This window comes from Pleurodeles waltl, chromosome 9, assembly GCF_031143425.1.
Source record: "Pleurodeles waltl isolate 20211129_DDA chromosome 9, aPleWal1.hap1.20221129, whole genome shotgun sequence".
NCBI classification, from domain to species: domain Eukaryota; kingdom Metazoa; phylum Chordata; class Amphibia; order Caudata; family Salamandridae; genus Pleurodeles; species Pleurodeles waltl.
Genome location: NC_090448.1, coordinates 194,730,270 through 194,802,358, shown reverse-complemented (window position 1 = coordinate 194,802,358; position 72,089 = coordinate 194,730,270).

Here is a 72,089-nt window from a genome sequence, read left to right as displayed (position 1 = left end):
TGATCCTCTCACTCACGGAGGACCCCCCCACCTCCAAGACCAATCTCCACAACGGACGTCATGCCATCGCCAACTGGATGGAGATAAGCCACCCCAAACTGAACTCAGATAAGACTGACGTTCTCATCCTCGGCTCCAACTGATCAGCATGGGACATCTCCTGGTGGCCTGCCACACTAGGAGTCGATCCAACTCCCACCACCCTCCCATGCAACCTCGGCTTCATACTGGCTTCATACTGAACTCCTCGCTCACCATGACCCAGCAAATCAACGCCATCTCATCCTCATGTTTCAACGCCCTCTGCATGCTTCGCAAGACCTTCAGATGGATCCCTATAGAAACCAGAAGAACTGTCACCCACGCCCTTGTCAGCAATAGACTGGACTACGGCAACGCACACTACGCGGTAACAACGGTCAAGCTCCAGAGGAACCTTCAGTGCATCCAGAACGCCTCTGCACCCCTCATCCTTAACGTCCCTTGCAACAAACACATCTCAGCCCACCTCAGAGACCTTCACTGGCTCCCCGTCAACAAGAGGATCATCTTCAAACTCCTGATCCACACTCACAAGGCTCTCCATGACGCAGGGCCTGCCTACCTCAACGAGCATCTCAGCTTCCACGTTCCCACCCGCCAGCTCCTCTCCACCAACGTCGCCCTCGCCACCGTCCCCCACATCCACCGTACCACAACCGGTGGCAGATGCTTCTCCCACCTTGACACCGAAACCTGGAACTCCCTCACCGTCTACCTACATCTGACCCAGGACCTCCTGACCTTCAGGAAACGACTCAAGACCAGGCTATTCAAGCAGTAGCAACCCCCCCCAGCACCTTGAGACCCTAACCAGTGAGTAGCAGGCTTAACAAGTGACTGATTGATTGATTGATTGATTGAAAGAAGGACGGATGGATGGTTGGTTGAATGAAAGGATGGACAGGCAGACTTTCAAGTGAATCCTCTGTGGTGCTGGCTTTATGGTTGATACAAATGCGATTCAGAAAAAAATGAGTTGCTGAATAACAATGGTACTTGGAGCTGGTTCTTGGATTGAGAAGACTACTTTCTTTCAGACTGCAGTGTGAAGACAGTTTCCCTTTTGTTTTGTTGTTGAAGTATTTTCTCCCTTTTCATGTATGCATTTGTAGGCGTGTGAAAAAGAGTCCTGAGCATGACTCTGATATTGGCCGACTGTGCAATGATAGGTAAATAGATATGATTTAGAGGGAGAGATCTACTTTTCGGGGGTGGCCTTTAAACCTGAGGTGTCTGGCAATTGCCACTTTGCCCATGCCCTAAAACTTAAGACTCCTCTATTACTGCACTGGTTACTCCACTTGTTCCAAGTGAGCAGTGAGGTGAATGTAGGCACGGAGACCGTACAACGCTGAAACTCAGCGAGTGGACTGGAGGGCAACTCAACCAAGCCTTAATGCATCTCTAGTGTAGTACCAGTAAGTACGAAATATCCTTGACAGAACATCGCCTGACATAAATGTTGAATCCTAAATATCATCAGCAAAGGCATCACCACACTTCTTTTATTACTGAATAGTGCAATATGTTTGTAAATTATATTGTATGTCTTAGTTTATACTTTTTTATTGCATTTTGTCATACAGCCCATTTTCATTTCATATCAAGATTACTCTAACTGCTATTGAGCACTACCAGGCTCGAAATGTAGAACAATTCTCTGCAAGACTACCTTTTGTGAAAGTTTTCTTTGCACAATGCCAATGATCAGCAAAAGAAATCAAGAAGGTTTTAATGATTATTTCTTAGTTTGGAACCATTTTATGACAGAAAATTAAGTGGCTGGTTAACCGGTTTCAGTGAGTTCAGAATTCAGTGGCCCGCTTGGTCTTAAACATTCCTGAAAGTCAACCCATTGATCAAGGTTTGAAACAACTGCATTACTAACCATGCAAAACATAATGGAGCCCTACATTTATCCTCATTCTTTCAGGGCCTACACATTCACTATGTGTTCCCTTCAAGTTACAATAAGGAAAAAAATCCTATTTGAGAGAAAAGATCATTCTCATGAAAGAATGAGGCTAGTGGAAAGGTGAAATAAAAATTATGTTTCCACACTCAAGAATTCCACAGTAGACTTTAAAGGGCTTCTACAAAGTCAGAATATCTGCCTGCCCAGTGAGGACTTACGTATTCTAACAGTTTGATTCAAAGTGCAGTGCTGTGCTGAGCTGCGTGACAGGGAGAGAGCAGGAATGTGCCAACCTGCTAAGTAATGATGCTTTCTTGCTCTCTCCCTGTGCTTTCTAATGACAATGCAGGACCCTTGTACCATGGTACAAGGGTACCCGTATTACAGGTAGGATTGTTTTTGTGCAGGAAGAGACACAGCCGTGCATAAAAATAAAAAAAATACTAAGAGGCTTCAGCAACTGCAGAAAGAAGAAATAAACATATTTTGTCATCGTTCTGACTCTGTTGGGATGGTGTAGCATTTTAACACATTACTAGGTTTACTATTCTTAGCAAATCTGGGAATGGGCCAAAATCCATGGGTGGATGCATGGGAACTGTCTCACTCCACCCATGAAATGCATTCTCAATGCAGAGTAACGCAGGACAGACACTTGCACTGCCTTGTGTTACTGTAGATTTAGTAAGCCACGTAGAGCCACTGAATGTGGCTTTGTTTGGCTTAGTAAACCTGAATTGAGGGCTTGTGTTGCCTTGAGTCACCTTGCGTGACACAAGGACAAAGCAAACCCATAGCAAATCTGGAACTTAGTCACCAGTGCATGGGAAGCCCACTGACACACTCTGCCTATGATCAGCCTTGAGTCTCTAACAAATACCAAAATTGAGTGATTTGGGGCATCCTTTATGTAGTGTTCAATATTGAGAGTAGCACCCTAAGCTACACCCATAGAGTTGTGATACTGCTTTCTAACTTTGTAGGAACAGGATCAACATGCTCCAGAATATGTATCGATATTTTTTTCCTAGGGCCTCCAGGTTCAGATATACTTTTAAAAATGAGGAAGACCGAGCTACATGTCAGCGCAGAGTATCTTTTTGCTATAAAGACTTTTCTGACAACATTTACAGGTCAAGACAAAGGGCCTCATTAAGACTTTGGCTGGCATTAAAGCAGACTGCCAAAGCTGTGAGGAGGATGCAACTGTCATGCAGGTCACATGCCCTGAGCGTATTACTTTGTTCCTGGTAGGCTGACCAGCGGGAGCATTGTAATACGCATTTCAGCCAGGCTGACCATCGGGAACAGTGCTAGGAAATTGGCCCTGGCTCCTTTAAGGGAGCTGAGGCCAATATCCTAGCACTCCAGCACCTTCGTATTTCACATTGTCTACAGTGCAGACAGTGCGCACTCCAACGGCGCTGGGTAGGAGGCCCCCTGCACTGCCAATGCCATGCCATGGGCAGTACCTGGGCCCCCCTGTGGTCCCTGGCACTGGCTTTATACCAACCTTTTCATGGCAGGGACCGTGCCATGAAAAGGCTGGTGGAAAGTGGGGTTGTAATCAGCCATGTGGCGCTGAATTCAGAACCACCCTCGCTGGTTTTAACTTCGACTGCAGTCACCCCATCAGAAACAATGTTCCTGGTGGGAACAGCGGTCTCCTGGCAGGTCTACCCACCAGGGTTTTAATGTGTTAGTTGGACCACCACAGTTGCGGTAGTCCGACTGCCCCATCGAGGCTGGCTGTAAAGGTAATTGCTGTAACTGTGTGAATGTCGAAGAGCAGTTAAAAGTACCAGTAAGCGTGGTATAAGACAGTGTTATGCCCTCTATTAGGCTATTTGTTAATGATCATAAGTATGGTTTTATCTAGAGACCACTTGTTCAGCTGTTCTCCAACTAGAAGCTTCTGAGCCAAATACCTAGGCCCAGATTTATGAAAAAGTCATGCCACGCAGCACAACAACTTGTTGTGCTGTGCTCCGCAGCATGACAGGTAGAGAGCAAGAATGTGCCATACCTGCTAAGGTATGATGCATTCTTGCTCTCTCCCTGTGCTACCTCACTGAGTGCTTCCTAATGACAATGCAGGCAGCCTTGCACCATGGTGCAAGGGTGTCTGTATTGCAGGCAGGATTGTTTTTGTGCAGGAAAGGACAGGTTTAAATTACTGAAACTGTTCCTGAATAGTGAGATTCTTACTTGTGGTAAACCACTATCTATTCTGACGCCAAGACTTGAACCTGGTTACTCAGTTGCACAGTCTGCACCTCTGGCCATGACATAAGTATAACAGTAATCAAATGATCAACAGGATAAAAACAAAACATAATGATAGAAAAGATAGGAAATAATTTAAAAGTGCTTTGTCCCTATTCAAGAACTCAAAAAATATGCCCTCCTTTTAGTTTTTAGAGCACTAACCATACGTAATTCCTATGAAAATAAGACTCACTCATTTTGATAATTTCTAAAGGAAATGCTTTAAGTATTACAGTTTAGATTACATCATAATGAGTTCAGGCATGCCACATTTTTGTATTAAATATAGAATGTTAGAAATCTAGTTGTTCATTAGAATATTGTGAGAAGGCAGCGGTCAGGGGCACAGGCTTGAATAATGAAGGGCAGAGAGGAGAGTGCTTAGGCAACAAGTTGAACAAGCTGGACAGGCATGAGAGGCAGTGACAGTACAACAGACCATGGAGGGCGGGGGAAGAGGGGCAGGGGCAACAAGCCATCCTTGCAGGACGGGCAAGAGAGGCTGTGGCAACAGAACAGATCACTGAGGGCAGAAGGAAGAGGCAATGGAGTACAACCCCACATTCCAACAGACTCGATTCAGGCAAGAGACTCCAAATGTTTTTCAGTTCAAAAGGGCTTTATTTCATCTGTCTCCTCCCTAAAATCTCCTCTTTTCCAATGTAAGCCAGTTTTGTTTTCACAATCTCCTTCTTACCAAGTTCAGAATGCTGTCATGAATGCTACGTTAGATCACAGAGGGCAGGAGGAGTGGGGTAGGGACATGGACTCGGATAACCGAGGGCAGGAGGGAGATGGGCAGGGACACCAACTGACCTTACAAAGCAGGCGTCAGGGGTTGCAGCAACACAATACACCACACTGGGCAAGCGGTATTGCAGTACAGCGTAACAGACTGTGGGAAGCAATAGTGAGGGGACAGAGCCATGCACATGGACAACAGAGAGCAAAGGGGAAGAGGCAAGGGTAGCATGCTGACCATAAAGGGCAGACAGGAGGGACGGTTGCAGCATGATGGACCATGAAGGACTGAAGGGAGGGGAAAGGGCACAGCCACTGACCAGACAAAGCAGAACAAAAGGATAGGGGCCTGCACATGGAAAATGGAAAACAGGAGGCAAGGGTGGAGGGCTGGAGGAGCAAGCTTGCCATGAAGGGAAGAGAGTCAAGGGCAGCAAATTGACCACACAGGGCAGGTTAGAACAGATGTGGCAGCACAAAAGACCATGCATGGCAAATGGGAGGGTTAGTGGCAGCAAAACGGCCATAGTGGGCAAGAGGGAGGGGGCAGGGGCATGAACAAAGGAGTATGGAGGACAGAAGGGAGGGGTAGGGGCTGGACAAAGCCAAGAGGGGTCAGGGGAATGGGATTCACAACAGACACAGCAGGGCAGACAGGAATGGCAGTTGCACCACAACAAAGCATGGAGGGCAGAAGGGAGTGGCAGAAAAATAGAACATGGAAGACAGAAGGGAAGGGATTAATCATGGAACTTGGACAGGTAAGGTGGAGGTGGCAGGGACAGAGAGCAGTCATCCGACCATGGTGGGCAGGTGGTGTGAAGTAACAGCTCAACACAGCCCTCAGAGTAGATAGAAGGGGATGTTTCAGGTCCATGGAACATGGGCAAAAAGGAGGAAGCGGAGGCATGCACACAGACATTAGAGGGCAGGAGGAATGAGGGTAGTGGCTGCAAGCAAGCTAAGTACAGAGACTGAACAGGAGGGTGATGATGGGGCATATAATTGGGCAATGGAGGGCGGGAGTAGTAGGCAGGGACATCAAGCTAAATTGATGGCAGTGTCAGCACATCAGACCATGCAGGGCAGGAGGGAGGGGGATTGTGATTGGGCTCGGAAAACAGAGGGTAGTGAGGTGGTGGATGGGGCAGCTAGCTAACTGTTCAGGACAGATGGACTTGGATAATGGATGGCAAGGACTAGGTAGCAGGAGCAGCAAGCTTGGGTGGGGCAGTACAGTGCCAGGCTAGGCCCTGCACCCATTCCCCCCAAGTGCATTGCGATGGACATCTTACTTAATGGTAAAAAAAAACTAGAAATTCACTGAAAAAAACAAACGTTTCAAGGACATTATAGATAGGAAATATAATTAAACAACCCTAGAAATGCACTCAAAAACCTGAGTACAGGAACATTATAGTTAAGTTCAGATTTTAAACGCACAATACCATAGAAATTCAGCTGTTAGAGTTATTTTAAGTAACTATAATTTGTGCCCTAAGGTAACTATAATTTACGGCCTCATCATGCACTGTTAATTACCTAAGATACTACATCACTCCCATAGGGACCCCATTTCTTTTTAAACATTTGCCCTGGTGAGGTGGTGGTCCCCAGGGTAGCTGGGGGGGAAATGGCCCTGCACATATTATTAGATTAATGCCCTGGAGGGTGGTGGTCCCTGGACCCCCCTGCTCAAAATACAGTATAGCCCCTGGGGGTGGTGCATCCTCTGCTCAAAATTCAGTATAGCCAGATTTATCTCCCTGGGGAGGTGGTGGTCCCCGGCGGAGCGGGGCCACACAGGCCCCTCCTGGATATTTAAGATCAGTAGGGGGCACGCAGCCCCCACATATAACTAATAAGCCTTGGGGAGGTGGCGGTCCCTGGGGCAGGGGGAGGGTGCCAGGAGGCCCCACCTGCTTTTTTGTACAAAAGCCCCTGGTACTTGGCCCACCTGGGGGCATTATATTAATGAAGCACAGGATCCACCGTGACTCTGTCCATAAACTAAATAAAAAAATGCTTTTTATCCCGGGTGGTGGAGGGGGCGGGGGCACCACAAGAGCTAAGGGGTCATGGTGTTTGTACCCTGACCCCTTTTCTTTATTTAAACTATTTTTTGGGACTCAGCTTCAGCAGAGTCCCAGGTTGGTTGACAACACTTCAAAGACTTATGTTGTTTAAGTGTTATCAGCCAATCAGGTCTCTGCATGAGATCAGTAGGGATCGCAAATCCTTTGTGTACCTAGATATAGAAATTTGGATTCTCTTTAATTTCTCTAAAAATACTGAAAAGAATTACACTAAAACAAACATGATCACTTTCTGGACCAGGACCTACCTTTCTGCCAGATTTGGTGTTATTCGGTCCAGTAGTTTTTGCGCTATCGCTGTTCAAAATCCCTATGGAAAACTCAATGGGAAAAACATGTTTTGGAACCCCCCCCCCCCTTGTTTTCGGCTCCTCCTGGACAGATCCCCCAAAGCTTTCCAGGTAGCAGCTGATGGGACTGGCAAATGTTTTTCTAAAATTTTGAGAAGATTCGTTAAGCGGCTCCAAAGATATAGGCAAGCAAAAAAACGCTTTTCATATTGAAACTTGGCTCTAACTATACCTACCTATTGGCAACCGCCACTAGGTTCCACATATATATATCTATATATAAATAATGGGTCTTCCTGGGCTGGGAGGGTGGAGGGCCTTACACTTACATTTCAAAGGCTAGTGGCCTGCTCTCACACAACGGACTGCCAATCCCCCTAATGGGACCCTGGCAGCTAGGAATGTACTAAAAAGGGAACTTGTGCACTTCAAAACCACTCTTTGATGTCTCTGTCACTTCAAAGGCATTTTCGGTATATAACCTGGGTCCCTGACCCCACCAACTCAGACACCTCTGGACCTACACCTGCACACAGGTCAAGAGGAACTGCCTGGCTGCCCAACGGACTCATCTGGACTGCTTTGCTGAGAAGAATTTCTGCCCTTTTGTTGCCCTGCCTCCCTGCTGGCCTCTGACTGTGTTGAGAAGGACTCTGCCTTCCCCCAAAGTGCTATTCAAGGGCTTGGATTGAGCTTACCTCCTGTTTTCTGAAGTCTCAGGGCCAAAAAGACTTAGGCGGTCATTACAACATTGGCGGTAAAAGCCGCATACCGCTGTGCAGAAGACCGCCAACACACCGCCACGGAATACCGCCACAGCTATTATGACCCACAGCACGGAATCCGCCAATATTCAGACACCCACACAAGACCGCCACACCAAAGGTCAGTGATAAACTGGCGAAAACAAATCCTCCACCGTCACGCCAACAGAAATACGCCCACAATATCACGACACACGAATCCACGCGGCGGTCTTTCAACCGTGGTATTCCATTGGCGGTACACACCGCCGCGCTCAAAATACACACACATCTCCAAAACACCACCACATTGGACAATTCGAAATACACACACCTGATAGACATACACACACCACTCCTGCACAACCAATACAATATAAAACACACACCCACATCACCCACAAACCCCTGCGACCAAAAATCAGGAACGAAGGCCAGAGAGAGACATCACCATCAACAATACTAGCATCCACAGGCACACAACACCATCACCCACATAACTTCCACGTACCTCACACTACACACCCCTACATATCAGCACACTTATCACCCCACACATCACCTACACCACCCCATGGCACGGCAAAGACACCCCAGGTTCTAGGAGTAGGAGCTCAGGGTCATGGTGGAGGAAATCGTCCGGGTAGAGCCACAGCTATTCGGAGCACAGGTGCAGCACACCTCCATTGCAAGGGAGATGGAGCTATGGATAAGAATAGTGGACAGGGTCAACGCAGTGGGACAGCACCCAAGAAATCGGGAGGACATCAGGAAGAGGTGGAACGACCTACGGGGGAAGGTGCGTACCGTGGTCTCAAGATACCACCTTGCGGTTCAGCAGACTGGCGGCGGACCCCCATCCCCTCCCCCACAACTAACAACATGGGAGGAGCAGGTCTTGGCGATTCTGCATCCTGAGGGCCTCGCAGGAGTAGGTGGAGGAATGGACTCTGGTAAGTCAAATCTTAACTATTACATCCCCCACCCTACCTGCATGCCAGCACATACCCCCACCCTCACCCTCACCCCATCACTCTAACTCCTCACAAATGTCCCAACATCACAAACCATACATCCTAACCCCAAGCCCTGCATGCAACAACAAAGCATGGACACCCATAACTAAAGCATGCTCACTGCACATACCCATACACCCCCCTAAACCATCATCACACAAGGTCCCACACAGCAATGCAAACACTGGGGTACACGGTCACCCACCCATTGCACACCATGCCACACACAGATGTAATAAACATCCTTTTATACCCATGCAGGACCTCTACCCAACGTCACCGGACAGGAGGGTTCACACATGTCCACATCACCAACAGAAGAGGCCCACAGTGATGACAGCACCTCTGTCCAACTGGATCTAGATGACCAGCCCAGCCCATCGGGGACCTCGGGACAGTCGGTTCCCCTCACCCAGTCACAGGCCACCACAGAGCTTCCCCCCTCTGGAAACACCAGCACAGCACCCACCCAGCGGGCCAATACCACCGTCCCCAGGACACGTCAATCAGCAGTGTATCCACCACTACAGGGAACCCATGCTAACCCACCACCCCAACAACAACAGGGACCTGGGGGCAGTGGTAGTGGGCACACGGTCCAGGGGACGGAGGCCCAGGAACACAGGGGAACTGGGAGGGCTGCTATGCGACAGGAGGAGGACAGGCCAAGGGAACCCACTCTCCACGAGGCCCTCTCCAACATCATGGGAGCATACCACCACTCCCAGGAGACGATGGCAACGGAACTGGCCAAGTTTCAGGAGACCCAGCGGCTGCAGGAGGAACAGTATTTGGGCTTCAGGGAGGAACTCAGATCCATCAATTCCACCCTGGGCACCATCGTAGGGGTGCTGAAGGATGTACTCAACACCAGGAGGGACACTGTGGCACTAGAAGGGGCCCCTGACACTAGCCTGGACGATGAACTGCCCACCAGCTCTGCCGGCGCTAGTGGACAGGAGGCACCGCCACAGGACCACCACACCAGCACCCCACCCCCTGCAGAGGAAGAACCACCTCGCAAACGGTCCTTGAGATCCAGGACAAAGACAGAGAACGATACCAAGACCCCCGCCAAGAAATGAGACCACCCTGATTGTCATCCTACTATCCCACTTTGTCACCCTGTTCATCCTTAAACTGCCCCAGCTCCACTTCCTATGCCCATTTGGGCAATGCACCTGTGAGATTAATAGACTGGACTCTGCCATGGACATTCCTCCGCCATCACCCCTCACCATTTTGCTACCCCCTCCAATTTTGAGCACTAAAATAAACACCCTTAAAGCACAAAACAATCTGGAGTCAGTCTGTGATTTCGGAATACTGTATTAGCAATTACTGTGGCAAAAAGCTCTTACATTTGTAATGTCAACATACCTATGTCACACAGCTGTAGTCCATGAGGAACCAAAGCAGATGTCACACTGTGGAACCCACATCTGTGAAATCGTAAGGGAAAGTGACAACTCAGTGACCATACACTGGGTGAAACCGACAGACAGTAGAGAGGTAGTAGTGTTTAAGTACATGTAGTAGGCAGGTTAGTATTCTTACCTGTGTTTCACTGGAAATATTGCTGGATCACTGAGTCCCTGTTTTCCATGTCTTCTTCCTCTGCTTCCTCATCTGCACAGTCCACAGGCTCCACAGCTGGACCATCCTCCTGCAGAAAAGGCACCTGTCGTCGCAAAGCCAAGTTGTGAAGCAGTGAAGCATACAGCAGGCCACGATGATGTGGCACACCTTCTTTGGTGAGTAGAATAGGGATCCACCTGTCATATGGAGGCACCTGAACCTGGCCTTCAGGATGCCGAAGGTCTGCTCGATCACCCTCCTAGTTCACCCATTGGCCTCATTGTAGCGTTCCTCTGCCCTTGTCCTGGGATTCCTCACTGGGGTCAGTAGCCATGACAGGTTGGAGTAACCAGAGTCACCTGCAAATGGTGAGGGACAACTGTTAGACACACACTAACCTGTAGGAATATCCCCAGACCCAGACAACCATTCCCACTGACTAGCTTCCAGGTGCTCACCTAATAGCCACACACAGTGCCTCTGGAGTTGACCCATCACATAAGGGATGCTGCTATTCCGCAGGATGTAGGCGTCATGCACTGAGCCAGGGAACTTGGCATTCACATGGGAGATGTACTGGTCGGCCAAACATACCATCTGTACATTCATTGAATGAAAACTCTTCCGGTTTCTGTACACCTGTTCACTCCTGTGGGGGGGTATCAAAGCCACATGTGTCCCATCAATGCCACCTATGATGTTGGGGATATGTCCCAGGGCATAGAAATCACCTTTCACTGTAGGCAAATCCTCCACCTGAGGGAAAACGATGTAGCTCCGCATGTGTTTCAGCAGGGCAGACAACACTCTGGACAACACGTTGGAAAACATAGGCTGGGACATCCCTGATGCTATAGCCACTGTTGTTTGAAATGACCCACTTGCAAGGAAATAGAGCACTGACAGCACCTGCACTTGAGGGGGGATTTCTGTGGGATGGCGGATAGCTGACTTCAAGTCTGGCTCCAATTGGGTACACAGTTCCTGGATTGTGGCACGGTCAAGCCTGTATGTGATGATCAAGTATCTTTCCTCCATTGTCGACAGGTCCACCAACGGTCTGTACATCGGAGGATGTCGCCATCTCCTCACATGTCCCACCGGACAGTGCCTATGAAGGACAACAGCGAGAACAGAGTCAAACAACTCAGAGGTACGTACCCCCAGCTTACACAGAACACCAATCATAATCTAAAAAGGGGCCTGTATGTTTGTTGAGTCTCGGCCTAGGTATGTGTGACGCAGTTGAAAATGAAGCCATGTGGGCCCCTGAAATGGCGGCTTCCTGACCTGTAAAGTGGGACAATGGGATGTGAGGTAACTGCGTTGGCGTTGTACACTGTCGCGGTAGGCGGTCGAAGACCGCGGCACAATGCGGCATTGGTTAACATTGGACCCTATGGATCCCAGGAGTCAATGACGATGTACGTCGGCTGTGACGGTACGGACCGCCGCGGACGTGACCGCCATTTTCTATCTGTTCAATCACTTAATACCTGATCTTCGACAGGAGAGGATCTACACTGCCAGTGCTGCTGTGACCTCGGTCTGGAAGAGACAATGGCTCGAGTGTCTGGGGAAAGGGCCCCTGCCTTCACATCGGAGGAGTTGGAGAAACTCATGGATGGGGTCCTCCCCCAGTACACGCTACTCTACGGTCCTCCAGACAAAGTGGTGGAGTGGAGAAGTGTGGCTAGTGGAGAAGTGTGGCTCAATGGTTAGAGCGGCAGACCCTGAAGCAGAGATCTGGTTCAAGTCCTGCTTCGGCAGTCTTGGGCTCAATTCCCCTTGACCAGATAATTCTCCCCTCGGTGCCTAATCTAATTCATGGGTCCCACTCTGCAACTCTGGGCAATAGCTTGCTTAATCTCCACAACGGCCCCAACAGCACTTGGATGCCTGGCTTCACCCTGGGGGTGCTCAGGAGTGGGTGCCTCACAGGGAAAAGCCAGGAGGGGTTCCATAGCGGTATGAGTACAGCTCCTTGAGACCCTAACGGGTGAGTAGTGCGCTATACAAGTGCTAATTTACATTTTTACAAACAGGTAAGTACACTGGGAGCATGCTGTATGACTATGCCTGTGTGGAGAGGGGTGGATGTAAGAAGGAAGGGGGGAGAGTGCGGTGTGCATGAAACGACGGTGAGTGCATGTGCCACGGGTAGGGATGGGGGCCAAAAACTGTGACGGTGCAGTTGGTAATAAGTTTCTCTTCCTCCTGTACAAATCATGTAGGTCAGCGCCCACCCAAAAAAATATGTTTTCCGTGCCATCACCAAGGACGTCCGGACCCTGGGGGTCTACCACAGACGGAGCACCCACTGCCGGAAAAGATGGGAAGACATTCGCCGCTGGAGCAAGAAGACAGCGGAGGCTCAGCTGGGGATGGCCTCCCAATGTGGGAGGGGTGCCCGTCGCACCATAACCCCTCTGATGTTCAGGTTCCTGGCGGTGGTGTACCCGGAGTTGGATGGGCACTTGAGGGCATCACAGCAGCCACAAGGGGGTGAGTACACTCTCATTCTGCTAATTTTGCACTCAGTGGAGGGGTCTGGGTGGGTGAGGTGGGCTGTGGGTTTCCCTAGGCCAGGGCGAGTTCCGTAGGCAAGGTCCCTCCGTAAGGCAGGCCATGTGGCACCCCACTGCACCTCTGTAGAGTGCCAAGTACACCTAGTCATGCCCCTGTGTCATCCACGTGTGCAGATGTCGTCCATAGCCTAGTAGGCCATTTCCCAGGAATTGAACTGTGGAGCCCAAGAGCGCAGCGTAGTGCAGGGGGCTACTGTGTCTGTCGTGTCCGCCAACGGTAGCGGTAATGCATGCACTCAACATGTCTGTCTTCTGTCGTCCCTCCCCTTTTTGTGGTCTCCCTGTTCTTGTGTGCATTAGCATCATCAGGTGGAGGAGCAGTGGCAATGGAACACGAGGCGGCTGCATCCCACATGGCCATGGAGGGCCACACTACGGAATCGGACTTCATCAGTGGACGGAGGGTGAGGGGAGCTCCACGGCAGGGACAGGAGCTGAGACCAGTGACACAGACTCATCCTCTGATGGGAGCACCCTTGTGGTGGGGGCAACATCTGTGCCCCCCCATCTACAGGTACAGCCGCTACCCCCCCTTCCAGCACTGCCCTCCCAGCAGACCCTCAGCCTTTGCCCCGTGCCCGCTCACCTGGGAGGGTGGGCATCACCTTCGCCCCAGGCACCTCAGGCCTGCCCCAGTCACCCCTGCTTCCCTCAATGAGGAGGCCATTGACCTCTTCAGGTCCCTCACTGTTGGGCAGTCTACCATTTTGAATGCCATCCAGGGTGTAGAAAGGCAGTTGCAACAAACCAATGCATTCCTGTAGGGCATTCATTCTGGTCAGCCGGCCCTTCAGCGAGTTTTTCAGACTCTGGCCTCAGCACTGATAGCAGCCATTGTCCCCGTGTCTAGCCTCCCCCTCCAACTTCCTCCACCCAGACCCAATCCCCTGTACCCCAGCCTATCCCAAGCACACCTCTAGACCAGCATGCACACACGTCAACGCACAAGGGAATCTCAGGAAAACATACGCACCACACATCCCACAGGCACTCACGCAAGCATCACACACATGCAGACACACCAACATCCACTGCCCCCACTGTGTCCCCCTCCTCCTCGTCTCCCTCCTCCCTCCCAGTCTCGTCTACACTCACACCTGCATGCACTACCTCTACAGCCACTACTGCAATCACCAGCACACCCACCACCACACCCCGCTCACGTGCAGTCACCACCCCCACTACCATTCACACGTCCCCTGTGTCCTCTCGCAGTGTGTCTGTGACACCCCCTCCCAAGATACACAAACGCAGGCACACACCCACCCAACAGCCATCCACCTCACGACAGCCTCCAGCGCATGCACCTTCACCCAAAGTCAACGAACACCTCCTACAACCACAACCTCTTCCTCCACTCCCAAACCCCCTCCATCTACCCGTCCCAGTGTCTCCAAGAAACTTTTCCTGTCCAACCTTGACCTCTTTCCCACACCTCCCCCACCCCGTCCGTCTCCTAGGTCCCGAACTAGCACCTCAGCAACAACATCTCCGGGACCGGTGGTGCCTGTAGTCACTGGAATCTGGAGTGCACTGGCCACCAGGGCAGCCAATGTGGCACGTAGCCACAGCACAGACAGTCCCCCACCTGTCAAGCCTCAGAAGTTGGCCAGTGCCCGGCGGGAGAGGGAGAAGACTCCAGCCACCAAAGCCACTCCCAGGGGTCCCGGTGGGAGTGTGGAGTCAGCTGCGACACCTTCCAAGGTGGGGAAGGGGCACAAGAAAACTCAGCAAGTCTGGGGAGAGCACCACGGCGGAGAAGACCGCCATCATCCTCGCTGCCCAGGAGGCCAGCACCAGCCCTGCTGCCCAGGTGGCCCCCGCCACCAGCCCTGATGCCCAGGAGGCCCCCACCACTAGCCCTGCTGCCCAGGAGGCCCCCGCCACCATCCCTGCTGCCCAGGAGGCCACCCCCATCATCCCCGCTGCCCAGGAGGCCACAGCCGTTATCCCCGCTGGGACAGAGAGGACCGCCAGCACAAGACCCGCTGGGCTGGAGAGGACTGCCAGCACAAGCCCCGCTGGGCTAGAGAGGACCGCCAGCACAAGCCCCGCTGGGACAGAGAAGACCGCCAGCACAAGCCCCGCTGGCCTAGAGAGGACTGCCAGCACAAGCCCCGCTGGGCTAGAGAGGACCTCCAGCACAAGCCCCGCTGGGCTAGAGAGGACCGCCAGCACAAGCCCCGCTGGGCTATATAGGACCGCCAGCACAAGCCCCGCTGGGACAGAGAGGACCACCTGGACAAGCCCTGCTGGGCTAGAGAGGACCACCAGCACAAGCCCCGCTGGGCTAGAGGACCGTCAGCACAAGCCCCACTGGGACAGAGAGGACCGCCAGCACAAGCCCCGCTGTGCTAGAGAGGACCGCCAGCACAAGCCCCGCTTGGACAGAGAGGACCGCCAGCACAAGCCCCGCTGGGCTAGAGAGGACCGCCAGCACAAGCCCCGCTGGGACAGAGAGGACCGCCAGCACAAGCCCCGCTGGGATAGAGAGGACCGCCAGCACAAGCCCCGCTGGACCATGAAGGACTGCCAGCAGCTGAGTCACTGCAAAGGAGCCCGCCGCTCCAAGCACCGCTGGACAGGGCACCGCCGTCTCAAGCACCACTGAACAGGGCACCGCCGTCTCAAGCACCGCTGAACAGGACACCGCCGTCTCAAGCAATGCTGGCCCATGAGCGCCAAGGGCACTGACGCTACTGAGTCCGTCACAGGTAGAATGAAGCACTCTGGGCACAAAGCCCCCTCCAGAACCAGTGGAGAGATACATCCACTACCTCTGTCCTTAGCAGGATGAAGCACTCTGGGCACAAAGCCCCCTCCAGAACCAGTGGAGAGATGCATCCACTACATCTGTCCTTAGCAGGATGAAGCACTCTGGGCACAAAGCCCCCTCCAGAACCAGTGGAGACTGTCATCCACTACCTCTGTCCTTAGCAGGATGAAGCACTCTGGGCACAAAGCCCCCTCCAGAACCAGTGGAGAGATGCATCCACTACCTCTGTCCTTAGCAGGATGAAGCACTCTGGGCACAAAGCCCCCTCCAGAACCAGTGGAGAGATGCATCCACTACCTCTGTCCTTAGCAGGATGAAGCACTCTGGGCACAAAGCCCCCTCCAGAACCAGTGGAGACTGTCATCCACTACCTCTGTCCTTAGCAGGTTGAAGCACTCTGGGCACAAAGCCCCCTCCAGAACCAGTGGAGAGATGCATCCACTACCTCTGTCCTTAGCAGGATGAGGCACTCTGGGCACCATGCCCCCTCCAGAACCAGTGGAGAGATACATCCACTACCTCTGTCCTTAGCAGGATGAGGCACTCTGGGCACCATGCCCCCTCCAGAACCAGTGGAGAGATACATCCACTACCTCTGTCCTTAGCAGGATGAAGCACCCTGGGCACAATGCCCCCTCCAGAACCAGTGGAGACTGTTATCCACTTGAGAGACTGTGGCTTTGCACTCCCCAGGATGCAGCAGTGGGCAACCCACCCACTGTATAGACTTGAGAGACTGTGGCTTTGCACTCCCCATGATTGAACAGAGGGCAACCCACCCACTGTAAAGACTTGAGAGACTGTGGCTTTGCACTTCCCAGGATTGAACAGTGGGCAACCCACCCACTACATAGACTTGAGAGACTGTGGCGTTGCACTCCCCAGGATGGAACAGTGGGCAGCCCACCCACTATATAGACTTGAGAGACTGTGGCTTTGCACTCCCCAGGATGGTACAGTGGGCAACCCACCCACTGTGTAGACTTGAGAGACTGTGGCTTTGCACTCCCCAGGATTGAACAGTGGGCATGTGGCCCCCTCGTGGATTTGGTATTGTGCACTCAACCAGCTGAGGTGCCCCCCCTTTCCCTCCCCCTGAGGTGCCTGTTTTATTGCTATCTGATGCCCCTGCAGTGTTCTCTCCGTCATGGTCGGGGATCTTGTGTGGACCTCGCCCATACCGTATGGGCCCAGTGTTCCACTGAATTAATTGGAGCAGTACCTGAACTACTATGCTTGGAGTATATTTTGTTAATGGTGTATATATATATTTCTGCCCACTTGTTTTTAATATATTTCAATGGTTAAACTCATTTTCTTTTGTCTTTGCATTCTTCCGGGGGGGTTGGTGGGTGTAACTGTGATGTATCAATATGGATTAGTGTGTGTTTTGTTGTGGGTGAGGGTGGGGGTGGGGGTGTTGCATGTGTGTGTCCCTGTTTTTTGCCTCCCCCCTCCTCTGTGTCGTAGGTGCAGTACTCACCGTGGTCTTCGCCGCCAGCGTTCGTGCTCCTAGTAGAGTAGCAGGAAAACAATTTCAGGGAGAATTTGGAGTTCCGGCTCCATGGTGTCCTAGTTCCTCGTGGGGTGTGTAGAGGTGCGCGTTTTCCCTTCGGAATCCTGTTTCCGCTGTGTTTTTATCCGTGGTGAATCTGCCCTGGAAAAGGTGGCGGATTGGTAGGTTGTGATACTGTGGGCGGTACTTTGTCCTCCGCCTGTCTGTTGTCGGTGACCGCCGCGCTGTTTGTTTGTACCGCCATGGCGGTCGGAGTGTTAAAGTGGCTGTCTTTGTTGGCGGTTTCCGCCACAGTCGTAATTGCAAAATTTTCACCACCGGCCTGTTGGCGGTCTTACCGCCGCATTAACACCGACCGCCAGGGTTGTAATGACCACCTTAATCTCTTAAGAAATCTTCTTGTGGGTTAAAAAGTGACGGAGTTGACGCAAAACCTGCATTGCAACCAAGAAATCACCGAACAGCCTTACCGAAATGGCGCAGCCCTGATTTCCTGACCGGAAATTCGACGCAGCACCTTCCTTGCACTGGAAAATTTGACGCATCACTAACGGGATTGACGTAGAGCCTGTGTCTACTTCCAGCATGTCAAGGATTTTCCCCACATCGTCCCCCAGCATCAAAAGACCCCTGCAATGCAGTGAGAAACCAAGAATGCACACTAAAAATATAGCAACCCCCTTGCAGTGTGGAAGAAGAAACAATGCATCATCTGTGCTGCATCGGAAAATCTGAAGCAATACCATATCTTTCCACGCATCTCCTCTGCGGTATCAATGCGTGATATTTTTTACGCATGCCAGGTACTGTGTGTAACAAAGAGACAACAGTTCATTTCTAAGGATTAAGACTCTTTTAAAAGTGATATTTCAACTTTTGATTATTAGATCTTTGTAATTTTTACCTTATTTTATTCAGACAAATATTATCTATTTTTCTAAACCTGTGTGGTGTATTTTTGTGGTGTTTTCACTGTGATACTGTATGATGTATTGCATAAATACTTTACACATTGCCTTCTAAGTTAAGCCTGACTGCTAAGTGCCATGCTAACAGAGAGTAGGCACAGGATAATTTGGATTGTGTGTGACATACCCTGACTAGTATTGTGGTCCCTATTTGGACAAAGTTGTATACTGCTGCCAATCAGGGACCCTATTTCTAACAAGTGGTTTAATTCGGATAATTTTTAAAGTAAATGTTTTAAGGTTTACTGCTTTGATTCAATCAAGATGGCTTTATCTGTGCCACATGTTTGTCATAAATGGGAATGGAACAGCTGCACCAAGGGGGACTCCAGTAGAAAATAAGGGAACCAGCTGACAGACTGCTGCTAATTTCGGAAGTACATGTTTTACTTAGTATGTAAGATGCTTTTCTCTCACGGCTGAAGAAGACATTGTGAATTTCCCAAAAATTTTTTCCCATTTAGCTTCTGGAGCACCTACCATAATCTGTATGAGAATGTCATGCAAGAAAATAGTTTTCTCTCAAACATGATTCATTTAATTGCAGCAGAGGATCACAATTTTAAAAGGGTAAAATCACCTTAGAACACACCACAACTGGAAAAATTAGAATGGTACCACCAGCAAATAATTTATAAAATTATCAGTAAAATCTATTAGCACACTATATATGTGCTCCTTTTTGACTCTGAAAAACAGGCTTTCACTACAATGCATTTCATAACCTAGCGTCTGTTAACTGCTGCCAGATATTGATGTGCACCCCTACTTCCCCCCAGGTGCTTTGGGGTGAGGTTGTGGTCACCCTGCAATAACTCCCTCGTCTTGCACACTGCTGTTATCAATTATGTCATTCAGATGTAGCCTTGATGTTATCAGTGATACCATAGAACATGTCATGAGTGATCTACTACATGAGGTAATGACCAGTGCACAGCAAGGGCGTGAGTTATAGCTACTTCAGTAAATCATAATTGGTGAATTTCAGTGTTTCTTTTTTTGTTTAAAAGCCACAATGCTTTATGCCTGTTTAAAAGTGAGCACTAGATTTTGCAGCTGCTAGCGCATCTTCTGGACGTGCTGGAGCGTTCTGCCACCTTCCAGCACCTTTTTTGTGATGTTAACGAGCTTGAGCGATCACAGCTGCATCTCAAGCAGATTATTTACTCAAGAAGCAGCTAAATCTAATTGAAAAGATGTTTTCAAGTGGATATTCTACTCAAACGGACCATTCAAGTTTTAAAGTGTGATGATCAATTTTTTATTCTACTTTTTTAACAGGAAGGAAGTGCCACAGAAACTCCAACTTCCTGTTCCTGTCCAGCAGGCTCCACCCAATGCTTTTTTCCATTTTCTAGTCACTTTTCACTTGGGTCTTTGTCTGCTGCATATATACCATTGGATTTAGGGGCTTTGGGACTCATTTACAAGGCCCTTTTGGCACACTGCACCACAGGAGCTTCATTTGTTTTTTTTTTTATGCTCAGGTGGCGCAGTGTGCCACCTTGGGTGACTTTTTATGGCCTTGCAAATATGGACCCCTTTCATCCATAAAACTGTGAAAGGAGCTTTCCATGGGTGTTGTTTATTGGTGTTCTCATGCTAAGGAATCTGAAGCATTCTCAGGTTTGCAATATGGGAATGCGAAGGATTCCTATATTCTGCAGCACACTTAGATAGAAGAAAACACCTCTCTTGATTGTTTTTATGTAGGAAGGTGCCCCTTCCTGTATGAAAATGATCATCCTCACTTTGCGGGCATCCTTGCACCATGGTGCAAGGGTGTCTATTTTGGCGCTAGGCAGCAATTTGTGTGGCAGCATAGGGGAGAGGACAGAAATGTGCCTTATGTTATAGATATAGTACATTTATGCCCTTTTCCTGTGGCGCAGGGCGCCACGTGACTTGCAAATAAGCCCTTCGTTTTGATGATATCACACGTAAGTTCAATAAGTATGGTATAAGGGTGTTGTTTATTTGATAGAACATGCACCAGTATTTCTTTGCACTTTAACTTGATTTTTAACTTTGATTGTGGTGGGTGAGTTAGAGATTCTGTAGAGGTCGTTATTTTTTGTGCTTTTCAGTTTTGATCTTTTGTATTAGAAAAATGTTTTCTTAGTTCAGTATATGTTTTCCATGTTTGATACATTTGCAATATTCATCTATTTTACCACGTGGCCTCATCTGCTTATAGTCCATCCAGCCAGGAGGCCTAGGACTAGTCATCAGCGCATAAAATAACTGTTTCCGTTGTAGATCTTGTTTTAATTAAAAACTAATTTTTTGCAGGGACTTCTCAGATTATATTAAAAATGTGGGTTATTTTTTGTATAGGTGTAGTAATATTTGTTGCCAAGGAAGGTTGTGTGTTTTTATAAAATTCTTATTACTTGGCTAATTTTCATGTTTGCCATTTATGAATTAATGGTAGGTTTTTCTTCAGTGTTAACATGCTACCTTTGTCTGCCCAGTGTCTGTGTGTGTGTGAAAGTGCGTTTGCCATAGACCACCATTTGTCTTTGTTTTCCATGCCAAGTGGCCAGGGCTTAATTTGTGTAGTCAGTGTTCATAGGCATGAATGTGTTCTTTGGTTTGCATGCCTTGCTTGCTTGTTGGCTGACCATGTGGCTGGTGGCCATATTGTGTTGCCAGCCAGTGTGCTTTCACCATAGGCCTGTATGTGTTCTTTGTTGTAACCATGTCTCTTTGCTTGCTGTTGTTGTTTGATCACGTGTCTAGAGGCAACTTTGTGTTGCCAGACAGTGTGCTTGTGCAGTAGGACTGCGTTCATTCTTTGTTGTGACCATGCCTCTTTGCTTGCTGTTGTTGTTTGACCATGCGGCCTGTGGCTGTTTTGTGCAGCCAGACTTTTGCCATAAGGTTGCATGTGTTCGTTGTTCTCCATGCGTCCTTTCTCACTATTGGTTTTTGGTCATGTCGCTTGCGGCTATTTTGTGCAGCTAGTCAGTGTGCTTTTGCCATAGGACTGCATGTGTCATTCATTCTTCATGTCTCCTTGCTTGCAGTTGTTGGTTGACCAGGTGGCCATCAACCATTTTGTACAGCCCCCATTTTTTCAAATTTTCAAAGCCATTTTAAATGGATATTCAAAGGAGAGAGCAATGGCTTTTTCTTTTTTTTTTTTTTTTTTACTTTTCCCACTTATCAGTTTAATAATATGCTTGAGGACCGGTGTAATAATATATGTATATTATGGTTACGATAGACCGCGTTTTATGTTATATGTATTTTTAAGCATTTTTCATCTGCCTCTCCTTGTCTCCCAATGGACTTCTCATAGCCCTGTAGTACACCATCAATGAATGTTGTTTATCATTGTTAAATTTTTTTTTAACATTTTACTTCTGTAATTTATTATTATTTTTTTTTAATTTTTATTTTTTTTATTTCTTTTTTCAGTTTTTTCCATTGGGCCTCCATTCTTCCACATTCTGACTGCCAAAGGTGAAGTGCCAGACAATAGAATTAATTTGCTGAGTGTTATTTCATTTTCCCCTGGACCCCCTGCCTTCTATAGGAGGTGCAAACACACCAGCATCATTAATTTTTCAAGGATTACTCCATTTATCCATGACCCCTTTTCCTACTATAGGCACACACTAGACTTAGGCCCATATTTAATGGAAAATTACGGAGCCTGATGCTGTGTCAAAATTGGCAGCAATGCGCTCTGTCATTTTCACAATGCAGGGATGTGGGGAATTTAATTTAATACAACGCACCACTGTGTTGTCCCCTGCGCTGGTGCTAAATTGAGCAGCCTAGCGCCATGCAAGCATGATTGCACCATCATGCAAGGATGTCTGAGTTGAGGGGTTGTGTGGGGAGGTGTCCTTCCTGCACATAAACAATTACTAATGGCGATTTGGCACTTCTGTGTGTGCTGCAGAATGCAGCACACATAGTAGTGCGAAAGCATCGTCCTGAAATGATTGTTTATGTGCAGGAGCGGATAGTTTCCCGCATATAAACAATCATGTCAGGCATTTTGCTCTTTCTAATCATGCTGCTGAAGGCAACACACATAGAAAAAGGAAAAATGGAGGAGGAATAAAAGTATTCCTCCTCTTTGTGGCTTGCTATAGTCACCCCTGGAGTGATGTTAGATTTTGGAGCTCTCTCAGGTTTATGAAAACTCATAAATCTAAGGCAGCATCAAAATGCAATGGGTTTTGCGGTGGCATGCGCACCGCAACACCCAATGCACTCCCCTTCCATGCAAAGGGCTGCTTGTGAATGGGTAATATTTACAAGGTGGCATTGAGCCACAAAAAGTGTCCTAACACCACCTTGTAAATATGGCAGAGGGCATTGTGCCACCAGAGCATCACAAAAAGTGACGCTCTGGTGGCACTAGGGGCTCATAAATATGCCCCTTAATTTTTAAGGATTATTCAACTTTAACCCATGCACCTTCCTGACTGACACAGGTGTCTCCCTTAGATTAGATGCACATAAAGCAAAGAATTACATCTGCATGTTGTTATTCAGTTTGGAAATGACATTTTATGTTATGGTGGTGTAGTTTGACTTTGAAATGGTTGGACACACTACTGTGGATAATCATTTAGGATAAAAACTTAAATAAGCAACCACAGTAAACTATATTGTCTTTTTCTGTACTGATTCAAACTGCCACAACACCACGTTTCCTGATTTAGAACTCGTCAGGCAGGTTACTCTGTCAAATCAAATCATTAACATTTATAAAGCGTGCTACTCACCCGTGCGGGTCTCAAGGCGCTAGGGGAAAAAGGGGGGGTTATCGCTGCTCGAACAGCCAGGTCTTTAGGAGTCTCCGGAAAGCGGAGTGGTCCTGGGTGGTCCTGAGGCTGGTGGGGAGGGAGTTCCAGGTCTTGGCCGCCAGGAAGGAGAAAGATCTCCCACCCGCCGTGGAGCGGTGGATGCGAGGGACAGCAGCGAGTGCGAGGCCAGAGGAGCGGAGGAGGCGGGTGGGGACGTAGAAGCTGAGGCGTCTGTTGAGGTATTCCGGTCCCTTGTCGTGGAGGGCTTTGTGTGCGTGGGTGAGAAGTCGGAAGGTGATCCTTTTGCTGACTGGGAGCCAGTGCAGGTGTCTCAGGTGTGCGGAGATGTGGCTGCTGCGGGGTATGTAGAGGATGAGGCGGGCCGAGGCGTTTTGAATGCGTTGCAGGCGATTTTGGAGTTTGGCTGTGGTCCCGGCGTAGAGGGTGTTGCCGTAGTCCAGGCGGCTCATGACGAGGGCGTGGGTCACGGTTTTTCTGGTGTCGGCGGGGATCCAGCGGAAGATCTTGCGGAGCATGCGGAGGGTGAGGAAGCAGGCGGAGGACACGGCGTTGACTTGCTTGGTCATGGTGAGAAGAGGGTCCAAGATGAAGCCGAGGTTGCGGGCGTGGTCTGTGGGGGTCGGTGCAGTGCCGAGGGCTGTGGGCCACCAGGAGTAGTCCCAGGCGGACGGGGTGTTGCCGAGGATGAGGACTTCCGTTTTTTCAGAGTTCATCTTTAGGCGGCTGAGCCTCATCCAATCTGCGACGTCCTTCATACCCTCTTGTAGGTTGGTCTTGGCGCTGGCGGGGTCCTTGGTGAGGGAGAGTATAAGTTGCGTGTCGTCGGCATAGGAGGTGATGATGATGTCGTGCTTGCGTACGATGTTGGCGAGGGGGCTCATGTAGACATTGAAGAGTGTCGGGCTGAGTGATGAGCCTTGGGGTACGCCGCAGATGATCTCGGTGGGTTCTGAGCGAAACAGAGGGAGGTAAACTCTTTGGGAACGGTTTGAGAGGAAGGAGGCGATCCAGTCCAGGGCCTGGCCTTGGATTCCGGTGGAGCGGAGGCAGGTGATTAGGGTGCGGTGACAGACGGTGTCAAAGGCAGCCGAGAGGTCGAGCAGAATGAGGGCGACTGTTTCACCGTTGTCCATCAGGGTTCTGATGTCGTCAGTGACTGAGATGAGGGCGGTTTCAGTGCTGTGGTTGGTTCGGAATACGGTTTGTGAGGGGTCGAGCAGGTTGTTGTCTTCCAGGAAGGTGGTCAGCTGTTTGTTGACGGTCTTCTCTATTACTTTGGCTGGGAAAGGCAGAAGAGAGATGGGGCAGAAGTTTTTCAGGTCGCTCGGGTCAGCTGTAGGTTTCTTTAGTAGGGCGTTGACTTCGGCGTGTTTCCAGCATTCGGGGAAGGTAGCAGAAGAAAAAGAAGAGTTGATGACGGTCTGGAGGTGCGGGCGATGATGTCGTCAGCTTTGTTAAAGATGAAGTGCGGGCAGGGGTCCGAAGGTGCGCCGGAGTGGATAGAGTTCATGATGGATTTGGTTTCTTCCGTGTTGATGTGGGACCAGTTGTTGAGGGTGATGGCCGTGGATGCCGGTTCGGTGGTGTTTGGTTGGGTCTGGTGTCCGAAGCTGTTGTGGAGGTCGCTAATCTTGCGATGGAAGAAAGTGGCGAGGGATTCGCACAGATCCTGTGAGGGTGTGACGGCGTTGGCGTTGGCGCTGGGGTTGGAGAACTCCTTGACGATGCTGAAGAGTTCTCTGCTGTTGTGTCTGTTTTTGTCCAGTCTGTCGGTGAAAAAGTTCCTTTTGGCGGCGCGGATCAGGTGGTGGTGGTTGCTGGTAGCGTTCTTGAGGGCGGTCATGTTGTCAGCGGTGCGGTCCTTGCGCCAGGCTTTCTCAAGGGCGCGACAAGTTTTCTTTGATTCTTTGAGGGTGTCAGAGAACAAGAGAGGTTTTTTGGTGTTGGTCTGTCGATAAGTGCGTTTGAGGGGAGCAAGGATGTCTGCGCAGTTGGAGATCCAGTTTGTGAGGTTGAGGGCTGCGTCGTTGGGGTCGGTGGTGAGGGTGGGTTGGTTGGCGGCGAGTGCGGAGAAGAGTTGCTCTTCGGGGATCTTGTTCCACTGTCGACGAGGGATGGGTTGGGTGCGGAGGTGGCGGGTCTCGCGCCGGAATGTGAAGTGGACGCAGCTGTGGTCGGTCCAGTGTAGGGCGGAGGCGTGGCTGAAGAAGACGTGTTTGCTGGCGGAGAAGATGGGGTCAAGCGTGTGTCCGGCGATGTGGGTGGCGGTGTTCACCGGTTGTTTGAGGCCGAGGTTGGCGAGGTTGTCGAGCAGGGTGGTGGTGTTGGGGTCGTTGTTTTGTTCCAGATGGAAGTTGAGGTCACCTAGGAGGATGTAGTCCGGCGAGGCGAGGGCGTGCGGGGAGATGAAGTCGGCGATGGCGTCGCTGAAAGGGGCGCGTTGCCCGGGAGGATGGTAGATGAGGGATCCTCTGAGGGTGGTCCTCGGATCGGTGCGAATCTGAAAATGCAGGTGTTCAGCGGCGAGAGGGGTGTCTTCGGTGGAGGTGGTGACGCTGATGGAGTCTTTGAAGACGATGGCGATACCTCCTCCTACCTGGTTGGTGCGGTCTTTTCTGGAGATCTTGTAGCCTTCGGGGATGGCAGTGGCGATGTCAGGGGCCGAGGAGGCGTTCATCCAGGTCTCCGTGATGAAGGCGACGTCCGGTGCTATGGAGTCCAGGAGGTCCCAGAGTTCAACGGCGTGTTTGTGGACGGAGCGAGCGTTGACTAGGATGCACTTGAGGTGGTTGATGGCGCGTGGGCTGGTGGTCATGGTTGTTGCGTGGTGGAAGGTGCGTTTGCAGGAGTTGCAGGTGAAGGGTCCATGGGTGCATTTGGGGTGAGCTTGGAAGCAAGTGTTGGAGCGTCCTGGGTTGAGGGCGCGGAGGGTGGTGGGGTCGTAGCGAGTCAGCGGGGCTTGGGAGAGATGGGGTCCAGGGGTCGTAGCGCTGGGCGCGGGACAGGCGCGGACGGGCGCAGAAGGGCTTGCCTCTGGCGCGCCTCCGGCGCGGTCGCGCAGCGGCCGCCATATGAGGTAGGAGGGGGGAGGGGTCAGTTGGGGCGAATGGGAGCTGGGGGGCGGGGGCGTGCAGGAGGTCGAGGCGGGAAAGCGTGAGGGAGGGGGGGACAGGTAGAGTGAGAAGAGCTGGGGGAGGGGGGTTTAAGGGTGGAGGGGGGTGAGTGTTAGGAGTTTAGGAGACGGGGAGAAAGATAGGAGTAGGGTTGAGAAGATAGGGGAGGGGGGGTTGTAGAGGTGGGTGAGGGTGAGAGTTAGAGTGAGAGGATAGGAAGATAGGTAATAGAGGGGGTGAGGGGGGGGAGAGATAGAGAAATAGATAGAGAAAATAGATAGGGAAATCGATAGATAGGGAAATAGATAGAGAGATAGGAAGATAGGAGGAGGTGGAGAGTGAGGGAGTTAGATAGTGGGATAGAGAGATAGAGAGATAGGTAGATAGGAGGAGTGGGGGAGGTAGATAGTGAACGGGTTAGATAGGGGAGATAGAGAGGGGGATGTGAGTGGGGGAGGGGGATGAGGCAGGAGCAGGAGAGCAGGCGCGGGGAGAAGAGGACGGAGGAGGCAGAAGAGCCGAAGTCAGAAGACAAGAAGAACAGAAGACAAGAAGACAAGAAGAACAGAAGACAAGAAGAACAGAAGAACAGAAGAACAGAAGACCGGAAGGAGAGAAGAAAGGAAGATCAGAAGACCGGTCGGAGAGAAGAAAGGAAGACCGGAAGAACACAGAAGAACACAGAAGAACACAGAAGAAGATACAAAAGAAGATACAGAAGAAGATACAGAAGAAGATACAGAAGAAGATACAGAAAACGAAGAACAGAGGGCAGAAGACCACAGAAGAAGATGAGGAAGAAGAGAAGTAGAGTGAAGACGGGGGAAAGAAGAGTACAGAAGAAGATTACAGACGAGGAGCGAGGAGGAGGAACAGAAGAACAGAGAAGAAGAAAAGAAGAAACGAAGCAGGAGCAGGAGAGAGGGTGAGTAGCGCAGGGCAGAGCGAGGGGCTGGGAGGTGGGGGGTACTTACTGTGAGGTGGGTCTCAGGAACTCAGGAACCTGGAGGAGCTGCAGCGGCAGGGGGAGCGACCTACCCTTGGGTCAAGGGTCGCTAACACTGTCGCGCAGCGGCCGCCATATGAGGTAGGAGGGGGGGAGGGGTCAGGTGGGGGCGAATGGGAGCTGGGGGCGGGGCGTGCAGGAGGTCGCGGTGGGAAAGCACGAGGGAGGGGGGGACAGGTAGAGTGAGAAGAGCTGGGGGAGGGCGGTTTAAGGGTGGAGGGGGGTGAGTGTTAGGAGGTTTAGGAGATAGGGGAGAAAGATAGGAGTAGGGTTGAGAAGATAGGGGAGGGGGTGTTGTAGAGGTGGGTGAGGGTGAGAGGTAGAGTGAGAGGATAGGAAGATAGGTAATAGAGGGGGTGAGGGGGGAGAGATAGAGAAATAGATAGAGAAAATAGATAGGGAAATCGATAGATAGGGAAATAGATAGAGAGATAGGAAGATAGGAGGAGGTGGAGAGTGAGGGAGTTAGATAGTGGGATAGAGAGATAGAGAGATAGGTAGATAGGAGGAGTGAGGGAGGTAGATAGTGAACGGGTTAGATAGGGGAGATAGAGAGGGGGATGCGAGTGGGGGAGGGGGATGAGGCAGGAGCAGGAGGGCAGGCGCGGGGAGAAGAGGACGGAGGAGGCAGAAGATCCGAAGTCAGAAGACAAGAAGAACAGAAGACAAGAAGAACAGAAGAACAGAAGAACAGAAGACCGGAAGGAGAGAAGAAAGGAAGATCAGAAGACCGGAAGGAGAGAAGAAAGGAAGACCGGAAGAACACAGAAGAACACAGAAGAACACAGAAGAAGATACAGAAAACGAAGAACAGAGGGCAGAAGACCACAGAAGAAGATGAGGAAGAAGAGAAGTAGAGTGAAGACGGGGGAAAGAAGAGTACAGAAGAAGATTACAGATGAGGAGCGAGGAGGAAGAACAGAGAAGAAGAAAAGAAGAAAAGAAGCAGGAGCAGGAGAGAGGGGCTGGGAGGTACTTACTGTGAGGTGGGTCTCAGGAACTCAGGAACCTGGAGGAGCTGCAGCGGCAGGGGGAGCGACCTACCCTTGGGTCAAGGGTCGCTACCACTGTCGCGCAGCGGCCGCCATATGAGGTAGGAGGGGGGGAGGGGTCAGGTGGGGGCGAATGGGAGCTGGGGGGCGGGGGCGTGCAGGAGGTCGTGGCGGGAAAGCACGAGGGAGGGGGGGACAGGTAGAGTGAGAAGAGCTGGGGGAGGGGGGTTTAAGGGTGGAGGGGGGTGAGTGTTAGGAAGTTTAGGAGATAGGGGAGAAAGATAGGAGTAGGGTTGAGAAGATAGGGGAGGGGGGGTTGTAGTGGTGGGTGAGGGTGAGAGGTAGAGTGAGAGGATAGGAAGATAGGTAATAGAGGGGGTGAGGGAGGGGAGAGAGATAGAGAAATAGATAGAGAAAATAGATAGGGAAATCGATAGAGAGATAGGAAGATAGGAGGAGGTGGAGAGTGAGGGAGTTAGATAGTGGGATAGAGAGATAGAGAGATAGGTAGATAGGAGGAGTGGGGGAGGTAGATAGTGAACGGGTTAGATGGGGGAGATAGAGAGTGGGATGCGAGTGGGGGAGGGGGATGAGGCAGGAGCAGGAGGGCAGGCGCAGGGAGAAGAGGACGGAGGAGGCAGAAGAGCCGAAGTCAGAAGACAAGAAGAACAGAAGACAAGAAGACAAGAAGAACAGAAGACAAGAAGAACAGAAGAACAGAAGAACAGAAGACCGGAAGGAGAGAAGAAAGGAAGACCGGAAGAACACAGAAGAACACAGAAGAACACAGAAGAAGATACAGAAGAAGATACAGAAGAAGATACAGAAAACGAAGAACAGAGGGCAGAAGACCACAGAAGAAGATGAGGAAGAAGAGAAGTAGAGTGAAGACGGGGGAAAGAAGAGTACAGAAGACGATTACAGACGAGGAGCGAGGAGGAAGAACAGAAGAACAGAGAAGAAGAAAAGAAGCAGGAGCAGGAGAGAGGGTGAGTAGCGCAGGGCAGAGCGAGGGGCTGGGAGGTGGGGGGTACTTACTGTGAGGTGGGTCTCAGGAACTCAGGAACCTGGAGGAGCTGCAGCGGCAGGGGGAGCGACCTACCCTTGGGTCAAGGGTCGGTACCACTGTCGCGCAGCGGCCGCCATATGAGGTAGGAGGGGGGAGGGGTCAGGTGGGGGCGAATGGGAGCTGGGGGGCGGGGGCGTGCAGGAGGTCGCGGCGGGAAAGCGCGAGGGAGGGGGGTACAGGTAGAGTGAGAAGAGCTGGGAGAGGGGGTTTAAGGGTGGAGGGGGGTGAGTGTTAGGAGGTTTAGGAGATAGGGGAGAAAGATAGGAGTAGGGTTGAGAAGATAGGGGAGGGGGGTTGTAGAGGTGGGTGAGGGTGAGAGGTAGAGTGAGAGGATAGGAAGATAGGTAATAGAGGGGGTGAGGGAGGGGGGAGAGATAGAGAAATAGATAGAGAAAATAGATGGGGAAATCAATAGATAGGGAAATAGATAGAGAGATAGGAAGCTAGGAGGAGGTGGAGAGTGAGGGAGTTAGATAGTGGGATAGAGAGATAGAGAGATAGGTAGATAGGAGGAGTGAGGGAGGTAGATAGTGAACGGGTTAGATAGGGGAGATAGAGAGGGGGATGCGAGTGGGGGAGGGGGATGAGGCAGGAGCAGGAGTGCAGGCGCGGGGAGAAGAGGACGGAGGAGGCAGAAGAGCTGAAGTCAGAAGACAAGAAGAACAGAAGACAAGAAGACAAGAAGAACAGAAGACAAGAAGAACAGAAGAACAGAAGAACAGAAGACCGGAAGGAGAGAAGAAAGGAAGATCAGAAGACCGGAAGGAGAGAAGAAAGGAAGACCAGAAGAACACAGAAGAACACAGAAGAACACAGAAGAAGATACAGAAGAAGATACAGAAGAAGATACAGAAGAAGATACAGAAAACGAAGAACAGAGGGCAGAAGACCACAGAAGAAGATGAGGAAGAAGAGAAGTAGAGTGAAGACGGGGGAAAGAAGAGTACAGAAGAAGATTACAGACGAGGAGCGAGGAGGAGGAACAGAAGAACAGAGAAGAAGAAAAGAAGAAACGAAGCAGGAGCAGGAGAGAGGGTGAGTAGCGCAGGGCAGAGCGAGGGGCTGGGAGGTGGGGGGTACTTACTGTGAGGTGGGTCTCAGGAACTCAGGAACCTGGAGGAGCTGCAGCGGCAGGGGGAGCGACCTACCCTTGGGTCAAGGGTCGCTACCACCCATAGGACAGATTGGGATTTAGATTTTGGCAGATGGGATATCAATCACTGTTGTGACAATTATCCACGCTGCTGCCAGACAGAAGGCCTGTACAAAATGACATTAACACACAACACATGTGTGAGTCCTCCAATCTATTCCACTTTTGCAGCTCAGGGCTACCGGTAGCTTCTAGATGACCTCCAAAGAAAGGTGCTGCCAGGAAGGTGTCCAGTGAGAAGATGCAGCTTCCCACCACTGATGTGCTGACCACAACCTTTTTCCGGAAAGTTGTGCATGCCACATTGACTTACAGGGAGCCAACTGGAAGCAGCACTCCCACATCAACAACACCCCCCCAAATTAATCCCAAGTTCATCTCTGTCAGTGAGACAGCCACTACAATTATACCAATGCTGCTGAAGAGCAGTTATGTTGAACTGGATTTGTTTCTTTCACAAAGTAGTACACAATCGTTGTAGGAAACTGAGCAAAGGTGACAACAGCTGCAACCAGCAATAAATAGTCTTTCTGAATTAGGATAGGATCAGGAGATTGAGCTTTTCTGCTAAGCAAAATCCTCCCCTTTTAAAATCATTCACTTTCAGATCTCCAGCAAGAAAAAGGATGGGTACTTCAACTATCTTCTCCAAGCACCTCTACTGATGATTTGGACATATATTGGACCCTGGCAGAGTCGAAGATATGCCAGGAGAGACAAGTGAAAAGCAAAGTTCCTGCAAGCCTTAGAATCAAGGAGGCTGACAAGCCAGTCATTGCCATGGAAGCTGGCCTAGAGGAGTCCAAAATTACCCCTCATATTCAATCTGCTCTGAGGGATGTGGCACTGGTACCACCACCAGCGCCAACTCCCATATTTTAAAGCCCCCACTGAGACCTGCATCCACCCTTACCTCAGTAGAAATATTTAGTGCAGAGAGTCAATCGACGGAACACCCACCTACCTCCAATTCTTCTTCAGGCCCTGGCACACTTAGAAAGTACCCATATGAAAAAGAATCACACACTCTGGTGTGAGGAGAACATCAAAAATTGCTGCAGGTGGTTGTGGTCAAGATGAGGAGAGTAGAGAATCAGTTGCCAATCACAGTGGGTGATGTTCGTGAAGTGGAAGTAGAGGTTCACATTGTTATGGAAACCTGTCCTGCCCCCTGAAGTGCGCCATTATCTCCTGCCTCAGCAACCTCGAAATGGCACAAGAGTCAGAAGGAGACAGCATAGAGTGACTGCTGCAAGATGCACATTAAGTCAACCACCTCCTACATCTCAGGAGTCACCTATGTCAGTGACACCAGAAAAGGAAAGAAATTCAGGCTACTATTACAGGCATATTTAGGCAGGAGGGGCCCTATGACCACAACCACCCAACAGCGGATTTGTACTATATGAGGCTGGCCATATTGTTAGTGCTTGACCGCCTCCCATTTTCTTTTTGTGGAAGGAGTATGATTTTCAGAATTTGTTGTGGCCGTCTGCCCGGAATGAAAGGTTCTGAGTCAAACCTATTTTGCCAGAAATGCTGTTCCAGCACTCCATCGTGGTGGGCTGCAATTGTTTGTACAAACTTTGCAGCACAGTGGTGTTCACGCTATCCGCCTGATGACAGACATGTGGGCCAGTTGTCAAGCAAATTATTACATGTATATCACTGCACAGCGGATCTCTTTTGCGGGGGTAAGACAACTGCTATCTATTGGTCTCAGCACTGATGAAAATTTTAAGAGCGTTCGTAGGCATGCAACAGTAGTGATGTTTGCCATGGATAAATCCCATACAATTGCAAATAACTCAGAACACTTTAAAAGCAAGGTATTTGAATGGCTGTGACCCAGAGGTCTCAGAATTGTATTTGTTGCCAAAGCCAGTGGCAGTTATATTATTAAGGCCATGGCAGATGGTGGCTATTTCAGGGTCCTGTGTTTGTAACATTGCATCAACCTGGTTGCATAGGCTTAGTCAGCAATAAACTGGCCACTTACAGAAGAATGTATTCTTGTTTCAGCAATTCTTTCAAAGCTCAGTAAGATTTGAGGATCATTCAGTGTGCTAGTTGAGTAACAGTTATAGCCTTTATACAGGAGGTGCCAACATGTTGGAACTCAACTTCTTATATGTTCTAACATCTTTTTTAGTAGTACAGACAGATCAATGACTATGTCATTCAGAGTTGAGAGGATGCAATTGTGAAAAGTGTGACCATAGATGAAGATAAATGGGGCCTTGTCAAATTCCTGCCAAAGATGATACTTTCTTCTTAGGTTTTCACACGGGAAGTCAGCATGGAGGACAATATGATGGGCCAAGGTATCACATAGTTGCATCTGCTACAGGATACATTTTTAAAGATCTTGCAAAGGCTTGTAGGTGAGAATGAAAATGCAGAAGACCATTCCTTAGTTTAGAGCTCAATCCTTTGCTTGACTGTTAATACAAGACTGCTAAGAGACATTGGCCCTCATTATGACATTGGTGGTAAATCCCACTTACCACCATGCCGACTGCCGCCAGCGGACCGCTCTGGCGGATATCTGCCAGCCATATTATGACACACACATTCCAATCCGTCACAAACAGCCACACACACAAGTCCGCCAGCCCAAAGGTCAGTGATAAACTGGCGGTATCCAAACCCACACCGTTACACCAACAGAACTACGCCCATAACATTATGACTCCAGAATCACTGCGGCGGACATTCAATGGCCATAAACCATTTGCAGCACATACCGCCGCACTCAAAGTACAAACACACATATAAAACAACACCACATTGGACCATTCAAACTACACACACCTGACACACATACACATACCACACCCACACACCCACACTGCTATACAATGCACACCCACAACCCTTTACCAATACAAACAACTGCCACCAGAGAGAGACAGCAAGACCACTCACACAACCAGAACCACATTCCACCATCACCTATATACCACCTACGTACCTCACAACACACACCCCAACACATCACCCTACACACCCTCAACCACACCACTTACCACACACTCAGGGCACCACAACGAAACCCCAGGTTCTCTGAGGAGGAGCTAAGGGTCATGGTGGAGGAAATCATCCGGGTAGAGCCAAAACTATTTTGATCGCAGGTGCAGCAGATATCCATTGCTAGAAAGATGGAGCTATGGCAGAGGATCATGGACAGGGTCAATGTCGCGGGACAGCACCCTAGAACAAGGGATGACATCAGGAAGAGGTGGAACGACCTACGGGGGAAGATGCATTGCATAGCAGCAAAATCCCAACCCGCTGTACAGAGGACTGGCGGTGGACCCCCACCTCCTCCCCCACAACTAACAACATGGGAGGAGCAAGTCTTGGCAATCATGCATCCTGAGGGCCTGCAGGAGTAGCAGGAGGACTGGACTCTGGTAAGTCAACTCTCTATTACTATCACCCCCTACCTGCATGCCATCACACACCCCTACCCTCACCCTCACTCCCATCACTCCACCACCTCCCACACACCCCATCATCACAACCCACTCATCCCAATACCAAGCCCTGCATGCAACACAAATGCATGGACACCACTCACAGACCTGCATGGACACCTATTACCACAGCATGCACACTAGAGAGAATCACCTAGCCCACAAAATAACAACTCACACAAGGCAAAGTTGCCAGGGCATTAAGAGCCATAGAGGGCAACACACCCATGCACAATATGTCACACGCAGAAACAATAGCACTGCATTTACATCCCCACAGGTAACCCAGCCAAAGTCACCGGCGAAGAGGTGCCAGTAACATCCAGTCCCCCCACAGAAGAGGCCCACAGTGATGACAGCAGCTCTGCTCGCCTGGATCTGGATGACCAACCTGTCCCATCAGGGACCTCCGGACAGTTGGTTACCCAGGCACATTCGCAAACTACCACAGAGCCTCCCCCCTCAGGAAACACCTCCACAGCACCCATACCTCTGTCTCCAGGACACATCAATCAGCAGTGTGTCCACCACTACAGGGACCCCAGGGCACTCCACAAACCCAGGACAATCAGGGACCTGGGGTCAGTGGCAGTGGACACACAGTTCAGGGTACAGAGGCACAGGACAACAGGGAAGCTGGGAGGACAGCAGTGTGACAGGAGAAGACAGGCCCAGGGAACTGACCCTCCAGGAGGCACTCACTGTGATCCTGGGAGCATACCAACATTCCCAGGATACGCTGGGGCCAGGTCCTGAACAAGTTGCAGGAGAACATGCGGCTGCAGGAGGGACAGTACCTGGGGAATAGGTAGGACTTGAAGGTCATCAACACCACCCTGGTCTCCATTGCAGGGTTTCTGGGAGACATGGCCAACAGTATAAGGGAAGCAGTGGCACACCACTGGGCCCCTAACACTAGCCAAACCACTGAACAGCCCTCCGCCTCCTCTGCCGCTTGTGGACAGGCAGCCCACCACAGGACCAACAGGCCACCAGCACCCGTTCCCCTGCAAAAGGAGAACCACCCCGCAAATGTTCTTTGCGATCCAGGCAGAAGCCAGAGACTATTGCCAAAACCCCCCCAGGAAATAAGACTCTCCTGATTGTCACCCTTGTGCCCCGCTCTGTCACCCTATCCACCTTGAACTGCCATTGCCCCCCTCCTGTGCCCCCTTTGACAATGCACCTGTGATACAAATAGACTGGACTCTAACCTGGATTTCCTCCATCATCACCCCAGCCCATTGCACTACCCCCTCTTCTTCAGAGCACTGCAATAAATGCACTTTGATAAAATACAATTATGCCACACATCAAACTTACAATTATATGTGTACTAACACTGTGTTACCTGTGTCTCATTGGAAGCAATGACAAATAATTGCACTTCTGTTGTCCTCATCCTCCTCCTCTGCCTCCTCATCTTCACTGTCCACAGGACACACTGCTGCCACACGGCCATCTCCAGCCTCCTCCTCGTGCAGAAAAGGCACATGGCGTCGCAAGGCAAGGTTGTGCAACATACAGCGTGCCACAATGTTCTGGTAGACCCTTTTGAGTGAGTAGCACAGGGATCAACCTGTTAGATGCAGGCAATAAAACCTGGCCTTCAGGAGGCCGAAGGTCCTTTCTATAATCCTTCCTGTTCGCCCATGTGCCTCATTGTAATGTTCCTCAGCCCTTGCCCTGGGATTCCTCAGAGGGGTCAGTAGCCATGAGAGGTTGGGTAACCAGAGTCACCTGCAAATATTGAGGGACAAGTGTTAGCCACACACTCACCCTTAGGGCCCACACCATACCCATACACCAACATCCACTGGATGGGAACCTGGGCTCACCTATTACCGACAACCAGTGCCTCTGTAGTTGGGCAATCACATTTGGGATGCTGCTATTCCTCAGGATGAAGGCAACCTGCACAGACCCAGGATACTTTGCATTGATGTGGGAGATGTACTGGTCTGCCAGGCACACCACCTGGACATTCATCAATTGAAAACTCTTTCGATTTCTGAACCCCTGTTCATTTAGACGGGGGGGCAAATGCAATATGTGTTCCATCGATTGCCCCAATGATGTTGGGGATATATCCCATTGCATAGAAGTCAGCTTTCATTGTGGCCAAATCCTCCACCTGGGGGAAGACGATGTAGCTGCACATGTGTTTAATCAGGGCAGAGAACACTCTGGTCAGCACTGCTGCCAAGCCCACTGTCACTTGGAAAGAACCTGTTGCCAAGAAATGGAGCACAGATAGCACTTGCACAAGAGGGGGATCCCAGTGGGGGGACTGATAGCAGCATTAGGTCACGCTCCAATTGGGCACACAGCTATGTGATAGTGACCCTGTCAAGTCTATAGGTGAGGATAGTGTGCCTGTCCTCCATTGCTGCCAAGGCCACTAGGGGTCTGTACATGGAGGTATGTGTCCATCTCCTATTCATCCGCAGTAGTTGCAATCTATGGAGAAAAAGAGTGAGCAGCTGGTCATTATCTGTACATTCAAACCACTACAGTTCAATGCAGAATGTGATTGTAACATTATTTTGTTGAAGATGTCCAAATAGTGCATTTGTGTACTGTGATGCAGTTAGGATCCATGGCCTACACCCCCCCTGAAATAGCGTCCGCTTGTCCTGTATGGAGGGACAGGTGGAAAGGAGGCAATTCTGCTGATGTTCTGCGCCGTTTCAGGAGGCTGCTGTGAACCGACGTGCAACTCCTCATTGATTATCATTGGGCCCTGTGGGGTACAGTGGCCAATGGTGATGTACGCTGGTGGTGACGGTACGCACTGCTGTGGCCGTGACCGCCGTTTTCTATCTGTTCACTCACTTGCTACTTGGCCTTCAACAGGAGAGGACCTACACTGCAAGTGCTTCTGTAACCTGTGTCTGCAACCGACCATGGCTTGAGTTACTGGGGAAAGGGCCCCTGCCTTCACCTCAGTGGATTTGGAGCGACTGGTGGATGGGGTCCTACTCTATTACCGACTGCTGCATGGGCGTGAATGCATGGAGTGCTGTGTGTGAAGGCCTTATGTGAGGGGGTAGACACATGGGCCCTGGGAAGCATGCAGCATGTTTGCTGGGCCATGTCTGTGCAAATACCTTTCCCTGTGTGCATTTCCCTGCAGGTCAGTGCCCTGTGGGTGCCCCTAGGCCAGGCCTGGCATTGCAGAGTGGGTCCCATGTTGGGCAGGGTTCTTATGTGAAAGTCCTCCAACCAAGCTAGTAGGCATCTATTACTGGGCAGGGGACTGTGGGTCTCAGGTATGTTGCAATTTGCATTAGGTGTTCCTATCGATGGGCTGGTGACTAGCATTGTGACTGGTAGTGCATTGCCTAATGTGTAGGGTTGTTCCCTGTGTGTGACCGTGCTGTGTACGCCAACGGTGGTGTTGGTGCAGCCATTGACCAAGTGAATCCTTTGTCTTCCCCCCCTTTTTGTTTTGTCACCCTGTCCTTCTGTGCATTAGCATCATCTGGCAGAGGAGCAGAGGCACCGGAGATGGAGGGAGCTGCATCCCACAGGACACAGGTGGCCGAATCCAGCGACGGTGAGGGCACCTGTGGGACGGAGGATGAGGGGAGCACCACGGCAGAGACTAGAGGGGAGAGCTCAGACACAGATACCTCCACTGAAGGAAGCTCCCTGGTGGTGGCGGACACCTCTGTGCCCACCCCAGCTACAGGTACAGCCGCCACCCCTGTACCAGCACTGCCCTCCCAGCAGCCCCTCAGCGAGTTGCCCGTGCCAGCTCACCCAGGAGGATGGGCATCTCTTTCGCCCCAGGCACCTCAGGCCCTGCCCCACTTAGCCCTGCTGCCCTGAGTGAGGAGGCTATTGACCTCCTGAGATCCATCTCTGTTGGTCAGTCAACCATTGTGAATGTCATCCAGAGGTTGGCAGCCCAAATGCAACAGTCCAATGCATTTCTGGAGGGCATTCACACTGGCTTGGCGGCCCAACAGAGATCAATCCAGGCTCTGGCTTTCTCTCTGATGCCAGCCATTGTCCCTGATTCCTCAGTCCCCCCTCCAACTTCCACTTCCAAATCACAGACTCCTCAACCCCAACTCCAGGTGGGAAAGGATCCTGGCCACCAGCCAGCCAGACAGAAAGGTTGCCTGCCCAAAGTGCCTCAGGGAAGGGCAAGGATGCAGCCCCAGCTGCAGGAAGGAAAGGCAAGGAGGCAGTCCCAGCTGCAGGGAGGAAGGACAAGGAGGCAGCCCCAGCTGCATGAAGGAGAGGCACGGAGGCAGCCCCAGCTGCAGGAAGGAAGGGCATGGAGCCAGCCCCAGCTTCAGGAAGGAAGGGCAAGGAGGCAGCCTCACCTACAAGAAGGAAGGGCAAGGAGCCAGCCCCAGCTGCTGGGAGGAAGGGCAAGGGGCCTGCAACAGCAGGCAGTAGAGACAAGAGGCCTGGTGCTGGGAGTCAGTCGGTGCCCCCACCACCAACCAGGGAAGTGCGGCCGTCTGAGGATGAAGGGGATGGGCTGGAGCCTCCCCAACCAGTGCCAGCACCGCCACCAGCAGCAGAAGCCTCAGTTGGCAGCCGTCCGAAGCTGCAGGGGATGGGCTGGAGCCTCCCCCACCACTGCCAGCACTGCCACCATCAGCAGCCCCAGTGGGCAGCCATCTGAGGCTGCAGGGGATGGGCTGGAGCCTTCCCTCACCACTGCCAGCACCGCCACCAGCACCGCCAGCAGCAGCAGCCCAGTGGGCAGCCGTCCAAGGCTGCAGGGGATGGGCTGGAGCCTACCCCACCACTGCCAGCTCTACCAACAGCACCACCACTGTCACTACTGAGCAGCCATCACCGCCGGCAGACAGTGTGTAGTCCTGCGTCCATGGGCTGTTGGGCGGTCTGTGAGTCTGACACCCAGTTGAGAGACTGTGACCTTGCACTCCCCAAGAACTGGATCAAAGGGCACAATGGGCATGCTGTCCCATCCAGGACCAGTGGCATTGTACCACCTTCCGTCTGAGGTGCCCCCCCATTCCCCATCCCCCTGAGGTGCCTGGCTATTTTCAACCTGATGACCCTGCAGTGTTCTCTCCGTGTTGTTGCAGGAATGAGGTGGGGCCTTGGACTTTGTGATGTGGCCCTGTGGCCCACGAACATTGAGGACTGGGCAGTGTCCCTTGATTTGTGAATAGGTATATACTTTTTGATATGGATGCATGTATTACTACTATATTTATCCTATTACACTCTTTTTACTCTATTGTAGTTGTCCTTGCATTATTCCTGAGGGGTACGGGGTGAATATTTTATGTTACTGATGTGCTTGTGTGTATGGTGTTGGGGTGGGGGTGGCGGTTTGTGTGTGTTTCACTCTCTTTTTCCTCCCCCCCCCTGTGCGCTAGGCAGCAGTATTCACTGTGGTCGTCTTCGCCGTCGTTGGTGTTCGTAGTGGAGCAGCATATAGAAGAGCATGGGAAAAACATAGAACTCGGGCTCCATGGTGGTGTGGTTCTTCCTTGAGTCTCCACAGGTGAGTTGTTTCTCTTGTTTGCAGTGTTTCCGCCAGGCTTTTAATGTCGTTGGTACCGCCCCGGAAAAGGTATCAGATTGGTGTGTCATTATACAGTGGGCGGAACATTGTTTTCCGCCTGGCTGTAGGAGATTACCACTGTGGTGCCTATTGATTTCGCCCTGGCGGTCGGTGTGTTAAAGTGGCTGTCTGAGCGGTTTCCGCCGTGGTCATAATTTCTAAGTTATTACCACCGGCCTGGTGGCGGTATTACGGCCACTTTATCACTGACCGCCAGGGTTGTAATGAGGGCCATTGTGTTGTCCAAAGAGTACATCTGCACCACAATACTTGCTCCAGAGTACAAAAAAATATCGCCAACTTTCATTCCTTTTTCATAAGGGAATGTTCCACAATACAAGACATGGATTGTTGAGCAAGCGAGAGATCTGGAAAAAGAACAACTGGTCCAACTCCCTTGCAAAAGTTCTGAGGTGGAGAGTTCAACTTCCATAGAAAACAGTGTTGCTGTCTCAGAGCAGCTAAAACCAGCATCAAGAAAATCAGCAACAACAGCAACAGTAGAAACAGAAGAATCTGGCCCAAACTCTTCAATGGCTTGGTTTCAAGTGGTAAACCAGTGCAGAGGCAAAAGCGAAAGAGGTTCAGGAAGTGACATCATTAATGACCATTTAGAAGATGTTCCAGGAGGGAAACCTTGAAGAGGGGTGGGCATATTGTGAGTGGAGAGGCTGTGCTTTGAATTGTTAAAACAAATAAAGCAAACATTCTACCTTATTATAGTTTTTTGTGTTTTACTTTTACTTTGCACTGTTGCATTTCTGTGAAGACTGGTTTTTAGTCTGCTTGCTTATCAATGTCCATACATGCCAGTTAGTTGTAGTTAGTTATAATCATGCTATATGATCCTCTGCAACTATATTATTGATTATTTGAGGGCAGGCTATTCTGCCATTGACATTATTGCCTATAATAATCTAGATAAACAAGGGAGCAAAATCAAATCATCACCACATGTTAGTTTCTTACTAACTAAATTATTTCACTTTACTCCATAGATATAGTACCTGAATAGATAAAGTGATGGCTTCTACCTTCTCTCTTCCAAAACTCACTGCAGGGCTTCCCAAGGTGTTTTCCTAATGGTGGCGACAGTAGTAGCAGGTGAGTGCGCTAGCAGGGAAAGCATCACAACAAACGAGGTCCCACTCCCACCTGGGTGAACTCCAACTGTAGGATTAATCAAAAGGAAAGCAAAACACAGAGTTATTGGGTCATATATTTACATCATATCTCCAGAAAGACTGAGACCAGCCTACTCCCACCACGACACAACGAAGAGAAAAATACCTGATATTATAACATAAACTAGCAATAGTAACTTACTCCGAGCGATGGGGATCTATTTAATTGAAACTAAAGTTAGAAAATCCTTGATTCAGGAGAAGTGGGCTCAGAGTCAGGAGTGGAGTCAACAAGGTGAAGCATTTACACAACACAAGGCCTGAATGATGATGTTGATTAGAACTGTTCCGGACCTAAACCTCTTTTATGTGTGGGTGGGTAAGTGGGGCTAGTGTGGACTATAGAAGATCCCGCTGTGAGTTTGTATAGCATTTAACCACATCTGTCTCACCAATACATATGGAGTATGGAGTAAATGTAATCACACCTCAATAAAGCACACCCCAATAATGCATCCAGCCCAGGGGAAGATAGTTAAGGGTTTGATGAATGGGTGGCAAAGGGGATGTTGGAAAAGGTGTGACAAAGACAAACACTACACAAAAAAACACAACAATATTCATCAAGGCGCTGAGCAGTACACCATCATCAAGCTGTTGTGGAAGGAAAGGATAATGGGATCAGTATGACACAGTTGACTGCATTGCTAACAGTATTTTTGCCCCAAAGAAACCCAATATAGTATATGTCTAAATGTTATTTCTTCTAGGTGTGAAAACTACAAAGTATGCAGAATTGAGGTTAACCCACCCACTTCTAAAAGTTACAGTTATTAAAAGAAAAATGGCAGTGTGTTGTTGAATTGGGCAATGCATCTGCACTCTTCTTGGAATGTCTGTCTCATTTAGTTGCCTGGATGAACCTGTCTGGTAAGGTAAGCAGGAGTGTTGAGTTTTCACTAAGTTGTGTTTATGCAGAGAGTTCCAGGTGTAGGCCTGCATATTGCAAAACAGTAACTGTATTATAGAATAAAGGAGAAGGACAAAAGAAAGCAAGGTAAGCATCATGAGAACTCAGGAGAGTACCAAGAAGACGCAGAGGCAGAGCTAGAACATAAAGTGTTTCACATTTGAGCCAGCAATGCAGCAAACACACTTGCAGCAGCATTTCCCAAATCAATGCACCTCTTTCGAACTAACAGAACTGAATGGGTACTAGGACTCCGGCCCATATTTATAAATTTTGATGCAAACCAGCGCTGGTTTACGTCAAAAAATTTACCGCAGGCTAACGTCATTCCTATGCGCCATGCGGGCGCCATATTTAAGGATTGACGTTAGCCGGCACTGCGGGCTGGTCAGAGTAAAAAGAATTACTCAAACCAGGCAGTGCTGACGTAGGGGAAAATAGGGGTTGTGCATCAAAAAATGGTGCAAGTCAGGTTTGAGTCAAAAATCATGGCTCTAACTGGACTACCCCCATTGAAATGAATCCTCTCCTAGCAAAGACAGGAGTCATGTCCCCTTGCCCAATGGCCATGCCCAGGGGACTTCTGTCCCCGGGCCATGGCCATTGGGCACCATGGCATGTAGGGGGACCCAAATTAAAAAAATAATAATAATACTTACCTGAACTTACCTGTACATACCTGGGATGGGTCCCACCATCCATGGGTGTCCTCCGGGGCAGGGCAAGGGTGGCAGGGAAGGCACCTCTGGACTGTTTCCATGGTCAGAGACCATGGAAGTGAGCCCACAGGTCCCTTAACGCCTGCCCTCACCCAGGCATTAAAAAACAGCGCACATCAGGCTGTGCACTGTTTTTTAAGGCCTGCTCCCTTATGTGCGTCAAAATGACATGGGAGTATAAACAAGGCACACAGGCCTTAAAGTCTTTTTGGGGGGGGGAGACGCCTACCATGCATGTCATTAACGCAAGGCAGTTTCCCGCATCCAAAAAATAACACCCATGGATGAATTTTGACGACCTCGAGGTCGGGCATCATAGTATAAATATGGTGCACGGTTTGCGCCGAATGTGTGTCAAAATGTTTGAGGCACATTCTGCGCAAACAGAGTATAAATATGCCCCTCAGAGTCTTTGCCATCATTATGGATTCTCTTAAACGTCAATAACTTTCTTCTAACTTAGGAAACTTCAAGATATACAGAATGCTGCAGTCTGGATTCTTTTAGGGATTCTAAAATCAGAGTCAGCGAGGGAAGAGATAGAACTCTGCATTGGCTGCCCGTAAGTAACAGAGTCCAGTTTAAGGCACTTTGCATTGTTAAGCATGTGAAATACAAATTGAGCCCTAAAATTCTGCACCAACCGATTCAATACTATCTACCAAATTGGGTCCTCAGATCTGACACATAGGATCCCTTAGTTATAACCAGAATAAAAAGATCCAGGTGTGGTGGATGTTCATTTTCATATCTTGCTCCTAGGTTGTGGAATTCTCTTCCACCCCAGGCAAAAAGAATTGGCTATGCTTTAGGAAACCTGCCTCTTTCCTTAATGTGCTGTGCCTGTTGTCTAACTGTTTTCCACTAGCGCCGGGAAGCCCAGTTCTCGGTACCCATGCACCTTACAAATTGGGTAGTGTAATGTAAAGTAATGTGACTGTTGAGGTAGTCCCACTCTGAGTCCTTCCATCCTCACCCTGATTTGGAGTATCTCCATCCCACTCCAAACAGAGTGAGATAGTAGTGCACTGCTGTTGAAAGGCAAACAGAGAAACAGATTTGGAGTATTTTGTGGAGATTTGTGTTTTGTAACTAAAGAGACTGATCTGGTCTCTGAGGAACCAGAAAAATGGAGTAGACTCTGCAGGTAAATATTGCAAATCACCAAAATCAAGTTCACAACTTTGTTGAACTCCCTCCCTCACTGTCAGCCATCACATACATCATCAATCATCACTCACAATCATCAATACATCACCACTCATTAATGAAATAGTTAGTAGTCACCTCTTCCAATCCAAGTGCAGTGTTTGATGGTGGCAACACAATGGAATTTGGCATTGATGCTGGCAGTCTTTTAATCAACGATCTTCAGGGGCAGCTCAGCTAGATGATGTAAAAATAAAAAAAAGGATAGGCAGTGGCATGTGAGGGAGGGAGGCATTCTTTCAAATTTCCTGAAGGGACTGTGGGGGCTTCTTCACTGCACACAGGTCCACCTCCAATCCAGCCATATATGTGATTATTATAAATAGTGGGGTAGCATAAATCCAACTCAAACAATGTTCCACTATCTTTTTTCTTTTTGCAAAGTAATAAAGAAAGAAAGTTTGAATGTGGCACTGGCATACTTAGACTCGGAAGTAGAGTTTTTCCTTAAACTCAGATGGCTCACTCAGAAGTTGGTCAGAAACACATTTGATTCTGACCAACCATCCTCTTCCTCCTCCTGTGGTGTTTTGGGAACAATGTAATCAGGTGGTATAAAATGCTGAATCATTTTGATCTTGGTTAATCTCTACACGTTTTGAGGCAAAGGCCTGGTCCTTCTCACTGTAACAACTGCATAAGCTGCACTGAACACACATTCAGCAGACACACTGGCTACAGGACAAGCCAGACACTTTATTGCCAGCCTCCTGAGCTCTGGCCATTGGCTTATCTTCCCATGCCGATACTCCAATGGGTTGTGATCCGCATATACCTCTTTTGGGTCATCCAAATACTCCTGGAACATGCCCTAAAATGTCTTTGGTTCTGCCACTTGCTTGACCTCTTTTGCATTTGCCTCTGCGCTGGACTTAGGACCTGTCAATTGAAACCAAGCCAGTGTAGAGATTGGGTCTGATTCTTCTGATCCTATTGTTGCAGGTGTTTTTGTTGCTGGTATTCGCTGCTGTGAGACAAGACTGCCCTCCCTGGAAGTTGAAGGTGGCAAACCAGAACAGCCTTCTTTTTCCAGTTCTCCTGCGTATTCATCAATCCACCTCCTGTATTTTGAAACATCGCCTTCCGAAAAAAATGAATGAAAGCAGGAAGAATATTTTTGTAGCATGGAGCAAGTAGGGTGGCACAGATGTACTATTTGAACTTGATAATGTTGTTTTGCAGCCTTGCATTTCAAGTCAAGCGATAGCTCAGGCTCTCAACCAAGGCATGCACTTCCAAGTTTTCATTCACATCTCCAAGTGCAAACCTTTCAGTCCTCTTTTTTAGCTGCTCCTTTAGCGGATGCAACAATGGGATAGCTTGGCCCATTGTGCTGTCCTTTTTGCTAACTCCCAGATTGAAAACCTCAAAAAGTAGCAGCAGCTGCGTCAGGCAGTTGACTAGGCCCCATTTGTCCACATCCATGGTTATAGCTTTCCCAATTGCATACCCTCCTCTTAGAATGACATAGTCATTGATCTGTTTTTACTGCTCAAACAGACACTGCAACATATTGTAGGTTGGTTTTAATGTGTTGTCACCTCCTGTATCAGGGTTTTAACTGGTACTCTGCTGCAACGCTGAATAATCTGCTACTGCTTCCGGGCTTCAAAAGAATTGCTGAAATCTATGAAGATTCAACTGCAGGTGGCCAGGTTGTTGCTGACTTTGTCTTCTTTTTTGAGAAAGTCTTGCACAACCAGGTTGATGCAGTGCGCCAAACGCAGGACTCTGAAACAGCCACCATCTTCCATGGCCTTGACTAAGTTACTGCCATTGTTTGTGGCAACAAATCCAGTTCGAAGACCTGTGGGTTTCAGCCATTCAGACACCTTGCTATTAAAGTTGTCCAAGATGTTTTTAAACATCCCCGTAATAGTAGCCTGGATTTTCTTCTTTTATGTCGCCACTGACGCTCGTGACTTTTGAGCTGTAGGTGGTGGTAGTCTCAATCTGCGTTGTGTGCACTCACGAGGTGTCTTCATCTGACTCTGATTCTTCCTGTGACATTGTAAGAGACAGGTGATTCTGGTGCACTGCTGGGGACAGTGCTGCTTTGCGTCAGGATGTCACCCTCTTCATCCTTAACTTCCACCACGATTTGACCAGTGTAGCTGATGATTCCAGGCCCTCCTCACCTTTACCACTTGGACCACATTCACCAACTTTTTTAAGGTGCTTCACCCACTGGATTGCATGTTTTTCATGTGGGTCATCTGGCCTCCAATACCATAATGTAAACCAAGCTTACCTCTACAAACACTGGCATGGTAAATGGAGCATATCCCAATGTTGCCTCCTGTTTGCTACTCATAAAAAAGGCCCAAACTAGGGAGAAGTACTTTCTTACTGGGCCACTGCTAATGCCTGAAGAACTGGAGGGAAAAGGATGTGTTGATTGCCTTTCTGCACTGCATACTTCTACTGATGTACAGGTTGGTGCAGATCTCTGCTTGGGCCTTTCAAATAGGAGAGCTGGCGGTGCTGATTATGCCATATCCCTCGGGGCTGCTTGGATAGGAATGTCAAACTCCTCTGTGCCTTCTTCCAAAATGACTGCCTCATCATCATCATCCCCAGGCTTTCTGGAACTTTTCTTTTCTCTTACCTCACCTGGTGTCTCCCAGACTCTGCTGGGTTCCACACCATGACCCGATCATCATTAACAGTAGAGCTGTTCGGAGAAGATGGTGGAGTAGTACCCTTCCATTTTCTTGCTATAGATCTGGGAGCCTAAAATGGGAGTTTTTTTTGCTCAAAAGGAAGCTCAAACTCTTGTTCTACTCCATCTACAGGAAGGTCTACTATTACTGGCTGTGGCTGCTGTCCACTTTGTTCAGTTTTCTGAAATGACTGGGTACTACATTGTGAAAGGAACAAAACGTCACTGCTCGTCAGCGTCTTCATTATTGCAGTTGCTCTCTCACTGACAGACATGTTCTTGGGCTTAGGTTGGTGAGGTGCAGTAGATGTGTGAGTGCTGCTCAGATGTTCTTCCCCGGAGGCCGGTGTGGCAGACACACTTATCCTACAAAATGTTTCACTCGGCGCATCACTAGCGCAAAGCTGCTTCTTCTCACTGACCACTTTTTTAGAGCAATTTTCTCAGATGTCAGTGGCACTAAGATGCACAAGCGAAGAGATTGGAAAAATAAGGGCCTCATTTACGAGGCCCAGGGGCACACTGCACCACTGGACTGTCATTTTATTTTGATGCTCAGATGGCGAAGTGTGCCAGCCCATATTCATGGCCTCGTAAACATGGACCCCTTTCATGCATAACACAGGCAACAACCTTGGAATCCGAACACATCTGACTCATTCCCAGATTTAAAAGTCTGAGAATGCATCTGATTCCTACACCACCTCTGGGGTGGCATAATAATGACAAAACAGGGAGAAAAATATTTATTTATTTCAATTTTTACCTCTTTCGATGTATGATAAAGAATGTACAAGAAACACCTCTTGCGATAGTTTCTGTGCTGGAAAGTGTCACTTCCTGCACAAAAACAATCATCCCCACAATGCAGGCACCCTTGAACCAAGGTGCAATAGTGCCTGCATTCACACTAGGCAGAAATGTGTGCACCAGCACAGGGGTAGAGGGCAGAAATACACTGTATGTTGTAGATAAGGTGGATTTCTGTCCTTTCCCAGGGGCACAGGGAGGTGCAGCAATGTGCATGATGTCTCTTCTCTTGAGCAACCACAAGCAACTAAGCAAAAAAAAACATGTAGTTAGTGAAACATGACATTGAAATAGTACAGACAAATGCAATATTAGTGTGGTAGGTGACATATAATAAATACCAATTTAAATGATGTAAAGTCAAACCACACCACCACACCATAAAATGTAATTTCAAATCAGACAACACAACATGCAGAAGTAGCTCTTTGCTTTATCTACATCTTTTTTTAAGGATACACCTGTGGTAGTCAAAGAGAGGTGCATGGATAAATGGAAAAATAAAAAAAAAAGCCTATGGTCGCAAGATGGCCAGGGAAAATTTAATAATCATTAAGAAATTAAATATGCTGCTAATTTGTCTGCAGTGCACTGCAGACATTGTGGCCCATATTTATACTTTTTGACGCAAAACTGCGCTAACGCAGTTTTGCGTCAAAAAAATTAGCGCCGGCTAACGCCATTCTGAAGCGCCATGCGGGCGCCGTATTTATTGAATGACGTTAGCCGGCGTTAGCCGACGGCGCCGTCTGGTGTGCGTTAAAAAAAACGACGTACACCAGGCCTGAACTTACCTTAATGTCCCTGGGATGGGTCCCTCCAGCCTTGGGTGTCCTTCTGGGGTGGGCAAGGGTGACAGGGGGTGTCCCTGGGGGCATGGGAGGGCACCTCTGGGCTCCTTCAGAGCCCACAGGTCCCTTAACGCCTGCCTTTTGCAGGCGCTAAAAAACGGCGCAAAAGCGGCCGTACGTCATTTTTTTTGACCCGCCCACTCCCGGGCGTGATTTTTGCCTGGGAGTATAAATCCGACGCACATGCCTCGGAGTCGATTTTTTAGACGGGAACGCCTACCTTGCATATAATTAACGCAAAGTAGGTGTCCACGCTAAAAAATGACGCTAACTCCATGGACTTTGGCGCTAGACGCGTCTAACGCCAAAGTATAAATATGGAGTTAGTTTTGCGTCTAAATTGCGTCAATAAAAACGACGCAATTCCGGCGCAAACAGAGTATAAATATGCCCCCAAATGCTCTAACGCTGCAGTGGGCATTTGGTGGGTAGGTGGATGGATGTGGATGGTGGAATGGATGTGGATGGGTCGATCAAGTCAAAATGCAGAATTAAATAGTATGGATAAAAAATGTTAAAAATACAAACAAAATGTAAAAAACTCAAATAAAAATTCAAACAAAAACAATAAAAATGGTTAATAAAATAAAACGTTAAAAAAACATTTAAAATAAACAAACAAAATATAATAGAAAACAAAAAATAAAATTAAAATAAAAAACTTAAACTCAAATAAATAAATGATCATTGATTGTTGATGTTTGTATACAAGCTTAGGGCAAAGCCATATTGGCTTAATTCACAAAATGGCTGACAGCCACATGGTCAACAGCAAGGAAGAGCAAGGAGGCATAGCAAAGAACACATACAAGCCTATGGCAAAGGGACACAGGCTAGATGCAAAATGGCCACCAGACACATGGTCAAACAACAGGAAGGAGACACGGAGAACAAAGAACACATACAAGCCTATGACAAAGACGTACTGGCAGGATGCACAAAGTGGCTGCCTGCCACATAGTAAAACAACAGCAGGGAGGCATGGAGAACAAATGACATATACATGCCTGGGTCAAAGGGACACTGGCTGGATGCACAGAATGGCTGCCATCCACATGGTTAAACAATAACAAGTAGCAAGGAGGCATGAAGAAGAAAGAACACATTGAAGCCTATGGACATAGACTACACAAAATGGTGGACGTTAATAAACACACACACTCACACACACACACACACACTGACCATAAGGAAGCATGTGGTAACACTAAAGAAAACACTAACATTAATTCAACAATGCAAATCACAAACTGAACTAAAAAACAAAATCACATCAATGAGAAGAGTGCTATGTCGTAGCACAGAGGGGGCCAACCAGCACAGAATGTACACTGTCTGCAAAGCCTGCTGGACAGGGGGGGGCCTGCACTGCCCCCGCCATGGGGATGGGCAAAGCAAGGACCCCCTTGTGGCTCCTAGCACATCCTCACCACCAGCCTTTCCATGGGGGTCACACCAGCATGGAAAGACTGGTGGTGAGGAGCATTGTAATCAGCCAGGTGGTGCTGAGTTCAATGCTGCCTTGGCAGAGTACACCTCTGACCACCATCATGCTGTCAGGAAGTATGTTCCCAGCGTGGGCGATGGTCCCCTGGTGGGTACACCCGCCAAGTTTGTAACTGGTCAGTCAGACTGCCTGGAGTGAGGCAATCTGACCGTCAAAGTGAGAGCGGCAGCACTTGGACTGCCATACTCGTAAAGTCCTTTAATCCAAAGGTATATCCAGAAGACAAAAAGAGTGATCCTTCCACCTAGAAATCCACATGAAAAGTGACCAGGATTTGGACAAAGTACTGGGAGTAGCCTGCTGGGATCTCTGGGGCACTTCCTTTCTGTTTGGAAAAAAGAAAAAAAGGCTTTTCACACAAAAAAACAACTTGAAGGGTCCACTGAAAAACAAAACACTCAAACACCTCTTTTTAACTACAGTTAGATATACCCTTAGTAGAAATTCCACTCCAGGTGCATTCATGCTCCTGATGGGGACTGTTTTGGTCACCTTGGGAGCTGGAAACAGCGGAGTTGAACGTGAGGTCCTGCCCATGCGTCCGGAAGTAGCACGAGTGAATGCAATGTCTTGTGCATGCTCACTAGCAGCCAGAGAGCATTGTAGCACTGATGAGAGAGCGCCAAACCCAATCTCAAGTGTGCAACAAACTCTGCTCCACACTGGATTGCAGAATTCGGGAACCCTGCTCTACTCCACATATCGCGAAGTACCGAATTCTGCAAACTCTAGCAGCGGAGTGGAGTTCTACGCTCAGGCCTCTTTTTTTACACTCCATGGAATTCTGCGGAGCAGAACTTTGTGAGTTCCACTCAGGCCTTCTCATAAACCCTGCTTACTGAGAAGGGGGCAGACTACAAGCCCCAAAAGGCTTCACAAACAGGGGAGCAGACACTGCATCAGTGGGATGCCTCTTAAGGTCTGCTTTCCACCTCCAGCATGGTATGTACATCGGACACACCCAAACATGTGCCCATGTGAAAAACAGGCCAAGACCGGACCTGTCTGTACCAATTAGAGACTGGAAGAGGCTAGGCTGGGCAACTACCCTTTAGTCCAGTTCTCCGATTTTGGCAGCCATTGGTCTGGATTACTTTATTACAAGGGTGGTGATATTTGCCAATACCTATATTGCCATCCCCCTGTATTACTTTAAAAATTGATAATGGTTAAAATGCAAAGCCAATGATTTATTGCCAGTTGATGATTTTAAGAAGAAACCTAATCCATGGAGCATTGTTTCTAATTGCTCCATTTTAGCTATAGAGACACTAATTGAGGAAGCTGACCTTCTTTAATCTGACACATCAACAGCCCCTATACCAGCTAACTGTTCTCAATCAACCAACCACAATCAGCAGAACTATGCCATTTTTGGCAGACCGCAACAAAGCAACAAAGGGTCTGTAGGTCTTGTGGAGACTATAGCACAGTTTTTGGCTAAGCTGGCCAAAAAGGCAAGTAAGCGACAAAAAAACAGAGCCTGTTGATGAGGGGTGCTTCTAAACCATCCGGTACCCCCCCTTGAACCGGAGGGCAGCCAAAACTTGAAAAACAAAGAAAACACATGTTTTAACTGGATTGAATATTAATATATAAAACTTACCTGATGGGTATAGTGACTCTGCTGTAATGATGAGCCGGCAACAAAGTAGTGCACATGTATTCTCTGGGGGATCATGCTTGGACTCAGAGCAAGATATTTTATCCAATCATATGGCTATTATCCCTGAGCTACACTTTCTTAAATTCAAAATTTGTGAGTTAAGGACTCTGGTTTTGTCATTAGCAGGGCTTATTAGGTTTGCTAATCTTAATGTAGGTTCTAATTTACCTCTCATTTTTCCGGGCACCAACAGTACTAGATTGCTCCAGGCTGGTCCAGCAACCAGAGGCTCCACTGCAGGCAAAATCTAATGTTGAGGCAATGTCTTGTAACAGAGTGAGGAAGCATATGGAAAGGCCAATTAGCCAATTTTTGGGTAGACCCAGATCAACTTTAGCATTGCCTCTCCCTACTGTGAGTGTGACTGCACATGTTGGTAGTAGCCAAGAGCCTCAGCAAAGAACCAGAATGAACTATTTGCATCACCAGGTCCTTCCCCCTGAAACCACTCCTTTTGTTTTAGTGATCAACATTGTTCCCAAGCCTACAATGCCCATGTCACAAGGCTCTTCCTACTATGCGAAGGCCCCTCAGTGTGAATAACTCCAACTTGTGCCTTTTGGCTATTTTAACAAATCTAAACTAGATCATATTATCTCAACTGTTCATGTGTGACCAATGTGAGGGTCTTCTGTAGGGAGCCCTGTTTTTGATATACCAGTAATCAATCGCTTTCAACCTTTTGTTAACATGGAGGAGATAGATTGACTTGTGTCTTCTGCCTGGGTTGTGCAATCGAAAGGGGGCATGGGGGAAGGTCACAGGTTTCAGCATTATGCCTCAAATCAGTCACTGACATCTCGGAGTAGGAGTAGTCTTGCTATCAACCAAAGACCATGTCTGGTCTATTCAGGCACCAAGTTCCAGTGAGTGAGTGCCACACCCACAAATGATATATGCAGTGGTGGTGAAATGTGAATTTCACTCTGGCACAGACATTAAGGGATACGATGGCCCTTATTGTGTAACCAAGAGCCAGTCAAAGCAAAGAGCCTGCCAATGTGTTCATAGGTAAGCAGAATCCATTTCAGGTCTGAGGCCTGCCAGAGAAACAAAGAGGGGGTGGGGGTGCCCTCAGCATCCAGAATTGGAGGGAGAACTAAAAGACAGACACACAGAAAGCTTTGTATAAAAAAATGTGGCAGAAACATTACCAAGGCAATGTAGCTTTTAAAAGCCACTTGGCCCGAGTCAATACATGGAATGGATGCTAAACCCACCAAGTAGTGCAGACGCTTTGCCCGACTTTTTTCTCCTCATTATAGTGCATGCCTTGATGCTCTGTGGTGCATGCTTAGCAGTTCTCTTTGTGCGCACACAAGTCAGCCCCAAACTGGAAAGTGTCAGGATGCGGCAATGCTGGAACCAGAAGATAAGCTGTGAGCAGCTTCTGATAACAAAAGGCCAGTGTGGGAGGCTGCTGGCTAAAAGGGGACATCTGCAGACCACCAAACAACTGTAGCATGGCCCCAGCATGGGCTGGAGCTACACCCTGTCTGACTCAGCCCCTGCCCTACCGGCCTTCACAACATCTTCAAACCAGAACCAACACACTACTAAAAAAGTTCCACTGTATTGTGGTGAACTTCTATAGTAGATTGTCTTACTCTGTCCCAACCCTACCAGCTTTTATCCTGTCTTCGGAACAGCAAACAACAAAATCCCCAAAATATTGCACTGTAACCTGACCCCATACGCATACAAGCATTTGGAAATTGCACTTCAGTAGCACTTGAGAATCACCAAAAAGTGCTTCATTTGTTCTTTCCTAACTGCTGATATTTGTACAGTTCGTACAGATTGTACAGATGCAGCTGGTTCTGATAATGTAATGGACCAGCAAGGGGATCTTATGGAGTTCCGGCAGGATCAGGATGGGGGTGATCCATCACCTGAATGAGAGGTAAAGTACCTTGGGCCTTATTTATACTTTTTGGTGCAAAACTGCACTAAGGCAGTTTTGCCCCAAAAAGTTTTGCACCGGCTTGCACCATTTTTTAGCACCAGCTGGGCACCATATTTATGGAATGGTGCAAGCCGGTGCAAAGGGTAGGCTAGCTTAAAAAAAAAATTACGTTAGGCAGTTTTGAGTCAAAATAAATGATTCTAACCAGATTAGCATCATTTTTTGACGCTAAGGGGCGTATTTATACTCTTTTTGCAATGAATTAGCGTCATTTTTTTTTGTACTCTAATTCAGTGCAAAACTAACTCCATATTTATACTTTGGTGCTAGACCCGTCTAGCACCAAATTTATGGAGTTAAAGTCATTTTTTGGAAGTGGAATCCTACCTTGCCTTAATGAGATGCAAGGTAGGCGTTCCCGTGCAAAAAAATGACTCTATGGCCTTAACACCATATTTATACTCCCATGTAAAAATGGTGCAAGGGAGGGAGGAAGGGTCAAAAAAGGGGGCAAAGCTTGCTTTGCCCCATTTTTTAAGACCTGGGTCAGGGCAGGTCTTAGGGGACCTGTGGCCCTATTTCCATGGTGGAACACCATGGAATAAGCCCAGAGGTGCCCTCCCTAGGCCCTAGGGGCACCCCCACCCACACTAGAGGGACTGCGAGGATGGGGGACCCCATCCCAGGTAAGTACAGGTAAGTGCATTTTATTTTTGAAAGTGCCATAGGGGGCCCTGAAATGGGCACCCATATATGGCACCGGGTGCAATGGCCATGCCCAGGGGACCCCTGTCCTCTGTGCTGGCCACTGGGGTGGTGGGCATGACTCCTGCCTTTCCTAAGGCAGGAGTCATGTGGCATGGTAGGTTTAGCACCATAAAATGACGCTAATCTGGTTAGAGTCATTTCTTTTTACTCTAACCTGCCTAAAGCCATTTTTTGGTGCTAAACCCTCTTCTTCTATACTGCCAGCCCCACCGACTAAAGTCATTTTTTAAAACTCTAGCCTACCCTTTGCACCGGCTTGCACCATTCCATAAATATGGTGCCCGGCTGGTGCACAGAAATGGTGCAAGCCGGTGCTCAACTTTTTGGTGCAAAACTGAGTTAGCGCAGTTTTGCAGCAAAAAGTATAAATAAGGGCCAATATTTTGTAAGTTTGCGCCACTTTTGTGTCATAAAATGACGTTAATGCGGTGCAAAAAAAGTTTAAATCAGGGCCTTGGTGCTAGATGGGTCTAGCACCAAAGTATAAATATGGAGTTAGTTTTGCACCGAATTAGAGTAAAAAAAAATGAAACTTATTCGGTGCAAACAGAGTATAAATACGCCGCAGAGTATAAATATGCCCCTAAATATGGTGTTAAGGCCATAGAGTCATTTTTTGCATGGGAACGCCTACCTTGCATCTCATTAGGGCAAAGTAGGACTCCACTTTCAAAAAATGACTTTAACTCCATAAATTTGGTGCTAGAGGGGTCTAGCACCAAAGTATAAATATGGAGTTAGTTTTGCACCGAATTAGAGTTAAAAAAAATGACACTAATTTGGTGCAAACAGAGTATAAATATGCCCCCTTGTTTGATGTCCTACTGCCTTTTAATGTTAATTCCTTGCTATCTCATTGTGTCCTGTCTGACTAATCACAAGAACTTGTATTTCCTCAGTAGATTTCATTTGTAAAGTTATATCAATAAATAGAAAAATCTATGAAGTACTCACTGCATTGTTATCTCTAAATGTGTTATGATGTTCTCTGGTTGTACTGAATAAGCACGTACCTATGTCACTATGATAGAATTTTTTTTTATTCATGTGATAACTAGACTTTCACAGGTACTTTATTAACCTACTTGCTTTCTCAAATCTGCTTGAAAATGCACCATTTGGCCAATCTTTTGTTAAAACTTTCCCTGGAGGAGAACTCCCTGAACCCCCCTTATTATGGTCGGGTTCGCTGGCCAGGCTTGCTTGCCACATGGCACTCATTCCAAACTTTTATGTCCCACCACGTTCACATGTTACCGAACGCCACTGGGATTGGGTTGCTCATTTGTCAAGTCTGCACTTCTTGACAGTAGCACTGGTGGACTGCAAAAGTGATTCTGGAGGGCCAATAGAGCTAAAGCAGTGTCCTAGTAGCGTACAATTAGGTCTAAGTGAGGAGAACAACAAACTAGATAGCCCCTTTATGTCCTCCTCTAAAATAAGCAAGGCCATTAGGAAAATGATTCCCTATAAAATAACAGGGCTAGATATGATCTCAGGGGACCTATTTTTAGGCAAAATAGTTGTCTGGAGTACTTATTTGAAGGCTATTTTGAAAGAGGCACCCATACCCTGCACCTGGGCGGGAGCAGAAATAATTCCTATCCTTCTAAGGGGCTCTAGGGTTCGATATGTCATGTAGATAGCATTCAAATACTGTTTTGTAGGGTTAATCAATTCAATTTGATTCAATTCAATTAACTTATTTATGTTTTGGAACTCAATTGAGGTCCACATAATAAAAAGACATTAAAACTATACATTTATCCTTATTACAGTTTAAGTACGTAAACAGATTGAACACATTTAAAAATCCATAAAAATTCTGTAAAGAGCTCAACGTTGATTTTTATGAATATATTATTACAAAATACTGTACCCCAATTAAAGTGCAAGGAACAAAATAGTGTAAATGCGTATAATGACTCAGTTAAAATCTGTGTATTTTTTAAAGTGCTAGTACAGTTTAAGAACATTCCAATCCATATTAACATCAAAAAGTAAAGTGCAATTGGGAAGATAAAATATTATGAAGACATATTGCTGGATTGAGACAAAAACAACTAATAGGTAATCACTAGTCATACCCAGGACTTCATACAATGCATTATAATAAAGTGATTCAAAGCAGAAATCACATACATTAGAGGGTATAATATGAGTGAAAACTATTGAATACCTTGCTCGTCTACGTATAAAACCTATGGTTAAAGGTATGGAAAAGCACATAGATACTTTGCCAGACCACCTGCAGCCTATAGGTGTAATAAAGTGTGTTTTTATAAAGGATCCACCCAATTATATTGTTTCATAGAGCGTCCTTGACCAAGTTTCCAAAGAAAACAGTGAGCCTACTTTACAATGGATGTAGTTATGATAAATGTAAAAAACATTTAAAAAAAATAAAAATTTTGAAACAAAATAATTCATTGGGGGGTCTTATAAGGTTTGGCGAAACTCAGGTGCAGACAGCAAGGAAAGCTGAAGACAAATAGGTTTTAACTATTTACGTCAAAGTAAGACAAGGGATGGACAGAGAAATAAAACATGGTTTAAATCTTGAGTTTTGGCAAGACAAAAATTAAATTCTTTATCTGCGCCATGCCATTTTGCCAGAAGCATGTTCAAGGTAAGCACATCTTGCTGAAGTAGCATCTAGAAACGCCTAACCCTGTGAGGGATATTCCATAAAATGTAAGGTTGTGCTCTTTTTTTACTACTAGAGAGCTTGTTAGATTCTGAAAGAAACTCTTTTTTACACAACTCTCAAAGTCCAGCTGAAAAAAACTTAGGAAGCACGCAGCCTGCTTCAGTTCAAGTTTCAATTGCAAGAGAGATAATGCCTAGACCTGGATATGATCTAATTCCAACCTTTCAAGAGCGTAGGAAACAGTTCTTACAAAGGGAGTACTTGACAATGTTATTATCTAGAAAGATTCTTTCCTTAGCACAGATCTTATAGTATTTTCCTCGCTCCTTGTAAGTGCCACAGCCCAACATATAACCCCTGCTAATCCCTGGACATACACACTTCTTAGACCCATTTCCAGCCTTAAGGCTGCCACAGAAACTGCTATATTAACAGATAGAGGTTTTCTAAGAATTTTACCTTCCAACTGATTAAAAAAAAAAACTTTTTAAAATATCAATAAGTTCCAAGCCATAGAGGAGAGATGCAGGGATTTTAGCTCTATATACTGATAACAGGTATGCAAAATGCCTTCTTCCTGCAGCTGTATATAGAGCCCCAAGACCTCTTGCTTGATCTTCGGCTTTCGATTTATTGGAGGAAATATGAGCGACATCACTAAGATTCCCGCATACGATTTTCCCTGAAAAAGGGAAATGATTTCACAACTTCCAGTTTTTTAATTCCTAGTGATCAATGGAAGTTACGAAATGTCGGCTCTCTATTCCCATGAAAGCAGAGGACCTTACTCTTTGAGGCATTAATCTTTCAAACGTGGGACTCAGAATATTTTGACAGAGACTAGAGACAATTCTGGAGACCTTTGGAGCTTTATTCAAAAATATAATGTCATCAGCATATAACAGGCAACCAACAAAGTACCCACCTAGTTGGGGAAAGCCCCTACTCTGAGTCAGGAAAAAGGGAAAATCTGAAATATATAGTGAAACAACAAGGGCGACAAAATACATCCTTGCTTTGGTCCATTCATAGTAGGTATTTCATGAGAAAGGGCTCTATCACCCCCTAGGAGAATTCTACACCAAGTAGTGGAGTGGAGTGCTATTACTAATTCTAGGAGAAAGAAAGGCATCCCAAGCTGGACAGCTTTCTCCATAACAAATCTCTGTTCACTTTGTTGAATGTCATTGAAAAGTCAATGAAAGCGTCAAAGACCGTACCACCTCTACGTTTCACGTATTTTTCACTAATTACTTGTAGAGCTGCAATATTATTCAGAGTACTACGATTGCACCTGAACCCGGATTGCTCCAGGGGAATAATGTTGTTCTCCTCTGCCCAGGTGGTAAGTCTGGAAAGCAGACATTTTGTATAGATTTTTCAGACTGCATCCAGAAGGGCGATCTGCCGGTAGTTGGCAGGATAATTCCGATCGCCCTTTTTGTATAAAGGTATGAGGATACTACGAGCCCAGGAGGAGGGAATGCTCCTAAAGAGGTAGCACCTTCTGAGGACCACAAATAAAAAAAAAGCCTATCCCCAGATTCTCTTGCGAGATGGGCCTTCAAACATCTCTTTCTCCTCTTTAACAAAGTCAACCTAAAGCTCCTTTCAGCTGAATAGTCTTAAATATTGCAACCTGATTTGGCTGTTTATTTCCTGGTTTAAGTCAAGTAATGGGTGAGGGATCATTCTCCGGTTATTTTTTGAAGCTCCGGAAGAGGAGTTTGTTAACAATTGCTTCATAAGATTAGAAAAATTATGCAGTTCATTCCCTTCCCAATTAACCAACTCAGCAACCACAGTTCTCAACATCTCCGAAACACCTACAACCCTTTTGGGGTCCCATTGAGCCCTCCCTGTGTTTTTATCAAAGATCGGGGTTAACCCACCCAGCTCCTAAGACCCCCACAATGGTAAGTTCATTTCTAGGGGAAAAAAAGCAGACTATGTTCACTAAGGGGGGTGTTTAAGATCTTCAAATCATTCAGTAGGCAATTAGTGGAATATCCAAGCACCAGATAGTCTAAAATTGCCCTTCCCCTTGAAAAAATGTGAGTAAAGGAAGCAGATAAGTCGGGGGGAACCTTCCATTAGCTATAATACAAAACTTTTCCCTGAGAAGGGTAAGGAGGAGTTTCCCTCTTTTATTTGTTCTTATCAAGGGGGGAAGACACACAGTGGAATTTGCAGTGCAGCCTCTCTCTCAACTTTGCACACTTGATAAAGGGCATGGTTGGATATCTTGCAGTTTAAATCTCCTACTAATACTATAAATGGGGGAAACTCACTATCTAATGCATTCTCTATAAAGGCAAAAACCTTCTGTAGCAAAGCATCAGAAGAAGGTTCAGGAGGAATATAAGCATTAATTAGTAACAACAGGGTGGAGCCCCGGGAAGTGTTATGCAGTTGAAGGGTTTAGGCCATAAGGAGATTACTGGGGTATTTATAGTAAGCAATATCTCATTTAAGTGTATTTGACAACCAGCCAGCAACTCCCTCTTTAGTGTGCCTCCTTCCAGATATAGTGGCATCACAATTGATGAAAAAAAAGGCATCCCAGAGTAGATCTATATCCGTCCAACTCTCCTGAAGGCACATCAAGTCGGGATTAAGCAAACGAAGGTAGGATAGTTTTTCCCTACTAAATGGTACCTCTGCTTCGTTCCATGAGATAATATTTAGGCCAATGCTGTTAAAGGATTCAGACAGGGATCTGGACCCCCGCGTCTGGTTTAGGACTCCCGGGAGCTAGCCCCACTCATCCAGAACATTAATATTTTGTTGCTCGGGTACAGATCGTAATTTGTGCAGTTGCACCTGCCTAACATCCCTATAAGGGCCTGCTGATCTGTTCTAGACCGAAGCACAGAATATTCAATAGATTTAAATAGCTTAGGAGAGGAGTAGCAGTCATTGACCTGAGCTACTCCATTGTCCCCAAGAGCATCTGCACAACCAAAGAACTACATCAATCCCACGACATTGCAAAAAATCAGCCTTTTGAAGGAGCAAATTTGCCAAACGCATAGAGCGAAATGTGATCCTAGACTTAAAGCCTACATTAGAATTCAGTAAGGAAACCAGGTCAATGTCATGGCATGAAATTAGATTCAGTGCACTGGACTCTGAGAAGCATCTTAGCAGATTGGATTTATTCAACGTTAAGTCTGCATTAAAGATTGGGAAAAAGTCTACTGTTTGGGTATCCACAATATGACCAAATGGGAGAGTGCCACCCCCAGGAAAAAAAACATTAAGGTTATTAAAGTCACCATCGGCCCGGATGGCAAGAATGGCATAGCCGTTTGGTTCAAGGCTGGAGGGAAAGTTCAGTCTTATGCCCCCTTCCAGGTTCCCCGAAGGGAACACTAGGACGTGACGGCAAAAGAGAATGTGATGACAGTACAGTAACATCTGGGGGAAATGTACTTTCCTTCTGCCTTTCTTCTTAATCTGCCAAATTGGTGTTTTTCGATCTTTTCGATCTTTTCACGCCTTTAGCTTTATTACCCTTAATTTTTCCTACTCCTATGGATGATGAAGAGGGAGACTCTATAGGACCATTCTTTTGGGTGGGCAGGGTTTTAAAGATTGGGAATAACTTCTGCACGGGCTGTTTCGACTTTGGTGATTGTTTACTCTCGACCTCTGAGGGATCAAAAATAAATCGAATGACGTCCACTGGGCTGTCCAGCAATGCCTTTTTGTCACAGGCCTACTACATTGAAGTCCACCAGCCTATGTGCTCACATCCACTGTCGAGCATATCCGTGCGGTTATCCTAGGAGGTGTCTTAGGGGTCATCTGATCTGTTAGTAATGTGGGGGGACAGCCCTTATCCTTGATGGGTTTGCGATTGAATCCCTCTTTTTATTCTCTTTAGTCAACTCCTTTAGAATTGCAGTCACGGAGTCGAGTATGGAGTTCGATCCTCCTGCAAATTTCTCCTAAAACTTTAGGATTGATGAAAACAGGTTTTTCAGGCTGTTCAAGAAAGTCGATAGCCTGACCTCTTGGTCAGGGGGTTGACTATGCATAATACCACTTACTTCACGGGGAACGGTCATAGGCAGATGAGAGTACACGAGTCTTGTAGACAGGTAATACTATTAAACAAGTGCAGACCTGTAGATGAAGCTATAAGCCTGGGCATGGAGACCCCAGGAGAAGGGAAGAAAGCTTTAGCCTGAAAACCATATCTTCGACATAAGTCTACATCCATATCAGGCAAGGTAAAGTCTTAGGGCCCAGCAGCCGAGGATGCTGTAGATAACGGAAAGACATGAACTTCTTTGGGGCTGTTGACTGCCATAAGAGGGTTTCTGATGGGCTCAGTTAGAGGGGGAAGACTAACTAGCCGGATGGATAGGGAAAGAGGAGAGGAATGGGACTGTAACCTGGACAAGTTCTGAGAGTTCAGAGGTTTCTGAGTGTGCTGAATATTCTGGATGATCTGGATGTTCTGTTTAATCTCTATGCTCTCAGAGAAGGACTCTGGGAAGGGGTGATTCAAAGCCTTTATTCCCCTTTCCTGGATCTAATCCATGTCATAAGACTCCCTTGAAGGATCCTTTGAAGACCCTTAAAACGGGGTAACCTTTGGCTCCATACTGAGTGTCATGGAAAGAGGGGTAGCTCCATTTGATTCCTCATGTGGGATTTTTTCTTTTTCCCAAAAAGTCAATATTTGCTTCTAAACCCTTCAGCTGAAAAGCCAGATTTGCTTTATTCGAAGGTGATTGGATACATTTTTATACGTGATCTTCCGGGGAGCAGGCGCTCTGAGCATAGCTTCTTCATGCCACATACTCTATAGTAGAATCAGGTTAGTAATCTTAAAAGTCTCTCAAAAGTCTCTCAGAGAGTAAGCAGCACCGAGAACAAAGAGCAGAACTCTAAAGCCCAGTCAGCAAAGACTAATCAGAACACACCAGTGTTTGGACCTGGCAGGGGAACTTTAGAAATCCAGGATAAGAGGATTAGAGCCAGGATAAAAGCCACCAGAATGGCACTAAACAGCAGTATTTAACCTATTGCACTGAAATACCACCTGAATAGCGTAAAGCTGTATCAGTGTCACCAAATATTCATGCACCTGGAGGACAGACCAGTGTCTAAGGTCTCTTAGACACTCCAGTCTCCAGGCTATGAGCTGTCGACTTTGAAAGATCTCTACAGCTCTCTTTTCCCTGTGCGGCTGTTGCAGCGTGCCTTAAAACTCAGTTAAAAATGATTCATAACCACCAATCATTCCAATTCACTTCACCTATCACTCTGACCGGGGCTCGAGTTAATTGATCTCCTGGTTCTCCTGAATTGTGCCTCAGGCCACTGTAGCTGCCACTACTGGGTCTCAACTCCAGTTCAATTGCTGGCCCCCTGGAACAACTGGGTCACACTTTGGCCCTTCTAGCATTCTATTGTTCCCTGGCTGCCATTCAGAATTAATTAACTGTGCTCCACAAGCACAGGGCCAAACGTTTCAGGCTTGAGGCCGCGCTCCTTGCTCCTCGGGCCCCAGCACCAGGTCACTGGCTCACTGCCCCCCCCACATACTTCTGCCTCTTCTGCTATCCGACCGCTTCTCAGGTCGCTTCTCAGACACCTGGCAGGTTGCCTTACTCTGCGGGCGGAGGTTCAGGCCGCATTCTCAGCTGCACCTTAGAGCCACCTTTCCCGCCCCACTACCCGGGGGTCCTGGGATACTGCTGTCAGCCAGGCAGTGCCCCAGCAGCCACAGCTGCCTAACCACCAAGCTGCCAAGCCGTCACTTCCTGGGCACTGAGAATCCACTGTACAGGCTCTAGGCCTGCCTGCCGCTGCTGCTTCATTCTGGTTCACTCTGGCTTGGCTTTTAGCCACTTGGGCCCCAGTTCCTGACCCCCAGGTTGCTAGCTCCCAGAGAGTCCAGCTACTGCCAACTGGCTCACACAGCAACCTGCGAGGCTCCAAGAGTTTCCGCTTCCTGCCTTCTGCTCACTGACTGCGTGAACACTACAGAAAAAGTATGGTTGATCTGGATAGGATACACAAATGGCTAACTCCCAATGGGATTCTATCTTCTTTAAAGCTGGTTTTTGAGCAAGAATGCATCAGCATCATTAACCAGATGTTTCAACCCCAGCTACTTTTCTAGATAACAGTCTCCTAGGTAGTGTTCGCCGCTATATGGTATTCATAGACCTCTGGTCTGCATTTGGCTCAATGCCAAGATTTTCTCTGTGGCAGGTGGTAGCCGAAAATGGGGGTACCCAAAGTACCTACAGGACATAACCATTAGACTGTGTGCTAACAAATATGCATAAGTTAGATGTCTGATCCATTCACTGTCAATAGAAGGGTAAAACAGGGATTTCCCTTAACCCACATTATTTACTGATATAGTAGCTCAGCTGGAGCAATTTGAGAATTATGCACCAAGGTTGTCAAACAATAATATGTTACTGCTTTGTAAATCACCTATGGGGCTACAGAAACTACTAGATCAATTTGAGATATTCTGCAAAAAGAGTGTTTTGGAGGTTAATATCGTCAATCCTAATCATACTACTAGATTCAACTCTATGCTGAAAGTGGTGCCACTGGAGAGGGTACCTTTCACCATCTGTGATCACACTAACAAAGCAGTATGACTGGCATGTTCAAATAGCTCATCGTAGGCTAAAAATGGAACAGCTAACCAGGGGAATAGTTAAAATGCAACAAGGTACACAATTTTGTCCTATTTCCCCTGTGATTTAAATTTATAACCATCACGTTCTAGTGGGCTGCCCTCTATGCTGCAGAGTTGTAGGGCAATAGGGATGCTTATGCCCTGGTGGCAGTTGAAAATCAATGTATGTGTCTACTGACTTGTCTCCCTATTAGTAATAAAGCTATCCCCCCTTTGATTAGATTTGGGGCTAAGATCAATCTCCGATGAGATAGGAGTGAGTCCTTTCTTATACTGGAGAAAAACTGGGCTACCCCTGAGCTGTCATCCTACCATCAGGGCCTAGAGGAAAAACTACATATTCCAGGTTCATGTAACATACCCTGGATTAGGTATGTAAAAATGCCCCTAGCACAAAATGGACATGAGAGCTAGGCCGGTGGAGGCTAGTGTGATTTCAAAGTTATTAATCAGGTCCAATTACTGGAAATATAAATTGGGAACATAGAATTGGCAGTCCAATCTTGTTTTTTTTTAACTGTTTCCTTCCTTGACGAAAAGGATGATTTTGCTGAGAAACGTTTTCTGAACAAGTTTGAAACCACACATGCTAAGAGGTTTATTTAAATCTTGATACAAGACACTGCTGCTTCATTCATTTGCTGCTAAATTGCTGTGTGATCCAAAGGAGGGAGATAGGCAATACCTCTCCTGCAGAGAGATGAAAGAAACAATTGAGCATGCTATACTCTTCTGCCCAGCTTACATGAGTAGCAGGAAGATATGGATCTTACCTTTTGTCATAATTTGGATATCAGGAACCTCAGAGAGGCACTTAGAATTTTGAATTCAGACACAAGCCTATTGTTTTCGAGAGTAAGGCAGAAATTGAGTATTGCCTTAGAAAGCTAAGGTAGTGACGTATAGTTAAATTCTGCTTCCTTCACAATACTAATGGGCATGGTTCTAATCACTTAGCTGCTGGGCCTTTTTTGTCTATTTGGGGTACTTTGCGCTTTGGCCTTCATCACTTTTTGACCATGTAAGCTATCCATGCCAAATTTGTGTCTTTTTTTACCAACATTCTATGGATTTTAAAGGTACCCAGAGTTTGTGAGTTCCCCCGGAGGAGACCAAAAAATTAGCCAAAATACACCTACAATTTAGTTTTTTTTTTCAGAAAAATGGGAAAAAGCATGTTTTTCCCTGAAAATGGTATCAACAAAGGGTTTGCGGTGCTAAAATCACCATCTTCCCAGCTTTCAGGGAAAGGCAGACATGAATCAGAAAACCACATTTTTCAACACAGTTTTGCCAATTTACTGGGACATACCCATTTTTCACTATTTTTTGTGCTTTCAGCCTCCTTCCAGTTAGTGACAGAAATGGGTATGAAACCAATGCTGGATCCTGGACAGCTAAACATTTATGAAAAAGAGACAGAATTCTGAATTCAGCAAGTGGTCATTTGTGTAGATCTTTCAAGGTTTTCCTACAAAAAGTAACAGCTAAAATAAAAATATATTGAAATTGAGGTGAAAAAAAGAGCCATTTCTGGCCATGTTTTCTTCTGTAACTTATTCCAGCTATGGCAGATTTTTGAAAGCAATATAACGTTATGTCTGCTAGACTGTTCTGCTTGTGGGGATATATAAGGCTTGTAGGTTCATCATGAATCCTAGGTACCCAGAGACAATAAATGAGCACCACCTTGCAATGGGTTTCATTGTACCGGGATCTGCGGCAAGGCCCTCGACTGGATCTCCTCCTTCCTCTCCGGCAGAACCCAGAGAGTCCGCCTTCCGCCCTACCTCTCCGAATCCTCCAAAACCGTCTGTGGCGTCCCTCAAGGATCCTCCCTCAGCCCAACACTTTTCAACGTTTACATGGCTCCCCTCGCCAACATCGCACGATCCCACCACATCAACATAGTATCCTACGCAGACAACACCAAGCTGATCATCTCCCTCACGAAAGACCCCACAACAGCAAGAAACAACCTCCACAAGGGACCCACGCCATCGCCAACTGGATGGAATCAAGCCGCCTCAAGCTAAACAAAGACAAAACACAGGTCCTCATCCTCGGCAGCAACCTCTCCGCCTGGAACGACTCCTGGTGGCCTACCTCCCTTGGACCCTCCCCCATCCCCACCTCCCAAGTACGGAACCTGGGCATCATCCTTGACTCAGCACTCAGCATGACTCAGCAGGTCAACGCAATCTCCTCTTCCTGCTACAACACCCTCCGCATGCTCCGCAAGATCTTCAACTGAATTCCGATTGAAACCAGAAAAACAGTCACCCACACCTTAGTCAGAAGCCGACTGGACTTCAGCAACGCACTCTATGCAGGAAACACAGGCACACTACAAAAGAAAATGCAACGTATCCAAAATGCCTCCGCCTGACTCATCCTTGACGTCCCACGCCATAACCACATCTCTGCCCACCTCAGAGAGCTACACTGGCTAACCGTATCGAAGAGGATTACCTTCAACCTACTTACTCACGCACACAAAGCCCTCCACAACACAGGTCCGGCCTACCTCAATGACAGACTCACCTTCCACACCCCCGCCCGCCAGCTCCGCTCCACCAGCCTCGCCCTTGCCTCTGTCCCCCGCATTCACCGCACCACCACCAGAGGAAGATCCTTCTCTTACCTCGCCGACAAGACCTGGAACTCCCAACCGCTCCAACTACGCCACACCCAAGACCTCCTGGCCTTCAGAAAACACCTAAAAACATGGATATTCGACCAATAGCTCCCCCCAGCGTCTTGAGACCCTGACGGGTGAGTAGCGCGCTTTATAAATTGATTGATTGATTGATTAATTACCGGATATACAGCAATTTATTTGGTGAAATACAAAGAGTGAGAAATAGGTATCAAGGAAACCTCTGTAATTCCAAAATGGCCACAAGATAAGGTGTTGAGAAGCAGTAGGTATTTGCACATCTCTGAATTCCGGGGCCCCAATACTAGCATGTGAACTACAGGGCATTTCTCAAATGGACTTCTTTTTTCCACACTGTCTTACATTTGGAAGGAAAAAATGTAAGTGCTTAGCTGTGGATTTTGGCCTCTAGCTCAGCCGGCACCTAGGAAAAACTACCAAACCTGCACATTTTTGAAAATTAGACACCTAGGGGAATCAAAGATGGGTTGACTTTGCAAACGCAAAAAATTGGCCAAAAAATAATTTGTCCTCATATTTTAGTGACAGAAAGTTCTGGAATCTGGCACCCGGCATTCCCTCAAGTCTCCAGATAAAAATGGTACCTCACTTGGGTGGGTAGGCCTAGTGCCCGCGAAAGGAAATGCCCCAAAACACTATCTGGACAAATAAAAAAACTATTTGTTTTTGCGTGGAGGGGGGGCATTTGCATTTTTGGTCGAGGGCTCAGCAGCCATCTAGGGAAACCTACCAAACCCAGACATTTCTGTGAACTAGACACTTGAGGGAGTCCAGGGAGGTGTGACTTGCGTGGATCCCCCAATGTTTTCTTACCCAGAATCCTCAGCAAACCTCAAATTTAGCTAAAACATCACACTTTTCCACATTTCTTTGTGGGATCACTGCATCGGGAGGAAATTCCTACCACGCAGTGTTCCCCTCAGTCTCCCGGTAAAAATTAAACCTCACTTGTGTAGGTGAGCTGAGTGCCTGTGACAGGGAAGAGCCAAAAACATGTTGAATTTGAGAGGGAACCAAAGCGGGTCCAAAAGGGCAGTCTGAAAAAAAAAAATTAGGCTGACAAGTGCAGAAGAATTTTTATCGGTATAGATGAGACAATGCTGGGTGGTAGGAATTTTGTAAATTCCTGCAGATTCCGGAAGGTTCCTTCACAAAAATGTGGGAAAAATGTGTGATTTTCATCTACGATGGAGGTTTGCAGGGCATTGTGGGTAAGAAAATGGTGCGGGGTGCATGTGAAGCACACCACCCTGGAATCACCCAGATGTTTAGTTTTCAGATGTGTCTAGGTCTTGTGGATTTTTCTACATGGCAGCATTCGAAAGTCCAAAAAGTGCAGCCCCACTATTCCAAGTAGGACAATTTTGAGTTAGCCAAGCTCTCATGGCCCAAATGTAAAACCAAAACTCAAAATAATCAAGTGTCCTCTTGCTTGCCGTGGGATAAGATGTTTTATTATGCGGGGAAGAGCTGAAAGACTGTTACCCCCTTTAGTTGGGGTGGGGGCATAACCCCCCAACTTGTAAAAAATATATCTATTGTAGAATAATGCATGTGTGGGCATGAGTGAAAAGTGAAGCGGGGCTCAATTGAATGGAGTCTTCTCATAGATCGCTCAGACCATGCAGACGAGCTAATTCAAGAATTGATGCCCCTGTTTTCCCCATACAAGGGGATGCAAAACGATTCATAGAATCAATTGCATAGGCCATAGCACAATTAAAGATGCCCATTGTAAGTCTTTCCCCAGACCATTCCAATTGCTCCAAACATAGCGTGTCTAAAATATAATGCTCATCAACATTCGCCCTTAGACTTTGCACACCACACATTTACTACCAAAGAGCAAAACCTGTGCTATCACCCACCAACCCCTAGGGCTGTAGCAGCTTTAAATGTCTTAAGTTCGATATTTCCAGCAGATAAGGCAAACATTTAATGTTTGGATACTGAATTAGTCATATTCTTTCGGGTACTCGAGAAACGGACCGCCGCATGTAAGCTTACAAATATTAAATGTTTGCCTAATCTTTTACGCCTTGAGAAAGCCCCAGCTTATAAAGCCAGAGGGAGCGAAACACGTGTTGGCTGATCTTCTTTTCCCTTGTCATCATTTTGGATATTGCTTCTGTTTCGAAAATAAGTGACTTTTTGAGCATATGAAATCACAACGTCTGTACAACAATGAAATAAATTTCTAATTTGATAACTCGAAGAACTTCTTGAGTGGGACTTTACCTTTTGTTTGTATTGCATACCCTTTTTAGAGGACGTGGGTCCTTGTCCGCTGGTCTAAGTCCCCCACCTCATGAACAAGGCATTTTTACAGGAGAATAGTGACTTTGGACCCTCTCCAGTATTGGAGCTTGTTTTTCAATATTTCCAGCAGAGTGGCTACCCCACAAATGGAAACAGGTTGAGAAGTTGAAATGATAATATCAGAACCTAATTGCTTTAAGTGATGGTGATCCTTATAGGCAAAGTGGGTAAGAGATAATAAATGCGGTTTATACATTTTAACCTCCTCCTGAACTAATTGCCGTTTAGAAAACCAATCAAGACCACATATATTCCAACACATACATCTCAATGTAGCCATTACGAAGCCCATTTCCAATCATCCAAACATGAGCTATCTCATACACATACCCTAATCCAACCAACATAATAATCAATGTGACTGACAATATCATGATCCTGACTCATTTAATCCCACTCCTCTCCCACCCATACCTTCTCAAACATTCTTGCAGTATTCCAATTAAACACACCATCCCTACTAGCCCCTCACCATCAACCCCCTATCTGGTGAAAAGAATCCTCCCCACCCCCATATCTGTCAATGACTAAAGACAGCCCACGGACACACCCACCTTAGGTCCCCCAACCCCCAGCCAATCCACCACACACACCGCATAATAAAAACAGCAACATAAAAAAAAGAAATCTGACAGCAGAAATCTAAATTCAAAAAATCCATTCCAATTCAGTATCAATACAGTACCATAATAAGGGGCCACCTCGGTAACTTAATGCAACACAGTCCTTCGCAGAGTATGAAGAGCATTCTGAGCCACTTGTTCTGTGAAACAAATGCTTGTCCAGACATCTTTTCGAATTTTTAACCTAGCTGGTTCCAGTTGAAACACTTGGGCCTCAATGGCTTTTAGAGTCAATCATCTGACAGAGCTTCCATCGCCTTTCCATCATGGCCTTAGAAAGATCTTAGCGAACTACAATGGACATGAAATCAATTGTGACAGGAGTAGCAGGATTGGTCTTCAAAAAAATGGCTTGCCACAGTAAAACGTTACTAACATAAATTAGTATTAGATGCAGATGTGCCCTTATAGAGCTACTATAAGGAGGGGCGTTATTTCGAGCCAATGTCCCACTCACTGAGATCAGGAAATACTTTTCCAAAGAGTTGCAAAATAAACAGGTGAGGATCATTACGCTCCTTTTCTTCCTGTATACCCAAAACACCCAGATTATGGGGGTCATTCCGACCCCGGAGGTCAGTGTTCATATGGTGGTAAGTACCGCCAACAGGCTGGAGGTACGTACCGCTATATTATGACATTGGCGGGTTGGCTGAAGCTAACCCGCCAATGTACTACTCCGACCGCCACAGTGGTAACGGCCGCCGGGCTGGAGATATCCATCTCAGCGGCTGTCACTGTTCCCACTGTGGGATTGTGACCCCGCCTACCGCCATGGTTTCCGTGGCATTCGTAACACCATGAAAAACATGGCGGTAGGCCATATCAGTGACAGGCAATTCCTTCCCTGTCACTGATAGAGGTCTCCCCCCTTCCTCTCCAGGTACCCCCACCCCCTCACCTCTCTAAATCTCACCCCTACATTCACACCCCTTCATACACACACACGCATACACACACATCCATTTCCACATGCTTCCACGCATGCAAACATCAATTCACACACTCATCCGCACGCACTTTCAAACATACACGCAGACACACATTTACATAACACAACATAAATGCACTCAATCCTCCATACATGCACACATGCATTAAACACTCAACACACACCCACATTCACACACACACATTCACACCCCCACACACACACACAACATCCCCCAACCCCTTCCCCTGTCAGCGACCTGACTTACCTGTGTTGAGGGGGTCCTCCGGCAGGAGACGTGATGGGGCGCAGCTGCCACCAGCAGCACCTGGCAGCAGAACACCGTCAGGCTGTATTATTGGTCATAATACAGCTGGCAGCAGTCTACTGGCATGGGGTTGCTGGTGGCAGCAGCGCCACCTTACCGCCATCAGCCATCATGGCCACAGCGGGATTTCCGTCATTTGTGGCGGAAATCTGGCTGTGGTCATAATACGGCAGACAACTGGTAGCCGCGGTGACGGTCTTTTGCCGGCCGTCACCACAGCAGTAGGCGGTTTTTACAGCCAATGTCAAAATGAGGGTCTATGTCTTCATTGGCAATTCTCCAAATCTTCAATTTTAGGCTGGAAATATATCAGCTGCTGATCATGCTTCCTAAAGCGGCTGGTCCTACTTCCTCAGCACCCTGCAACACGCTGCCAAAGCTCCATCATATTTGTAGCAAGAGCAACAAATTTACCAGATACTTTGGGTAGTTATCTTTGAATCAACGTAATATCAGCTCTTGCTTGCACGTAATGCTGATGGACGTCTGTTTGCTGTGCTTTTAAATACTGATATATCTCAAGAATAGGGGGCTCTCATGCCAGATCTGTATTAGAAGTCTCACTAGCTGTCACTGCAGCCAATGAAGCTTCAGCTAGCAGAATGTTGTCTACAGAGGCAACAGTCGGGGTTCTTGGCAAAGCTTCCCGATTAGCATCATTGGCCGCTACAATATCATCAAAATTAATCTGCTACCTAAGTAATTGTATTTGTTTTGCGCAATTCCCCTTTGGGTTCTAATTCCTGTACTTTCTTTCTCAAAAGATTGGAGCAAATTTGGGCAGAATTTAGCTGAGATGCACAGCTTTGGATTTAACCTACCAGTTAGGAGTTCATAATGGTTTGATCTGGGACTGGATAAGCTGTTTTCGATTTTGATAAGCCATAATAGTTTTTTCATTATTCTGTCTCCCTCTCTCTCATTTGCTTGACGATTTATATTATACTGTATTACCCCTCAATGGCATTTGTTTGCAGACTGTGTTTAATGAGCTTGAGTCTTTAGTATGTGTTATTGTTTATCTTCTGTGTGAAGTGGTTACATCTTTTTCTCTTTTTTGATTTCTGACTCAGAAATACAAATTAAAAAAAAGAGTATCTCAATTTTTTAATGTAAAGTAGCCCATTATTATCATACCTAACTATAATGACACTTTAACCTTTGATATTTTCAGTGTATTTCTAGGCTTTTTGTAAACATAAAGTAATATTTTATACTATACATACCTAGGAGTTCCCTGCTTCATGTACGGCTCAGGGCCTAGCTGAAGGGCGGTTGGGCACAGGGCCTCACAGCAACTCAGGCCATACACCCAATCACTGCAGACAGCCAGCCCCTGTGGTGCATGTCTCTCAGGCATGCACACCATAGGGTTTTCTGTGGGACCTGTGGTCAGGCTCTCTACCTAAACCCTCTAGTTGACCAACCTTGCCACATATATCGTTCAGCTTCACCAAGGCACTGTTTTTTTTTTTTTTGGTCTCATTGTACATTAGCACCACTGTACTACTGTGAAATTACATGGGTGAGGGCCTGCTCTGAGCACCATGGAAGTACTGTGGTACTGCAGTGCTGTGAAAAATAATCTTATTTGACCCCCCCACTAGGGTAGGGTGTCAGGGTACTCTAACACTGCCTCTTATTTTTTTTATTTTATTTGTGCTCTATAACACAGGGACCACATCCCTAAGTCATAAAATGGCAGCTGAAACTTTCTCTTCATGATGTAGCTAGCCAATGAGCTTGTGTATTTTGACTTTGTAGCATCGCAGCAGTATAGAGGGAGTACCAGGGTAGCTAATTAGATCGCATGTGTTCAGCTCATGATACCTTAAATTCTCAGTAACTATTGCACAGATATATACCAAATCACAAAAACATACTTTCTGGATCAAGCTCTAGCTTCCTGTCAAAGCTGGTGCAATTCTGTCATGCCATTTTGGCTGTATCTAAAATTGTATGAAAAATTGCATGAAGAAAATATGTTT